Here is a 72,089-nt window from a genome sequence, read left to right on the forward strand (position 1 = left end):
GGTTTCTCCTAGGTGGTGCAAGCCTTCATAGCTGCATGACTCCCCACGATCCTGATACGTACGAAGACCTATGAGGTAGGCTAGTTTTTTGGAATACATGAAATCCTTCTCTCGTTTATCCCATTAATCGATTGCTTTTCGGTCTCACCACTACTTCACAGTATAGGATTTAAAGCATAGTTCTCGCAGGCAACAATTGCTTGTGGAAATGAAGCAGGACCACAGAGAACAGCTGATACCATGGCTTTCATGTTTGAATCGTGTCTCATACTGCGAGTCTGCCCATAGGCTCTCGAGTCGCCCTTAATGGATGATGATTATTACCAGTGCTGGATTGGACTGAAGTCCCATTTCACTCGCGAAGCAACAAACGGTCAACTAAGTGACGTATGGAATGGTCATGATGAAAGTGGAACCAAAGGGCATCGTGAATGATTTGGCTTCAGATGTTAAAATCCAGGCACATAATAGCTTCCCTATAAATCTATAACTGATTTTTGCTTCAATAGCATCTTGCTATTTCTCTTAGGATTTAGTGTAACTACATAAGAGTACCAAAGTTGTAAAATACATAAGGTGTGCCAAAACAATGAATCCCTTGGATTGGAAGATCTAAAATTGATTTATTTTTCAATAACCTTTTGCTATTTTTCTGTTATCATCACTACCGTAACCAAAAACACTTTCCAATACCAATTCAACATATGAGCACACGGAAACGTGCGAAGCACGGGCATTATATATATATATATATATGGATGAGCTCGCGAGCCAATTCAGGCGAGCTCAGCCTTTTTTTTATCATCCCAGCCTAATTTCGGCTTTTTTTATCATCCAAGCCTAATTTTTAAGCTCGAGTTTGTTTGTTTAGGTTACTAACCGAGTTGAGTTGAGTATCGAGCTGTTTGCGAGCGGTTTTGTTTGTTTACAGTCCTACCAGTGGTTAATTTCATAGTGCACTATGTCTTTATTCACTAAGGCTCCATTTGTTTTAATGTAAAATGTTTTTTAGTAAAATATTTTACTTATTTTTCGCTGTTTGCATGGTTGGGCAAAAACAGTGTAAAATATTTTTCAAAGTAAAACATTTTACCCTATATGACTGAAAATGTTTCCCTTTCAAATTACCCGTAAGTCATTTTACGCCGACCTTCTCTTTCACTTTGTTCACCCCTACGCTTCTTGAAATTAAACTCTGAAGAGGTTATTAACCTTGAATGAAGTGTATCGGAGGAGATCATTGACTATCTTTCCCTTCTTTCCTTATTCTTTTTTATCATATTTTCCCTGTTATGTTTTGTTATAGTAAATTTATTTGTGTACCAAACACTAAAAAAATACTTTACACAAAAATTATTTTTTCCAAAATTATTTTACAAAAAAAATATGTAAAATATTTTTACGTGGAGCCTAAGTCAAACAAAGTGAATATAAATGTAGTTTGTAGTGTTAAGGAGTGGTCAAAACATGGGAACTAGAGGTCTCACCTCATTAAATTAAACTTCTACGAAACTACCTACAATTTTCGAACTTAAAAATAACGTACTTTTTTTTATCGGCAAAATTTTTTTTTTTATTAATCTCAATAACAAAGTTACAAAGATCAAAGGGAAACACGAAGAAGGCATCACAACCAACGGCCTACATTCCAACAAGGTTGACACCTAGACCGAGGACAATTATATGCCACCCGCTATCAAAGGGAGGGGGAGGTTGGCAAGAAATAATCCTAATACAATTCAAACAAATTCAAACAAAAACACCAGATCGAAGCAAAATGAGCTAATACAGATCTGAGAAAATTGGGCTGATCCAATTCTTTCTCTGAACATACCACTGAAGTAGAAATATGCAATATCCCCAAAACTGATGAAACAATGTTGCATCTTAGAAACCATTATGCTGCAGATCATAGAGCACTTCAGAAGCATAGCCCGTTATCACTCAAAACAGAACTTATATATCATGGTCTGATGCACTTATTTCGCAAACAAGACTTGTTGGCTTCTTTGGCATATGTAGAATGATTGACAAATAGCTCCAACAAGTACCAAAATCTTTCACTAACTGAGCACAATCTGGACTCCTATTGCTATTCTTCCACCTTCATGAATCAGCATGTCCTTTGGAACAACAATAAAAGGAATAGAAATATATGGTCATGGTTTTAAACAATATCAAAGGAACAAATCTCCCTATCTTTTACTGTAAAAACCAGAGCAAAGACCATAGTCACAGTTGATCTTCAAAGGCCTTCAAGGTATTGTTTATACCCGTTTTTGGCACCAAATCTCGAACTAGCGCTAAAGGGCCATTTAATTAGATACTAATTAAATTGGGCCGAGATTTATAAGTTTCTTGGGCTAAAAATTAATGGGCCGCATTAATTTTGTGATTTGGAGCAAGACCCAATTAATTGAAGATTAAATGGAGCAAGATGCACCGAATGATTTGCCAAGTGAAGTGCCGAGATGCCCTAAATATATATATACATGTACGTGTATGTATAGACCATTTTTCTCCACAAAAGAAAATGGTTAGTTTTCATTTTGCTGGTGGGCACAAAAATAAAAGACACATGGCAGTCAATGGAGAAACAATTAGCCCATGATCTCCATGATCTTTATTTTCTTCATGTGCAAAGAAGACTGAGGTGGAGTAATTTCCCATAACTGCCACTTTGGAGGGAAAATTGGAGGCTTATAGGCCACATGTCAAGCTAGCACAAAAGGAGGAAGTGGGGAGTTATTTGCCATGTCACCCATGATCTTTCAACTGCTGAAAACTGCCCATGATCTTGCATGCATGAAAGAAGGAACATCATGGGACACATGTCGGCCTGTGGAGCAAAGCAGAATTCAGATTCAAGCCTGAATCAGCTTAATGTTGTGCCTATAAATACAAGTTCAACAACAACAACAACATAACCCATCTAGTCCCCAATCATTGGGGGTATGGGCGGGGGATAATTGGAGACAGACCTAACCTTTGGCAATATATGCACAAAATGGCTGCTCTCAGAATACCACTAAAACAGTAGCCCCCCTAAACCTCCAAAAACCGAGGAGCTACAAGGACGTTTTGTTGTAAAACCATGCCCCCAAATCAAAGTCAAATGGCATCAGAGAGGGCAAGCCTAGAGACCCAAATCAATTTATGTGCACATTACCATGCTATAAATACAAGTTCACAAGATGAAAAACGGGTCCAACACCAATCAAAGCTCCACGCTTACAAATACTTTCCTACTTTCAGCAAAATAGTCTATCGAGTACCTCATGCTCAAACCCCATTTAAATTCACTTCATCAAGTAGTTTGGATTTTTACTTTTCTTGTAATCAAACTTTATTATCCCGGAGTAATAAAATTCACGCTTTTATGTCCCATTTCCTATACGACTAGGAAATTTGAAGTTCACAACTGTGTGGCAAACCACGATCCTCATTGTGATCTTTAACCTTTGGGTCACACACAATCGCTCTTACATTAGAAGTCAAGATTCACGGGAATCCTCATCAAAAATTAGGCGCTATAAGTCTTGGCACGCCCGCACTCAACGCATTCACGCCTTTGCCAAAAACCAGAGTTTTCAGGTATACAAAGCCTAGAAAGCGCTTGATGTTTTTTCAGAGTTCTTGGACCAGCAAAGTCTTTTACACTAGAGCTGCAGATTAGGCAGTAAAAATAACGTACTTAACGAAATAATTTTTTGGATTTCGATAAGATCTTTTGAGCTGTGCAAAAAAATTAAAAAATTATTTTGGTAAGTACATTATTTTTAAGTTCAAAAATTGCACGTAATTTTGTAAGGGGCTAACTTTATCGGACGGATGGAGGAATAATTTTGTTCTTGTGGGATAATTTATATGAGATGGTTCCACATAGTTATAGTTTGTTGGATGGACAAACTTCGAACACTCGCTAGCTAGTGTAGGGTCCACTTGCTACGGTTCACTAGCAAAAATAAATAAAAAATTGATAGGCAATGAGAAAATTTTCTTAAAAGCACGAACAGGTTACATCGAGAAGGGTTGAAGACGTATCGTATCACACTTAGAATAATCCCAAACAAGTTGGCATCTCTGGCTAACGAGATCAGATGCTAAACAGCAACCAACAAAAGGAGAATAAGAAAAGCATACAATAAGACATTGGAAGGCACCGAAAATACCACCACTTAATATGAAGACTTCGCCTCTGAACTCTGATACCTGCTAGACACCACTTGAAACCTTTGATGGAATACTCCTTCAAATCATATTTCTCTTTGATCCAAAAATCCACCCCTTGTCTTCACGATATCCACAACCTCTTCTTCCTTCGAAATTTTGTTGTTGAAAATGGGGTCAGTACGTGCTTTCCAAGTTGACGAAATTGTTGCATAAAAGCATACTTCCCAAGATCTTTCACGCTTCTTAATTTTTGAAAACTGATGGCGGTCAAATAATTACCTATTCTGGTTGCTTTTGTTATAGTGATGCAGGTCATCTGTTTATGGTGATAGTTCACCATACTAGACCAAGAAGAATTTGCTTTCTTATTGTTTCGCTAACGGTATCAATAATCATGTGTCACAAACTAATGTCTTTAATCTGGAATTTCAATTTTGCATGCAGCATCATAACCATCCTACCAATCTTAATGAAAAAGAAGAAGAAGAAGAAGGAAACACACGAATCCTCGCATTAGTAAACCTTTTACTACTGATGTGGAGAGGCCCCTCAATTCCATCCATGATTTACTTGTCAATCCAGCAAGGATGAAGTTGTGCTACTATTTGCTTGATTAAGCAGGTTATTTTTTAATGTGAGTCTGATCAATGAAAGAGAAGCCTAACAACAATGCTGTTGACATTGAGATATTGAAGCTATAGGTAGGTTCCAAAAGTGTGGATGTTTTTTTCGTTAATAGGTGGGGAGGATTAGGCACATCATATCATTCTGGTTTAATGTGAGTTTGATCAATGAAAAAGAAGTCTATTCACTGTTATTTGCACTCGTCACATAGTCTGATAGTTTCGATGAATCAACAAAGATGACAAATGAAGGAAATGCTGATTTTGTGCCATCCCTCGTTGCCTTATCCCAAAAATAAAGAGATTTAATTTATTTTCCATTTTGTACACTGCATTGCTAGTCTTGCATTAGGGCTGCTGATCGGGTGGTTGTGCTGGGCTAGGGGTTTGCTCAGCCCCAGAAGAAATGCAAGTGAAGGAGTATTCATTTGCAGAGTACTCCAAAGAGGGATCGGCTGCAATATTCTTGTGTCTCGTATCCTAAAGAAGCTATTCATCCTTTTTTCGTTCTCAGATATTAGATGCCTGATTTCTTAAACCCTACAGGTTTGAGGAGTCCTGTTTGGCTATTGTACAGCATTGAAGTAGATGAGAAATTGGCTTTATGACATTCAACGTTGGTATGGTGAGATAAAAGGGAACAGGCCAGTTAGTATCAGCATGTAACAAGAGGGTTGGAATGAATCGTTCGGGAAGTCTTTGAATAAATTAAGCTGCTTCAGCTATGGTCTAAAACACTTGTTCTTATTTTCATTGTTCTACTATGATTTCAGATATACAGGTGCTTACAACCTTTTCATAGATTTTTTTTAGTACAGATCATACTCCATTTTTGGGTACTCAAATTAATTGTTGCAGGCGGTGGACTCTTTCATTAGGGAAGGAAAGAAGGGGCCAAAGCACGGCAAATGCCATACACTTGAGTGGCAAAGGAAAGCGAGACCTTACCTCTTTTTCCAGGACTGTCTTGTACATTAGGAAAAAGATTGTACATCTGTTTCGCTATATCATCAGCTTCTGAAGGTCTTTTCTAACACAGGCTGGATGCATACAGAGATTGAAGATCTTCATGCTACAAATTCGACATTGCTGAAAAGCTATGGTCATCATTTGTAGTGACCCATGTAGATTTCTGGTACGTAACTGAGCCGAGCTGAGCTCTGCCTAAGATTTTGGCATATGCTTAATTGTTTGTGGAACTCTTCCTTTCAATGGTGTAGGTCTTGTCCATGAGGACAGTATATAAAAGATGAGCTTGATGGCACTGGTAGGTAGTATCTCTGCTGAGTCTCACCAAATTTCTTAGGCTTTAATCAAGGACACTCTCTGGGTAAAAATCCTTTCCCATTCTTGCATTTATAACTGTGGCCTTCTTCACGTTGGTCTTGATACATTGTAAAGATACTTTTGCAGATAAACAATCACAGAGTTGAAATGCGAGTAGTTAAGGCAATCGCAACAAAGTAAATTGATTGTAAGATGGATCAGATCAGATGAATCAAAGTGAGCTGTATGGTTACCTCCGTCACCTGGTCTATTTCCGCTTGGTAGTGTAGAGTTGTATCTGATTTAGCATTGACTGGTGAATATGATGCTATTTTGTGTCCAACAGCTGCAGTACTGAGCATGTATTTGTGCGATATCAGTGGCAAAGCATGTAGCGCAATTAGCAACTGGGAGGGTAAGGAGCTCCTTTTATCTTTTTGTTTCGTCGAGCTAGGTTTGATAGTCACGAAGGGGAATCTGGTTTTCTTCTACCTCGCAAATTAGCTTTAAGTTATGATTGGTTGCCATATTTGGTTGTGTGATAGGAAGCAGGAATTGATCAAAAGGTGGAAGGAGCCACGTTTATGCCTACATGGAGGTGAATATATCAAATTCTAAACATATTACCAATAGAATTTATTTATTATATATTTTGCTGTGTGAATAAGTGTTATTTTTCGTCGAATCATTCTAGTGTTTATAGATAATGTTGTCGCAGCACCATCCAAACTAACAAGGTGATCGTGTCGTTTTCGTATCAAAAATAATTAATAAAACAGAATAATTACTACTATCTAAAAGATAGCGGTAAGTACTCCGAGTATCGTCCTCAGGGATTACGAAGGCTGAATTACAATTGTTCTAACTAATTTCTAACTTAATTCGGAAAAAGGGGTTTGATTGTTGGATTTCGAAAATATTAAAAGCTAAATTAAATTAAAACAATTAAGAAATAATGAAAGTTTATGAGAGAAAAGATCTAGGGTTTCGAATCCACTCGACCCGTTGTAACAATTTCTATACGATGATAAAGATCTATTATTCGAATCAATCCAGATATCGTTAGGGTTCGCAGGCCCTCACGGTATCGCCAAAAGATTTCTATGAATCACCGAATAGCATGGGGTATCGCCGCCTAGCACGAACCGTCTTACTAGTACGATCCGTCTCTATGGCACGGATCGTCTAATAGCACGACGCGTCTTACGGAGCATAACCCATCTTATTCAGCTATCACAAAACAATAAAGAACTGTTGTATGAACGTGCATGAAAATCTAGAAAATCATACACAAGATTTGATAGAGAAAATTAATACCGCAAATAAATCCTCAAGTCATACAACCACGATTCGAATAATAAAATACTAAATCAAAATATAAACATTATTACTCAGAGATCGAGTTTCATCTATACCCTAGAAACGAGTTTAGCCGGACATCCGGGTGGAACTCATCGCAATATTGCTTCTGTTTTCCACCGTGATTGACTGTCGAAACCGGTTCTGTACAGCCTTCGGTCACAGCCTTTTCGTTCTCTGATGGCGTGTGAGTCTGCGTAGGTCTCCTTTTTCTCTGTAATGCCTCGTCCCGAATGCCTAATAAAAGTCACCTCTTTTATCAAAGCTGTGATAGCCGACTTCTTCATTCCATTATAAAAGCCCTAATAAGATAGTAATATTATAACATCATGGGCCCATCCTTAGTCAAAGTGGTGCAAGTGCAATTCCTTGGCCAATGAACTTCGGTTAAGTTCAGTGCTAAAGTCCTGACTTCATATTGTAATTCAGGCCTTCCACTTGATTGAGCCCGAACTCCCAATTTCGAACACCGTTAAATATTTTAACTTTGCACTTTTTGTGTCAAACCCTCCAAATACCTACAACAAAAATAAAAGTATAAATCTCCAAGTAATATTATATAAATAAACTTAGCAAGGAAAATTTAGAGGGCGCGCATATGAACATTTACGCGTCTATCACACCCCCCAACTTACACTTTGCTAGTCCCGAGCAAAGAAAACAAAATGCAACTAAAGAAAACAAATTAAGACTGATAGTTCTTTTAAACCCCCAAGCGGCCCCGGTAGGACGAGTGAAGTCTCGTGAGGATTTTCAGCAGTGATTACCCACAAAACACAGGAATCCTTTCACATGGAATCCAAAATCTGTCATACAACTTATTGGTTCATCAAGCAAAGAATATGCAACTACCAGAATGATATAAGAAGGCGCAAATAGTTCCAAACGCTATTAAGTCAAGAAATAAACCATGGCACCTAGGCTTAGTGTGTGTGTGATATGGGCTTCAACCACAAGTATGTAATGACTAACCGCTCTCTCCGGACCGAGTCTCGACTTCAATTCTTACCAAGTCATGCACTCACAAAGAAAAACACTCGAAACAAGGTGCATAGTATGAACTCTCAAGTGTGCGGATAGAAGTAATACAAACGAAAACAAAGCACTCGCACACTATGACACGAAAAGAACGCTTTATATGGTGGACACACGGTCTCATGAATGGAACACCAAGCATTGGAACTCTCTCTCTCATCCATCAATCCACTTTCCATCACCCCTAGGATCAAATAGGACTTTAATTTCGGTTGTAATGCAGGGTAAGGAAAAATAGTTCAAGGTTAGGGTAAAATATCACATGTCTGAAAATAGGCAAACAATTTAGGGCTAATTTAACAATGTGAGCCCAATTTTTTTACTTTTTCAACTCCAACTTATCTTTCCTTTTACCCTTTCAACATTTTCCAATCATAAAGCATGATTCCACCTTTTCAAACATATTGGTACCCCTTTCATTCTTTTTTTTCTTTTTTCTTTTGTGTTGTTGTGTTTTCTTTTTTAAGGGGATCACCAATTCAAGCACAAAATATTTCACAATCCATCCAAAAATTACACCTCTATGTTTTTCGCCTTTCTCCAAACAATATGGAAGGTGGATCTCCAAACAATATGGAAGGTGGAGCTAACCAAGAAAAGGCTAAGTATATAAGGCTCAAAGTGGCTCGCAAGGGATAAATGTGAACACAAAGAAACGAACTGGCTCAAGCATCAAGAAAATGCCTATAATCCTCTCCCAGTGGTGTAACATCCACATGACTAACCAAAATCGAGAGATAGTATTATGCATTCAAATTCCAACACTCAGCAATCAAGAATAATAAGACCTCAATAAGTTGACTCTTTCCATGACAAACTAAGAGTTTACTTGACACCACTCCAACAAAAAGATAAGGCACAAAAGCTCACTAGGGCATAAGTCTCCACTAATCTAGCCATCAAGAACAGTCAATTCACAACTCACTAGTGATCAAAGCCCAAGTATACGTGAAGTGCAAGAGTGCTAAACCAAAGTGCCATAATCAACTTCTTAAGACAAGCTAGCAAGTAGAACTATCATGCCAAAAACAGATATCATTACGGTAGACAACACACCTCAACTTAGTTTTCCAACAAATAATCACAACTGGTTCAAACCGCATGCAAATGGGTCCCACTATTTTTGTATTTTTCAAAATTTTAATTTTTTTAAGATTTTTAAGAACAAACTACAAAGTAGTCCCTCTCCCCAACTGGAACCATTCGATGCCCTCATTGAAAGTAGAAAAATAAAAAGATAGGACAGAAAAGTAAAAGAGAGGAAAGGTATCACCTCGAAAAGGAGGAACATAGCAAACTATCATAGCAAGAGGGAGACCCCCCAACTTGGATCGAACAACCTGCAAAATGTTAGCCTCCAAAACAACAAAATATAAACAAGAAAAATAACTAAAGAACATAAATAAAGGCAAGAAGTACAAATAAAATAAAAATCCATCCACTTTCTTCACGCGAAAGACACGGGTACTACTTTTCTCCCTTGTCAAAGACTGTGGTTCCTTACTTGTTGGAAGAGCAATATGCGTAGGATTCAACGATATCTTGAGAAGTGGTGCCATCATCTAATAAGCTGTCACTCCCTCTGGGGTTGCCAGATTCCTTACCCACCACTCGGCTTATGAAGCAATCTCCGCCAAGCTGGACACTAAAGTCGGATGGTTCAGACAGATTTCTCGCTGCTAACTACGCGCCTGCCGCCAGACCCAACCTCCTAAGTACTACGTACATAGCTTTGACAAGGTGGCTATACCAGACCGTGGAAAACCATTCGAGCACGGCAAACACTGGAGATATCACAAACTCCATGGATTTTAAGTCTCCTAGACTTCCAATGAAAGCACTAATCTATATAAATTGGGTCCATCAAAGTAATGGACTCCACTGTGGCACCATCCACCACGCCATCACCAATTCCTTCCACGTAAGGTTTAAGCAATTGGCCATTGATCTTGAAAACATTACCAACACGTGGATCCTTAATCTCTACAGCTCCGTGGGGGAAAACACGAATGACAACATATGGACCATCCCACCGTGACCTCAACTTACCCGGGAAAAGTTTAAGTCTAGAATTAAAGAGCCACACTTTTTGACCAACTTCAAAGGACTTCCTAACAATGTGTTTATCATGAAATGCCTTAGTCCTATCCTTATAAATTCGTGCACTCTCATATGCTTCATTGCGCAACTCTTCCAATTCAGCAAGCTGGAGCTTACGATTTAACTCGGCAGTGGCCATATCGAAGTTAAACTTCTTAATGGCCCACATAGCTCTATGCTCTAACTCAACGGGCAAATGACATGCCTTACCAAAAACTAACCGGTAAGGAGACATGCCAATAGGGGTCTTATAAGCTGTACGGTAGGCCCATAAAGCATCATCGAGCCTTAAAGACCAATCTTTTCGATCGGGTCTAACCGTCTTTTCAAGTATGCGTTTAATCTCCCTATTTGACACTTCAACCTACCCACTAGTCTGAGGGTGATAAGGTGTTGCCACCTTATGAGTGATAGAATACTTTCGCACCAGGACGGCGAAGTGTTTATTGAGAAAATGGGTGCCCTCATCACTAATAATCGCCCGCGGATAGCCAAAACGAGTAAAAATATTACTTTGAAGAAACTTGACCACAACTTTGTGGTCATTGGTCTTGGTGGCTACTGCTTCCACCCACTTGGACACGTAGTCCACGGCCACAAGAATATATGCGTTCCCATGCGAACATGGAAACGGACCCATGAAGTCTATCCCCCAAACATCAAACATCTCCACAACAAGGATGGAGGACAATGGCATCATATCACGGCGCGAAATATTGCCGGTTTTCTGGCACTTAAGGCATGCCTTGCAAAACACATATGCATCCTTAAACAGAGTGGGCCAATAAAAACCGCTTTGTAAGACCTTCGCCGCCGTCTTCTTCCCACTAAAATGCCCTCCGCACTCAAGTGAATGACAGAAGGTGAGAATGCTATGGTACTCAGTCTCAGGAACGCACCTCCTAATCACCTGGTCCGAACACAACTTAAAGAGTTCTGGATCCTCCCAAAAATAGTGCCTAACCTGCGCAAAGAAACGGTCCTTGTCATGCTTAGACCAATGAGGGGGAAGCGCGCCTGTGGCTAGGTAGTTGACTATGTGTGCATACCATGGGGGTCGCACTTGTGACACCTCAAAGAGTTGCTCATCAGGGAATGAGTCCTTAAAGGGCAAGGTGTCACCAGAGGCATCCACTAGGATCCTCGATAAGTGGTCTGCTACAGAATTTTTAGATCCTTTCTTGTCTCGAATCTCCACATCAAACTCTTGGAGGAGCAGAATCCACCTAATCAACCTAGGTTTGGTCTCCTTCTTAGAAAGCAAATGCCGCAAAGCAGCATGATCAGTGTATACTACGACCTTCGAACCTAAGAGGTAGGACCGAAACTTGTCAAGGGAAAAGACCACAGCGAGTAATTCCTTCTCCGTAGTGGTATAGTTCAACTGCGCACCGGAGAGGGTTTTACTCGCATAATAAATGGCATGAGGGACCTTGTCAACCCGCTGGCTCAAAACAGTATCGACTGCATAGTCGGATGCATCACACATTATTTCAAAGGGCAAAGACCAGTTGGGAGACTGCATGATAGGTGCTGTGGACAACGCCTCACGGAGCTTCTCAAAAGCTCTCATACAAGCCTCATCAAAAATGAAAGGGGCATCCTTAGCCAAAAGATCACACAAAGGCTTGGCGATTTTAGAAAAATCCTTAATAAAACGCCTATAAAACCCAGCGTGTCCCAAGAAAGAGCGAATTTGCTTGACTGATGAGGGGGGAGGAAGTCGAGAAATTAAGTCAACTTTTGCCTTATCAACTTCAATCCCCCTCTTGGACACTACGTGGCCCAAAACAATCCCCTCCTGAACCATAAAGTGGCTCTTTTCCCAACTTAGGACCAGATTAGTCTCCTCGCACCGTTTAAGCACCTTTGCAAGATTTTGGAGATAGGAATCAAAGGAGGCCCCAAAGACCGAGAAGTCATCCATGAATACTTCTAGAAATTCCTCCACCATATCATAGAAAATAGCCATCATACACCTTTGAAAGGTCGCAGGTGCATTGCATAAGCCAAAAGGCATGCGCCGATAAGCATAAGTACCGTAGGGACAGGTGAAGGTAGTCTTCTCTTGATCCACTGGGTCAACGGCCACTTGGTTATATCCGGAATAGCCATCCAGAAAACAAAAATAGCTCTGGCCCGCCAACCTCTCTAGGATTTGATCAATAAATGGAAGTGGAAAATGATCTTTCCTAGTCATGGAATTGAGCTTCCTATAATCAATACACACACGCCAACCAGTTGTCATGCGTGTGGGCACAAGCTCACCCTTATCATTCTCAAGGACAGTAATGCCTGACTTCTTGGGCACTACTTGAGTAGGACTCACCCACTTACTATCAGAGATGGGGTATATGATACCCGCATCCAGCAATTTGACCACCTCCTTCATAACGACCTCCTTCATGTTAGGGTTCAACCTCATTTGCATCTCTCTTGATGGTTTTGCATTTTCCTCGCAATGAATGCGATGCATGCAAACGGAGGGATCAATACCCTTGAGGTCGGCCACTGACCACCCTATCGCACCCTTGTGCTTTTTAAGCACCTTAAGTAATTGACCGTCTTGCTCGGAAGAAAGGTCAGAGGCAATGATCACGGGCAAGGTGTCATCTTGGCCAAGAAAAACATACTTCAGAGAAGCCGGGAGAGGCTTCAACTCAAGCTTCGGTGGGGCTTCTATGGAGGGAAGAGCTGGAATGCTAGACAAAGCAGGTAAAGGCTCGAGAGGAGTTCGCCAAGTAGGTTTGGCCATACAAGGTGCGAGGTCTAACAAAGAATTGACCTCAGCAATGGATTGGTCAATAGCAAACTCCTCATAGCAAAAATGGGCAAGACATGTCTCAAGAGGATCCTTAACCAAAATGTACGGTAGCGCCTCTTCTACTAACTCATGAATGACATCGACTGCGAAGCAATCTTCCTCCTCATGAGGCTGTCGAGTGGCCGAATACATATTCAGACTCAGTTTCATATTGCCGAATGATACCTCCATCACTCCACTCCTCACAGAAATTTGTGCATTGGCCGTGGCTAGAAAAGGACGACCCAAAATGACAGGTGTTTGAGATTTAAGGGCTGTGGGGTGTACTGGCTCTGTGTCAAGGACAATGAAATCAGCAGGAAAGTAGAAATTGTTCACTTTGACAAGGACATCCTCTAACATGCCCCGTGGGGCTTTCACAGAACGATCAGCCAACTGCAGAGTAACCGATGTGGGCTTCAACTCACCAAGCCCCAACTCCTCGTACACAGAGTACGGTAAAAGATTGACACTTGCCCCTAAATCTAAGAGTGCCCTACTAATAAAGTGATTGCCTATGACACAAGAGATTGTGGGCACACCAGGATCAGCAAGCTTGGGGGCAGTGTTAGATTGAAGAACAGAGCTAACTTGGTGAGGAATGGGGATGGGCTCTAAAAACTTGGCTCGAGCCTTCCGCTTGTGAGTGCACAAGTCCTTGAGGAACTTGGCATAAGATGGGATTTGCTCAATAGCATCGAGCAATGGGATGTTCATCTTAACTTGCTTGAACACCTCCATGATATTATCAGTGGATACTCCCTTCTTGCGAAAGGGTGAAGGTGCATTCAGGCAAATCGGAAATGGTGCCTTAGGAATATAAGATGATGTCTCAGATGACCCTGGAACAACTGTGGACACTGGATCGGTCTCCTTTTTGTTAGACCTCTTATCAACCTTAGACCTCTCAGCGACAGGTGGAGACACTTTCTCCTTCGCTTTGACCTTCTCCGGTCGGGTCTCTACATCTCTCCCATTTCTGAGGGTGACAACTAATTTCGCTTGTTCATGACCTTGCGAATTGTCAATATGGTGCATCCCTCGTGGGTTGGCCACTGGCTGACTTGGTAATCTACCCTCATCCCGATGGTTAAGAGCATTAGCTAGCTGACCCACTTGGGTTTCCATCTTGGTAATGGATTGAGAGTGGGAGTAAAGCAATTGGGAGTCAGCTTTCATTTGTTGGCAATCGGCTCTCATTTCAGCCATGGCCTTCAACATTTGTTCCTCAAAAGCTGGTGTCCTTTGGGAGGACGCAGGAGAAGCATGAGGTTGTTGGTACTGGGGTGGTGCAGGTGGTGGACAATAGGCCTGTGTGTTGGAAGTATTAGGAAATGAAGGCCTCATAGGTTGGGCAAATGGTTGCCCTTGGTCTGGCTGTCGCCATCCAAAGTTGGGATGCTTCTTCCAGCCGGGGTTGTAAGTATGAGAATATGGGTCATTTGCTGGCCTACCAAACCCCTGGGCCGCGTTCATGTGCTCTTGAAGAAATTCTGGGAATTGAGATGCCAAGTGGCACTCATTTATTTGATGGCACGGACTGGAGCACAACTGACAGACCTCCGCAACAGCAGCAGGAGGTGAAGAATGTGAAGGACCATGACCCAAAGATAAGAAAGTGTCAAACTTGCGGGTCAATGCATCTACCTTATAGGAAAGATCATCAGAGCGGCCCACCTCATAAAGGCCACTATGTTTTGAAGAGGTAGAAGTTGTCCTATTTGTGCGAGATGATGCAGCTCGGTGTCGTGAATTCTCCGCTAACTGCCCAAACAAGTCCCACCCATGATTCTCATTCTTAAGCATAAATGTGCCTCCACATGAGGCATCCACCATATATCGGTGTTGTTCGCATAGTCCATCGTAGAAACATTGGACTAATTGCCATTTAGGAACTTGATGGTGTGGACAACTCCTAATGATATCATTAAGTCTCTCCCATGCTTGGTGAAATTGTTCGCCTTCTTTCTGATAGAAACTAGTGAGTTCTTGGCGAATTTCTTTTGTTTTGCCTATGGAAAAATACTTTTTCAAAAACTCATTTTTCATTTGATCCCAAGAGGTGATGCTATTCGGTGCCAAAGTATTAAGCCAGTATTTGGCTTTATCTTTAAGTGAGAATGGGAATAGCTTCAACCTAAGGGCATTATCAGTGAAGTGCTGAATTTTAACAGTGGAGCAAATCTCTTCAAAGTCCCCTAAATGCCGATATGGGTCCTCGTTATCAAGTCCATAGAATGATGGGAGTGTTTGTAACAAACTGGACTTGATTTCAAATTGTGTTGAGGCAGTGGTAGGCAATGTTATGCATGATGGCGAGGTGTAAGCGGATGGGAGAAAGTACTCCCCTATCGCAGGTGGAACCTCAGCCTCTATTCTTTCTGTCATTGTAACAATTGGAATGGGTGAAGGCCAAGGGTGACGAGAGGCTGCTCTATTAGCTCTAAAGGTCCGTTCGATCTCTCAGTCAAAATTATCAAGTAATGGGTCCAATGATCGACAACCAAACATATAACGCAAAATGCCCCTAACTCAAATAAAAATAAAAACAAATAAATAAATAAAACAAACAAAACACTAAAACCAAGAAAAATAAGAAAACTCACAGCGCAAGGAAAAGCCAATTGAATTGCACTGTTAAGCTGCAATGTACTTCTTGCTCCTCTGCGCTACAATTTCTCGATTCAAGTGCCTGACACAATAAAATGCTAGCAAAGAAAGAATGCAATTAAACAAATATGAGGAATAATAAATAAATAAAACTAAAAATACCTAAACTAGGAATTAAAATAAAAATTAACTAAAACAATGCAATCATGTTTGTAATCCCCGGCAACGGCGCCAAAATTTGATCGTGTCGTTTCCGTATCAAAAATAATTAATAAAACAGAATAATTACTACTATCTAAAAGATAGCGGTAAGTACTCCGAGTATCGTCCTCAGGGATTACGAAGGCTGAATTGCAATTGTTCTAACTAATTTCTAACTTAATTCGGAAAAAGGGGTTTGATTGTTGGATTTCGAAAATATTAAAAGCTAAATTAAATTAAAACAATTAAGAAATAATGAAAGTTTATGAGAGAAAAGATCTAGGGTTTCGAATCCACTCGACCCGTTGTAACAATTTCTATACGATGATAAAGATCTATTATTCGAATCAATCCAGATATCGTTAGGGTTCGCAGGCCCTCACGGTATCGCCAAAAGATTTCTATGAATCACCGAATAGCATGGGGTATCGCCGCCTAGCACGAACCGTCTTACTAGTACGATCCGTCTCTATGGCACGGATCGTCTAATAGCACGACACGTCTTACGGAGCATAACCCATCTTATTCAGCTATCACAAAACAATAAAGAACTGTTGTATGAACGTGCATGAAAATCTAGAAAATCATACACAAGATTTGATAGAGAAAATTAATACCGCAAATAAATCCTCAAGTCATACAACCACGATTCGAATAATAAAATACTAAATCAAAATATAAACATTATTACTCAGAGATCGAGTTTCATCTATACCCTAGAAACGAGTTTAGCCGGACATCCGGGTGGAACTCATCGCAATATTGCTTCTGTTTTCCACCGTGATTGACTGTCGAAACCGGTTCTGTACAGCCTTCGGTCACAGCCTTTTCGTTCTCTGATGGCGTGTGAGTCTGCGTAGGTCTCCTTTTTCTCTGTAATGCCTCGTCCCGAATGCCTAATAAAAGTCACCTCTTTTATCAAAGCTGTGATAGCCGACTTCTTCATTCCATTATAAAAGCCCTAATAAGATAGTAATATTATAACATCATGGGCCCATCCTTAGTCAAAGTGGTGCAAGTGCAATTCCTTGGCCAATGAACTTCGGTTAAGTTCAGTGCTAAAGTCCTGACTTCATATTGTAATTCAGGCCTTCCACTTGATTGAGCCCGAACTCCCAATTTCGAACACCGTTAAATATTTTAACTTTGCACTTTTTGTGTCAAACCCTCCAAATACCTACAACAAAAATAAAAGTATAAATCTCCAAGTAATATTCTATAAATAAACTTAGCAAGGATAATTTAGAGGGCGCGCATATGAACATTTACGCGTCTATCACAAGGTAATGAAAGATGGCACCCAGTCACACACGCAGTGCAATATCCTCTTTGTTTTGTTACGGGTCTGACTTTGGGGGCACGGCCAAGCTACAATGTTGCAATTTTCTTTCGTATAACTTGGAACAAAGTTCAGATAATGTCGAACATTTCAAGATGAGAAGGCATTTTTCAAGCTCTACCTTAGGGCTGATCCTCTTCCACTGATCAGTTGCAAGAAATTTTATGTTTTCTGTAATGTATCATTATTTTTTGGGGACAAGTTTTCGTTCAGGAATCAAGCTTCAAAAGTATATCCTTTAATTTTATGTTTTAATTTCAGTGTTGCAATTTTCTCCTGTAGTTTTTTGTTTCTAGGTAGGGGTGTAATATGGACTTTCGTAATGGTTTATTTACAGAAAAAATGTTATCTTTGACGTCAAAAAAAAGAAAAAGAAGAAGAAGCTCTATAACCACCAGAGGGCAGAAAAAGAATAGGTCCTGTTAGGTTTCTAGGCAGGCTTTATTGACTAATAATATACCTTACTGTACCAGCATTTCTAGATCATGTTCCACGAAATGTCTTGAGCAGAAGAGTTCTACTTTTCTTTGGGAGTTCACTAATTAACCAAGTCTTTGACTTCCTTCTCCACCCTCAAATATTTCAACCGTTTTCATCAGCAATCTCCTCCTCTCTCCTTCACTATATATGAACATTCCCAAAATCTCTCAATAGTTCCAATTCACATCGTGCGCACACACACACACACAAATGTTTCCTTATCTACTCTCAATTGCAGTAGTCCCACTCTACTTCGTCCTCCATCAAAGTACCTTTTCAGTAGCCATCAACTCCCCTAATCTTTATTCCCAACAGCTTGATCACGTTGTCCTCAACTGCGGCTCCTTCGGTAACTCAATTTCTGCAGATACCCAGCAATGGATCGGTGATACCGGCTCCAAATACATCAATTCATTACATGGTTCAAAGAGCAAATTGATCAGCTCAAAAGCCACTGACCAACTCCTTCCCTCTGATCAAATCCCTTACGCAACGGCACGACTCTCCCGTTGGCCATTCACCTATACATTCCATGTCAATCCAGGTCAGAAACTTATACGTCTCCATTTCTATCCAGCTTTGTACCAGGGTGGTTTCAAAAGGTCCAAGGCCTTTTTAACTGTGAAAGCTGGTCCTTATACACTTCTTAGCAACTTTAGTGCTTCCCTTACAGTTGATGCTTTGGGCTTACAATATCTTGTTAAAGAGTATTGTGTGCACGTGGAAGAGGATCAACCGTTAATCGTAACGTTCTCCCCGTCACGAAGTGATAATTCTGATGAGGCATATGCTTTTGTCAATGGGATTGAAATCATCTCAACGCCAGCTGCACTTTATTATACTCCTGAGGGTACTCCAGCTGCACAGATTATTGGAAAGCGTGATCGGTTTACTGTGGATAAGAGCATTGCTCTGGAGAAGGTACACCGGTTAAACATTGGCAGCAGCTCCATTTCATCCACAGAAGATACAGGTATGTTCTGGGATTGGTACAAGGACTCGAATTATCTGTTGGAAAAATCAAGTATCCAGCCAGTTACTACCACAATTCCAATCAAATATTCAAGTATACCACCATATACTGCTCCTCAAAAAGTTTACCAAACATCTTGGTCAATGGCTCCAGATAAGAAAACGAGCAATACCCAATTCAATTTTACATGGAGATTACCTGTGGATTTGGGATTTAGGTACCTCCTTAGGTTACATTTCTGTGAGCTTGAATATGGGATAAAAGAGAATGGCCGGATGGAGTTTAGTATCTTTGTTAATGAACAGGTTGTTGAGGCTAAAGGTGACCTTGTTGAATGGAGCGGTGGAAATGGAATTGCAGTGTATAGGGACTATGTGGCGATGATGGAAGGAGATAGGACGGAGGGCAAGCATGATTTGCTCATAGTGTTGCACCCACACAATCATGAATTGACTGAACCAACATATGCAACTCTCAAGGGGATAGAGGTATTCAAGTTGAGCAACCCCGACAAAAATCTTGCTGGGGTTAACCCGGTGCCGCTAGCACGTGCTTCAACATCTCCAAAGTCCAAGAAGTTAGTTTTTGCTTCTGGAGGACATGCCATTGCAACAGGTGTAGTAATTTTACTCACTGTGCTGAATATCATTGTTTACGAATTACGCGTTTTAGGTGAAAATAGTGGGTGGAGAAATCTCTCTTTGTCAACATTGGAGGGCTTGTGTCGCCGTTTCTCACTTGCTGAGCTCATATCAGTGACCAATAACTTCGATGAGGAATTGGTCATTGGAAGTGGTGGATTTGGTAAGGTCTACAAAGCGCTTATTGATGATGGGGCAGCAACAGTTGCCTTAAAGCGTTTGAATTTGAAGTCTAAACAAGGGGCAAAAGAGTTTTGGACAGAAATAGAGATGCTTTCCAAGCTTCGGCATACGCATCTCGTAAGTCTTTTAGGCTACTGCAATGAACACAATGAGATGATCCTTGTTTATGAGTTTATGGAGCACGGTACACTTGCCGATCATCTCTACAAATTTAAAACCAATGGTAATGGTATCGATGGGCATATGTCATGGGAGCAAAGGCTCAACATTTGTATAGGTGCTGCTCGTGGATTGGATTACCTCCATACAGGTATTCGGCACGGTATAATACACCGTGATGTGAAGACCACAAACATTCTACTGGACAAGGACCGGATAGCTAAGATCTCAGATTTTGGGTTGTGTAAATTGGTCTCAGCAAGCCATACCCACACGCACGTTAGCACAGATGTTAAAGGCTCATTTGGGTATTTCGATCCAGCATATTTCTTGACCCATAGGCTAACTAAGAAATCAGATGTGTATGCCTTTGGTGTTGTCCTGTTGGAAATGCTTTGTGGGAGGCCAGCAGTTGATACACGGGTCGATGAGGAGCCACGTAGTCTAGTCCTATGGGCTAAACAAGTCATCGAAGAGAACAAACTTGATCAACTTATTGACCCTAATTTGAGGGACCAAATCTCGCCACATTGTCTGAAGGTGTTTGCAGAAGTTGCAAATAAATGCTTAGATAGTCATCCAAAGGGGCGGCCTACAATGGCTGATGTGGTGGTGAGACTCGAGTGGGTATTGGCTTCAGAGAATCCATGCATGGTTCCTTCCACAGAGGAGGAGGAGGAGGAGGATCTTAGTGTTGGTGGCTCTGTGTATGAGCAGTTCGGTGAGAACGCAGAAAGAGAGAACACCCAAGGCCAGAATAGGTCAAAGGGAAAGGTAAGCAAGGTGTTTCAGAGGAGTATTAAATTTCTAGCTAAAAGTATGGATATCAAGTGGAAAAAAAGAAAGGTACATGATTCAAATTGTGAAAAATCACTTCCGGACCATGGTTTGACCCGCTCAAGATTGCAGTGGAAGAATGTCACTCTTCAATTCCGTCGCTTCTCAGTTGGAAGCAACATCCCTAGGAACTTCACGTCCTTGGCTGCAAGTGGCAGCAACGAGGCATATCTGAAAGGGCAGATCTTACCCACCCCAATTTAAGGATCTTCAGCTTTTTAGAATTGAAGAATGCTACTAAAAATTTCAGAAAGGATAGACTGGTGGGGGAAGGAGGCTTTGGGAAAGTTTACGAGGGTTGGCTTTATGATACGAATGGTAGTGGATTGGTCTTGGCCGTCCAGAAGATGAACCCAGAGAGCTGGCAAGGATTTGAGGAATGGCAGGTAATTAGGCTGATACAAATAAGTGGCTGAAAATTTTGGAAGGAGTCTTAACCAGAATTTCATATATATTTTCTTACCTGTTATAGGTTGATATTTAACCTTCTCAATCATAGCTAATCCTAGAATTTAACTATTCCTCCTTATCTTTTATGCCCAAATTCTATACTTTTGATATTTGTTCAAGTAAAGAGTACTCTTTACTCAATAAAGGGCTTCAAAAATAAGTATTACTCTTCTATATCTTTTTTTCCCATCAAACTGTGTGGGAAGCGCTTTCTTCGGTTGTGAACCCTCTTGGAGCCTGGAAGGACTAGTTGATCCTTTGGGTTAGGAGGAGACGGGGTCCTGTACGCGTAGCAAACATGTTAGTGCCAAACCCGGATCGTTGGGAGTCCGGGATGGGAACTCCGACGATCAAGTTAGTATAGTAGATATGAGAGTTTTGGGGGAGAGAGAAAGGTTTACCTTCTTCTGAAAGAGGAGCACTCCTTTTATAGGAAGAGGTAACTTGGAGCCCAACCCACGCGTGAGCACCACGCGCTCGGTGGTTTGAGCCAAGGTGATATGCTCAGATAGGCATGTTCTTATCCAAAGCCTATCATGAGCTCTACACCCCATTCATTTGCCAAGTTGAGCAGTGTCACACCAGCTTCCATCCACCTGTTGGCCCTTACTTGTCACAACACCTGACCCTCCCACCTGTCCAACTCTACCTGACTTCCTGTCCAAGTAAGGGGACTACGATGGCTCGGCATCAGGTTATGTATCCGGATGCGTACATCCGGCAGTATGACCAGGACGCTCCATTATATCAAGTCACCTTGGTCCGGCGAGAGCACGCCAGGCAACAAGAGATCGTCAAGCCAACCGGACGCAGTTAAGCTCCGGGACCTCTCAAACCAGACGAGCCAAGTTCTGCAAGTCACCTCTGCAATGATTGTTCAGCTGAGACCCTAGGTGAGCGGACTACACGAATCACCGATCAACCCGTGGAATCTCGGGGTTGACCATTTGCTAGAATGACGTGGCTAAACCCTTGGCCTTTCTCCAAACCTAGCCACCACAATAGCCCCTCAACTTCTCCCAATGTTGTTCGGCGGTGGGAGGAGATGACCAATGGTGTGGCCAATCAAACGCAGGAGTTTCAAATTGCAAAGAAGATCCATGTTCATAATTGTTGCTTATATACTCACCGCTGAGCGGATTTCACCGAGCCCCCTCTCCCCCTTGTTTTAACGGGACGAGGGGGAGGGGCATTTTGAATCGCGTAGCGTGATGATGAGTTTTGCAGCAGAGGCAACTGATGGGACGTCTTGGAGCAGAGATCGAATGGTTGGGGCATATCCGAAGCGACGTGGGGTACCACATGGCAGTAGAGAGGGGCATTGCGGGTATGGAGTGGCGCAAGGACACCACGTGGCACGACAAGATTGGTCGGGGTCGCGTCGCTTGGTTTCCCGCGCGCAACCCCCTAGTGCTTCGACAGTACACTTTCCCCCCTCTCCCCTCCCCCTTTCATCTACTATATAAAGGCCTTGATGGGAGAGGCAGCGCCTCACTCTTAACGCCTCCTTGCTCTGCAACTCAAGCTCCATCAATCAAGCCCTAGTGCTCAAGCTCCAGTGCTCTTTCACCGTCGACCAGCTTCAACAACCTCAGGTAAACTTCATTTTTACCTTTGTTTCTTCATTTTTATTGCTTGCTGTCAAAACCTTCATTTCAAAGCTACTACTTATTTTCTTTCTGTTCAAAGCTAAGCATTTTTTAGGATTTCCGTTCAGTTTTCACGGCTATCTTTGGTCGTCGTCCACCACTTAGAATGCAAACGATGGCGGTTTCCCACCGCAGCCCAGCTGTGGGTCTTCAAACCAAACCACGATTTGGTGGATGGAGTAACCACCTTCAACTCCGAGTGGGAGGACTTCTAGGGTTTCGTCTGCTTAAAACCCTAAGTCTCCCGCCGAGGAGTCCACATTTCCCCAGGCGAACACGTTGCACCTTTTGCCAGGGTGGCGCCGTTAGGTATAGGGCCATGTTGAAGTAGGTTCCTTAAACTAATAACCTCTTTATTCCCTTATTTTAGGTATTCATCATGGCGGACACTGACTCAGATTCGCCGAGCTCATCACGCACCTATTCAGACTTGTCGAGAATAGACACCGAGGCCTTTCCGAGACTTTAGGAGACGATCCGAAACCTTGGAAAGGGCTATCGTACGTCGAGCGGCATGGACATAGATGAAAGCTCAAGCAACCTCGCTCGGCCTACTGCACCCCCTTGTGTCGGGCATTGACATCCCCCTTCGAACCTATGTGGGATCATCAAGGGATATTCTGTACAGCTCCCATAATGATGACCCTTCCAAGGACGGCGACGGAAAAGCCAACCAAGACGCCGCCGGAGCAAAAGAATCCGAGTGGGACAAGCGCGTTGTTGCCGGGAGCCAAGCCAACACATCCACTTCTGCGGAACCCTCCGCAAGCATGCCTGGCGGAAATGCACCTGGTGAAACTAGAGGGGGTGAGGGTCGGCAAAGGAAGCCCAGGGACCCTAACGCCCTTCCACCATTCCTAACGACACTTGGTCCAATGCCGTAGAGCCAGTTCTATGGCAATGGTCCTAGGGGCTTTAACGCCAAGTTCAGGGAGACGTACCAAATCTCATCAGACGTCTAGGTGGAGAGGGTGACGGGGGACAGGATCCTGTATGGAGAAGACTTCATCTTCCTCCCCTTGTTTGCCATCATTGAAGGTGGGGTGCATTTCCCCATGAACCCATTCCTTCAGTACTTCCTTGCTTCATTCAGCCTCGTGTCGTGCCAGGTGTCGGTGAACACTGGGCAGATTCTGTGCTCGGTGATCCGGCTGGCTAAGAGGAACGACCTATGTTTTACTGTGGCTAACTTGATATCAAGTGTCCAAAAACCCAATGCACAATCAGTACTACCTAGCCACACAGCCATGGTTCGATCATCTGGTGAACCGGCTCTACGACACGAAGAAATGGGCCAACGTCTTCATGAAAGTATCTGGTAATTTTGAGTGGGGCCCAGTTGACCCATAGTTGGACTACCTTCATCCAACCCGAACGGGTTCGGCAATTGAGAGGCCTTAGCCAATTCCCCGAGTGCAAGGAAACCCTGGTAGGTGACATATTTTGTTAACTGTAATTGCATTTCGTACTTGTTCCATAGTTTCGTTGATGCTCTTTGTTTATAGATTGCTCCGGACCCTCCAAGGCTTTCACTGCCTTTGGCGACTAGAACAACCTTCATGCCACCATTTTGAAAGGATTAAAAATCACCGAAGTTATGTGTAAACCCAATGATTTAAAACAAAGAAAAGATAAAGGATCCCAGAACAAGGAAATACCCTTTCAATTGTCTCAATAACTAGACCAGAAAAAAATCCAATTCTCAGGTGCTTGGACAGAGACGCACCTACCTTACTCAGCTACGTGTCCACCTACACCGCTTAGTTGCAAAGAAAGATAAGAGCAAGATGATGAGGATAATCTAGACCTTTACACCATTGCCAGATAGATGTTGCAAGCGGCGTATACAGTGCAAGACCTCTCCTCCATCACGACCATGTCCAATCCTACCCAACAGCATGCCCTGCCGGCCGAGACAACGCAGGTTAGTCGCAGGCGACCTGCCGAGACCGGGGGTAGGACAGATAGGAGGGCAGATAAAAGGCCCAGGAATACTGGACCTAACACCGTCATCCTTGACGAAGACTCCTCGATGCCACAGGAAACCGAGCACGAGGACCCCCCGGCCCCCTTTTTGTCGGACTTCGCATGCTCGGATGGCCAGCCGATCAAGGCCATAAACAGCCTCTCTGACAGCCCACTCCTGGCAATGACTTTGCTCAAGGGGGTAGCACTTCCTAAGGACCTTTCCAAGTTGCCGAAGAAGATGGTCGACAACGTCGCCGAGATGTGGTTCTATACGGCAAAGGTACATGAATTATCGTTGATCTCGGCACCACCGAGCTCAGAACCGACCAGAAAGAACTGTGAGCCATCCTCATTAATTGGTACCTGGATTAGGTCCTCGACAACCCTTTCACTCGCGGGTGTATCGATCTCATCAGGTCCCTGTAGTTCCTCCTTGATTGTGTCGCCAAACTCATGTTCGTCCGGCATTTCTGGGACCTCGATCCACTGAACCTCCTATGGCTGTCCTGGGGAGCGGACATTGTTGATAAAACATTTCTTGGATGCCATTTGATCTCCCTTGATGGTCTCCCGCCAACTAGAATCGCCAATGCAATGAACACATTGGTGGAGAGTGGATGCGACGGCCTTTCATCCAATTTCGGCCAAGAATGGCGTTATATGGGCTAGGCGAGTTTACCACAATGAACTCGACATCAAGTCCTACCGAGCCGGCGAAGACCAAAAGCCCTATCTTGCCAACCGGATAGACTGGAGTCCCAGCGAAGCCAACCAAACAGGCTTCCACAGGAGAAAGGTGGTCCTTGGTAAAGCCAAGGGCCTTGAACGCCGAGTAATGCAATATCTCTGTCGAGCTCCCTTGATCTACCAGTACCCTCCAAACCATTTTTCGATCGACGGGTATTGGGATGACCAGGGCATCGCTATGAGGAAACGCTACCCCTTCCAAGTCCTGCTCAGTGAATGTGATTGCCCACGTGTCACGAGCGTCCCTCTTTCGCTTCAGCGCTGGCTATACCGACATTACCTCTAGAGAGGGTGAAGCGAGAGCTTACTGTGAAGTTAATTGGCCCAGTGCTGACCCATTGGGCTGTGGATGCAATGTACGACGCCATCAAGGATCCCCTTAGGCGGCGGGCCCCTTGCGACTAGTGTCTTGGCCCGGTCGATCCACTGCTCCATCTTACCCTGCCAAACAAGGTCTTCAAGGTAGACTTTGAACGACTGGCAAGCCATGGCGTAGTGGCCCTGCTCATTGTGATACGAGCAGTATACTCTTCGATTTTCCTCTCGCCCATCGTCGGTCCCTAGTTTCTCAGTGGGCCATCGGAATCCCTCTACCTGGCAGCACTCCTAAAGCAACCAGAAGATAGGGACCTTGAAATAAATGGTGATGGCAAGATGGTCCTGACCATCTCTCGGCAGCCGATCCCATGCCTTGTCATCACCCCTGGCTCCTCCACCACCGTTGCCCCCTTTTCGACTAACAGTGTTGACCTGCTTCTTGGCGTTATTTGCCGCCAACTTGCTTGAGTCAGCAACTTCCACCGAAGCAGGGCCCACAATATATTTTTCCAATTCTATATACCGAGCAACGGTTTGCATAAGGTCCGACATGTCGTTCAGCGGCTGGAGCATCAACTCCTTTGAAAGGTCGGAGTTGCAATCCAAACCACGCTTGAAGGATGTAGCGGCAGTCTTCTGGTCGTAGCCTTCGACCATATTGTAATTATCGTAGTACCAATCATAGAAGTCCTTCAGTGACTCATTGACTTTGCGCCTCAGGTCTGTCAAAGCTTCCACCGTCTTCAGCCACCGATTGCTTGCGACGAATCGAGATGTGAATGAATGCTCCAATTCATCGAAGCTGCTAATGGACCCTGGTTTGAGCTGGGTGTACCATAGCATGGCAGCGTCCGAATGGCTTAGTGAGAAAGTCCGGCACATCATGGCCTCACTACGTCCACAAAGCGCAGCCATAGATCGGAATTGCCAAACATGAGTCGGAGAGTTTGACTTAGCGTCATAGATATTGAACTTCGAGACTTTGAAGTTCACTGGAGGAATTTCTTCCGCTATCGCTCGATAGAAGGGCAGTTGGTCCGACTTCTCGGCTGATGCCATGGCATTGACCCGTGGAACCGATATAGCAGCTGCCAAAGGTATGTCATCGCGAGATTGCTTCTCAGAGGGTAGTGGAACGCGCCCATGCTTATGTCCACCGATCACCTCGACGCTCGGCTCAAAGGAAATCCTGTCGCGTGGTGCGCTACCCGGTAGGTGGTCCTCTCACCAGTCCGAGTATTGACCACAGTCAAGGCACCACCGCTGCTGCTAACTTCACATTTCTCATCAGGAAGCAACCCCTGGCTGTCTTCCCTATGATCATGAGGGCCGGAGCACTGGGCCCATCTGAGCGCCCTGCCAAGCAATGTTGAGTGATTGGCCTCGCTCCCGTCCCACGGTCATTGTTCGGCCAGTCCCCTAATCTTATAGAATGATGCTCACTCTGCCGATCGAGAGATCTAGCAGGTTGACGATCCCGAGAATTGTCCATAGTGCCCTTTCTTTTGTCTGTATGACGAGTTGCCTCGGTGGCCGCACGCTCCCCCTGGACCCCTTAGGCTGAGCACTCGAGACCGTAGTACTGGTCTCAGGCCATAGGGTTCGGCGCATATGGCCATCTCCGGATTGTGAATCTCGTGAAGCAGTGTGGTGCCTGGGCTCTAGGTGGACTCGTCCATCAATGTCAAGGCGACACAACGGGCTGAGCCTAGAGAAGGCAGAATCCCCAGCAGAGTCGCCAATTGTGGGAAACACTTTCTTTGGTTGTGAACCCTCTTGGAGCCTGGAAGGACAGGTTGATCCTTTGGGTTAGGAGGAGACAGGGTCCTGTACACGTAGCAAACACGTTAGTGCCAAACTCGGATCATTGGGAGTCCGGGAAGGGCACTCCGATGATCAAGTTAGTATAGAGAAAGGGGAAAGCTCTGAGTAGGTATACGAGTTTTGAGGGAGAGAGAAAGGCTTACCTTCTTCTAAAAGAGGAGCAGGTAAAGGTAACTTGGAGCCCAACCCACACGTGAGCACCACGAGCTCGGTGGTTGGGGCTAAGGTGATATGCTCAGACAGGCCTGCTCTTGTGCAAAAGCCTGTCACGAGCTCTGCCCTTCGTTCATTTGCCAAGTTGAGCGGTGTCATGCAGCTTCCATCCACCTATTGGCCCTTAGATGTCACGACATCTGACCCTCCCACCTGTTCAACTCTACCTGACTTCCTCTCCAAGTTAGGAGACTGCGGTGGCTCGGCATCAGGTTATGTATCCGGACACGTACATCCGGTAATATGACCAGGACTTTCCATTATATCAAGTAACCTTGGTCCCCAGAGAGCACGCTGGGCAAAAGGAGATCGCTGAGCCAACCGAACGCCGTTAAGCTCTGGGACCTCTAGTTCTTAGTATGGAATCGGATGAGCCCAGTTCGGTAAGTCCAATGTTCTAAATAGCGCTTGGTGGTAGTCGAGCGGAAACCCACCTCCAAGTGCCAAGCTGCCTAGGCGGCGCCAAGCAATTCGGCAGATTTTTTTTTTTGTTAACAAACCATTATCCAATCAAACTATATTTCATGTATCCATAATGCAAGTTCAAACTTCAAAGTACAAACCCAAATGAAATTAAGTAGTAGCAACTAGCAAATAAGTTGAATAAGACAATAAGTAGCAGGGCTTCGCTCACCTCCCTCGTATTATTTTATATATATATATTTTTTAGGCCGCCAAAGGCCTCCAAAGACGCCGACAACGACGCCAGGGCTGCCAAGGCGGCCGCCAAACCTCCCTGGGCGCCAAATCAAATGCTAAGGGCTATTGGCATGGCGGCAGGGCACCTCCAAGCGCCTAGGCGGCAGAACACTAGGTAAGTCACCTTGGCAAGGACTATTTGGCTGAGACCCTAGGTGACCAGACTGCACGAATCGCCGGTCAACCAATGGAATCTCGGGGTTGACCATTTGCTAGAATGACATGGTTGAACCCTTGGGCCTTTCTCCGAACCCGGCCACCACAAACTGCAATCTGCAAATGGTGCCTTAAGTAACATAGGATGCAAATAGAGTTTCCCTTGGAATTGATTTTGTTGGATTGTGTTGAGGTTAGGGCTCGTGGTGCCTATAGGTTTTTCTATCGGATTAGGAATAGGACTTCATGTGGAAAGGGAGGGAAAGACTAACCAAATATTATCTATGGTGAGGGCTAGTTTGGTTTTCTAACCATCGAGAAGAGTTAAATGCCCATGCAAATTGATCTCTATGTAACGTACGGGGAGAAAGAGAAACTCCATATCAGTCTACAGGGTATGGTTTGGGAGGGATTTCTTTGTTCAGAATTTTGTGTGTGCTGTTTATTTTCAGTAAAGATATAGGTACTGAAATGGGGGAGGGAAAATGTACCGACCGGCCGCGCCGGGCCGTCTCCGGCCACCGGACGGCCGATCAGAGTTGTCCAAAAATTCTGGAAAAAAAAAAACCGATGGGGCCTACGCAAAAATCAACGTCATCTGAGGTGTGTAGGGTGCTCGGATCAAGCATCCTACACACCTCGGATGCCGTTGATTCCCGCATAGACCCCATCGGTTTTTTTTTTTAAAAAATTTGGACGGCTCGGATCAGCCGTCCGGTGGCCAGAGATGGCCCGCCGGCGGCAGTACGTTTTCCCTCCTCCCCAATCAGTACATATAGCATTACTCATTTATTTTAGCAAAAAGCCTCGTTCATCGACACCATCATTACTAAAGTATTAAGTTGCTGTATTCTTTGTCTTATAGCTTCTTTCTTGCTCGTTTATTTCTCTTTCATAGATTGTCTCCATAATTAACTCTTCTTTGTGGGTGATAACTATGTCTTAAAGCTTTATTTTTCCTTTCCGTGTACATGTGTATACAAGGGAACACTAATGGAATGTTGCTGGGTTGATCATTCTAGTTGAAAACAATAACTGCTTTCAGGCTATTTGATTCCATTGTCACTTGTTACTAGTTAGTTTTCTATGTTTGTATAGCGAAAGTATCGAGCTCATTTGGGAATCTTTCTAAACACACGTAACTGTAGAGGGAGTTTTTGACAGTGGCAAGGAATGTTAAGAGTTGAGTTTTCTCTTATTTGCAATAGACCCATAGAGCATAATTAAAAGGACTAGTTCAGTCCTGGAAGTGAGATGGCAAAAGAAGTTATAGGCAAGTGGTACTTGACTCTCATTCAACACCAGGCATCAACTGATACCTTTCATTCAATGGTAAACACAGGTTTTCCCAACATTTCCTTCCCATTCCATTTAGAATACTAACCAAAAAGAAGAGTAAAGAAACAAGTATGAATCATGAACATATAATCCAAATGAATCTTTTTGCTAAGCTAAATCCAAATGAATCTACAGCTAAACAAAGGAGAGCTATAATCATGCGCTTTTCAGGGTGCCCAGTTTTGTTCCAGGCTAACTGATCTTTCTTGTGCATTGACAGAAAACATATTATGTGAAGCTGTTGACCGTACTTCTCCGTTAAATGGAAGTTGACATGATATTTACTTTGTTTAGTGTTCATTATGAAGTTCTGATACGACTCTAAATTTCTCTCATGTTTCGGATCACTAGTTGTTTCATTGATTTATTTTTAATATTTTGAATTCTTCTGATGCTGTCTGTTTGTTCAATAATTGTGCAGTCTGAGCTTGACATCTTAGGAAGGTTATCTCATCCTAACCTTGTTAAGCTATTAGGATACTGTTGGGAAGAGAATGAGCGACTCCTTGTCTATGAATTCGTGCCAAAGGGCTTATTGGAGAAGCACCTTTTTGGATGTAAGAGCTAATCGATCAAGCTGATTTCGCCTTGTGCAAATCAACCATATGTCGGCTTACTAGACAATTCATGGGTTTGCTTATGCAGGGGGCTCAGCTGTTCAGCCACTTCCATGGGACATTCGGCTTAATATACTAATAGGAGCAGCTCGAGGGCTGGAGTTTTTGCACACAAAAGACAAACAAGTAATTTATAGACACTTCAAGACCTCAAATATATTGCTAGATGAGGTAAGTTTCCTGCAATCAATAAATTAGTCCTGTGAAAATCTGTTTTAGGATAGAACATGATACTTTTCTTGTCCTTTATTTTAGATGCAGCAACTTTTCAATCTCACTCATTTAGTCATTTACCTACTCTCACCACACTCTGTGTTTGAACATTTTTTTCCCAGACATTTTGTTGCTGAAAATGTTTTCATATATACACGATTTTAGGAAGGCAAGGCATGATGACTTAAACTTGGGCTGATATGCATATTTTTTTTTGGCAGTCCTACAATGTCAAGATGTCAGCTATTGAACCACGCTTGACAACACCAGGTATGGGAACTTATGGCTACGCTGCTCCGGAGTACATTGCCCCAGGTAATCTCCGAAGGCTGAGTAAATATAAGAGTCATGATTCTGAACTTCCCACACTTCAAAGCCAGTTGAACTAAACCTACCATATCGACGTGTTACCATATTTAACATTATGATTGTTAAACAGGACACTTGTACATGAAGAGTGATGTGTATGCTTATGGGGTAGTATTGGTTGAGATGCTTACAGGCTTGCGTGTATTTGATGGAAATAGTCCAAGTGAGCAAAGTAATCTGGTTGATTGGGTCAAACCATATTTGCTCCATGAAAGAAAATTGGTAGATATAATGGACTCTCAATTGGAAGGGGAATATCCTTCAAAAGCTGCCTTCAAAATAGCTCAGCTTGCTCTAAAATGTCTTGCAGCTGAACAAAAAACTAGGCCATCGATGAAAGCAGTTGTGGAGACACTGGAACACAAAGAGGCAAGCAATGGAAAACCCATGGATACTTTGCACCATCGACCTCCACTTCCCTGCAGGCAAAAGAGAATTCAGGCCCATCAACTCGCGCTATGAGCATGGTAGCTTCGATATAATGCTTCCAATGAAGAGCAGCCTTTGAATATGAAGAAGATTGCTTTTTACAAGTTATATCAATCTCTATTCTTCTTCACGTGACCTCCAGAATTTGTAATGAGTTTTGTTGTTCTAGAGGACATTTGTATCTAATAGCGTAGGATGTTCATAATCAAAATGCAATTATTTATTTTAGTCTATTGACTTGTGCTTGATATTATGTTAAACATAGCTCTACAGAAGGACAAACAAGTCTGCAAAGGTTGCACTATTTTCTCGCACTAAGAGGATATTAGTTTGAGTACTAAAAATATTCAGGTTGACTACATTATTTTGTGATTTTAAATGGCTGAAATGAGAGACCGAGAAGAGTAGGGCACCCCTGATGGTGCTGGTGACAAGAGTCATTGCCTGTAAGTTGATATTTCTATTTTTCATGTGAGTCGATTACAGCAAGTACTCCTGATTGTGCTGGTGTTTTGGGGGCCAGGGCCCAGGGTTTTGATGTATAAAGTATTTGTTGTTCCTTAGAGTACTGATTATATACACATCTTCAAAAAGCACGATGTAGAATTTAAGTGCAACTAAATTTGGGTAAGAGCAGAAAATACGTACATGAACGTTGGTTGTGTGTGGTTTTTTCCTGCTTCTGGATCCAACACATTAACCAAGAGTTAGATCTCTCAAATTTGCACCATTTGAGACAATAAGCATACCTAAGGAGGGGTTTTGATTTGGTATACTTAATTTTGCCCCTCAAACAAAATTTCTAGCTCTGTCCCTGATTCTATCCTGGAAGATAGTCCTACCTGCTCTATTTTAAGGCTTAACTAGAGCTATCAAGGTAATGGTGTGGATCCAGTTTTGTTGCTTTTCTAGTGAATTCAGACTTCAGGGTCCTAACAAAGGAACAGTCCGCATGGAAAATATTTTCAAGCATAGTTTTAAATTTTTGGCATGAAAAAGTGTTACTTTCAAAATTAGATAAATCTGGTCATTTTGTATGAAGACTAGCAAAGTTGCTTCAGAGTTTCGAGCAATCCGGTAGAAATTGTAATACTTGACACTAATATAAAAATGGCATAATAGGAGATACTAGTGTTGATGTATCTGCAGTAGCACGGTTGATGCCTTCTTGGTGCTTGTTGTTGGTAGGGAGTGGTCTTAGAGTGTGCTTCTATAGCTGTTGGGTTTCCAATTTTGGAGTTTTTTTTTGTTGTAGTTTCAGAGGTAAGTCGCACTTTGTTTCTGTAAAGCTTGATTTCTCTGATATCAAATTTAGACCTACCAAAGAGAAAAAGCTACTTAAATGAAGCATTTTATCAAACATTCAAACTCAAAGGGAAATCCAAGTGAACTTGAACAAAAGTCGAGAAAATAACCATTGCAACCATGACAATCACTACAAGAAAAATGAGAATATGTGACGAAATGCTGGTGAGGAAAGTAGATTTCGTTTCCAAATATGCCAATTTTGTGAGGAAAATATTTTTTCGTCACCAATTAAGAAGGTAGACAAATTTAAGGTGAGGAAATTTTATTTTGTCGCCAAAAATATCTAATCAGTGACGAAAAAATAAATTCCGTCTACAAAAGTGTGGACCAAAAAATATAAGGTGACAAAAAAATAAGTTTCGTCCCTAATCTGTTTCCTCCATACGTTGCACAGATACTTGCAACCATTATGTGATGAAATAGTTCCTCACAAAAGGAAAGAATTTGGGAGAGGAATTCTTTTTTGTCGTCCATTAAAGAGGGAATTTTCTTGGGCGAGCTTTAGCGGGCAGGGGCGTTCATTAACTACAAGAAATTTGAGCAGATCTCAATAAAACAAAACTATTTCAACAGTTGAGGCCGTTGATTTCGTTGTGCTTATTGATTATATCATTATCGTAAAAAGTTGGCTCGATCAATTTTAAAAAGCTCCTTGATAGGGACGCAATTTTATTTTTTGGATGATAGTTATCGTCTGATCAAACGTGTAGTGATCCTCGAATCAACTTCATTCTCGATACGAATGATGAACTCCATAATATGTAAAAGATAGACGGTTCAGATTGAAAAACAAAGGCTTTGGTGGAGTCAGGTCTTTCAATCTAATACTTTAATGCCTCGAGATGCATCAAATATTGTCTGTTCAGGTGGTCGCCCATATCCGATGATTTCCGTTTTTGGTGACAACAATGAAATCAATGAGACGTGAAATCCTAACGGTTCAGATCAACCATTGTAAAAATTGAGTTGGTAATGACCTTTGAATTCTATACGTTCAGTGTAACTGTTAACAAACTAAATCTTGTGTTATATTTGAACGTACGGTAGCCATTTGACTATGACACAATTACGATGATCCAGACCGTTGCTCTTGTTTTCCTTTTTGATTAATTTTTTTTTCAAAATTTTTTGTGTCGATTAGATTTAAAAAGCTTATTTATCAAGACACAATGTCATTAACAAAATGAGTTTTTCTGTTCGATCAATTGTGTAGCGATACTCGACTAACACTACTGCAATAACAGATATGTATCAAACTAAGTAGATTCAGAAAGATCACGGTTTTCAGTGAAAAACATAATAAAAAATGGTGCTTAATTTTTTTTATCTTAGTTTAAGTCCAAAACTGAGATAAAAAGTGGGTTTTAGCATGTAATAAAAGACCTCGCTTTTGTGGCGAGATAAAAGAAAAACAACCTCACTCTTGCAGCATGATAAAAGATTTTAGGGCAGAAAAGAATGAGATAAAAGATCTTGCTCTTGTGGCGAGATAAAAGAGAAAAGACCTCACCCTTGTGGCTTGATAAAAAACTTTAGCACCGAAAAAAATGAGATAAATGACCTCACTTTTGTAGCGAGATAAAAAGTCTAACAAAGACCATGATAAAAAACTACTCATTTAGGTGCGCGATCTGAATTTTCATGTGGGCGAGCTGGTATTCATTTAGGCACGCTTAACAAATTAATTGAAAAGTTATGTGAGGAAAAACAACATCATTTAAGGGGTTATGTTAGGCAAACAATACACTATCATTTCGGTGGGTTTTACTTCTACGCCCAAAATAAGCCCTAAATACAGAGAGAGAGAGAGGGGGGGGGGAGGGGGTGGGTGGGTGGGTAGGTGTTGCGAGTCTCCTTCGATACAATGAGGAGATTCACTCAGTCTCAAGCCGTGTTCCTCGAGGCGACCTTCGTTCTCCTCTTCTCGTGGCTCGCCTTCTGCTTCTCGTTCGATTTGGAAAGCTACGAGATGGACGCACCGTATGGCTTCAGATCTGGCCGTGGATTTGCCAATCGAACAAGTGCTTCGCCACCCGCCATTGGCTCGTATTCTCTCTCTCTCCCTCTCCCTCTCCCTCCCTCTCTCTCTCTCTCTCTCTCTCTCTCTCTCTCTCTCTCTCTCTCTCTCTCTAACTTCACTTCTCAATACATGGACAGATGGACCGATTTCGGTTTGATATTTCGAGAATCCTGGCTGTTCGAACGCCGAAGTAAGGTTTTCCACAAGAGAGATATGGTGTGGAGGGTACATTAGTCAGAGTTTCCTGTTGACGGCAGATGCGTTGGCGAGTAGTCTCCGTAAACGATGGTTAGGGTTTCAGGTATATTTACATTAAAGATTTGTACTCATTAAAGGGTCTATCTATTTCTTTCCGTATGATTAATGATAAGAATTGATTTGGTATCTTCTTAAGTTCTGTTTTTTTAATAGGCAAAGTGAACAGCTATGTATATGAATACATATACAAAAGAAATAAGATTAGCAAGATGCTAACCTGCACATGTGGGGGTTTTTGATTTGGTTGTAGTTTGCCTATTTTGTGACTGTGAAAGGGAAACATGAGATCTATTTTTTTCTTTTTGCCATGCGAAGTCAGTCCTTTTATTTGTTGGTCCTTGTGGAAAATTAGGAACAAACGTGTCCTTGAGCGAAAAGAATTGAATTGGGAGCATGAAATGGAAATGATCAAGTTCATGTCTATTTTGGATTACTTCTTGTATTTGTTGGTATCTTGTACATAATAAACTTTTAGCATTTTAGTTGTAGAAAATTAGAAATTCATATACCATTCCTAACATGGTATGAAGGCACCAATCCATCTGTCTAAATGCAGCCTCTATAGAGTATCAAATTATATTCTCAATCAAGACAGCCAGCTCAACCGTCATCAGATGATCAGGACATGTAACTCTTTTATTTTTTTAAAAAGAAACACATACTCTATATGAGATGGAATCTGTTGCTACTATGTTAGTCTGTGTAAATGCCTTTTCCTGGTTGTTGCTTCTGTTTTGCCATATGCTCTAACTGGAATTACAGAATACAGAGTTGTTGGGGTGTGTATTTGGTATTTGTTTGCTCATAGGTTTCTATCATACTATTAATTGAATTTTCATCTCCTGAGACATCTATGAAAAAGCATGGTCGAGGCTGTGCTAAGGGCATGAAGAAGTGGGGTAGTGGAGCCAAACTTTAGGTAATGTTTGACAATGTCTATAGTTTATGACCTGATGTCACGCCCTCGATTTTCAGCTAAAATAATAATAAATTTTCCACAGCAAAAGTCTTCCTCTCAAACTATATTTACCCTTGACTGTCATGCCAATCCAAATAAAGAATCAAAGTCTCTTCTTCTTCTCTCTAAATTTTTTTTTTTTTACATAAAGTCTCCCAAACATTTACAATTAAATGAGTTCCATAATGATCAAGGAGAGGAATTTACACATAGCTTTACATATATTCTCATCAAAAGGTACAACTTTCCATTGCGAGTAAAGTACACAACATGAATTTGACTAGATGATAAACACTTCCTTTATGATACCAATGAAGCTCTCAAGAGACGTCTCAATGTGCAATCCAAGCTAAGTGCCATGGCGAGTACCTGAAAGGATAGGGTGAGCTACACTAGCTCGTAGAGATATCCATACCTAAATTACGTGCAGAAGTGAAGACAGATCACAAGGGAAAATATTTTCCAAAAGCATACTTGTTTTGTCAAAAGTGAAGCTCAAAATGTCATACTCACGCTGGAAAATATTTAACTCCATTTCTCAAACACCAACACTCTCACCCACACACACCAATATTTTTAAAAATCTCAGCTTACCGTTACGGCATTATCCAAATCAATCCTTGCTTTTTCATTTCCATTTCAATGACCTAAAGATTAATCTTAGTTCTTTAACGAAATGTTTTCACTTTCTTTTCTCATACGACTAGCCAACCTCACCCCAAAATATACACGCTAGGCATGTAGAGTTAGAACATAAGGTAAGCAATGACAAGTCAAACAATACCGCACCTCAACAACAAGGAAACTCAGCCGTCAACCCCAAATTAATCTTCAAATAAGTTTAACATCTAGTAAAAATCTCTTCACAATAAGATTTCCTTTATGAAACTCTCGCAATGCATAGCACCACAAGGTACCAAATATGCATTCACACAAAACAAATTGACCACCACATATCAGGAAAACAAGCCACAATGATTTGGAGGTCTAAAGGAAGGAATATAAAACATGTATTGACATACTGGACAATCCAAGTTACCAACTCAAACTGACATTTCAATCTTAGTATGATGCTAAATACTATGAAGATTCTCCGTTTTCACTGTCACATATTTCGATTTCATTTCCGGGCTTTTAGGACCCCGTGCGTCCACTAAAATCCTTTGATTCAATTCCGGGCTTTTAGGACCCCCGTGCGTCCACTAAAATCCTTTGAATCAATTCCGGGCTTTTAGGACCCCTGTGCGTCCACTAAAATCCTTTGAATCAATTCCGGGCTTTTAGGACCCCCGTGCGTCCACTAAAATCCTTTTGATTCAATTCCGGGCTTTTAGGACCCCCATGCGTCCACTAAAATCCTTTGAATCAATTCCGGGCTTTTAGGACCCCCGTACGTCCCATGTTCGGCATCACACCTTACGGTGGATCCGTGGCTTTCATTATCATTCAATTAGTGTCACATATTCTCACTAACAAGCAATCTCTTTATCCACCGTTTCTTTAATCCCCACACATAGCAAAACACATCTCTCACACCAATACTTAGATTCAGTTACATGTAAATAATCTTGTCTTCATCATTTCAATAAAGAAAGCACAAAAACCCACATCCTTCACATTGTAAATCAACCATTTATTTCACATCTCATATTACCACCTAATGGACCCCCTTTGTGACATCTCCATTAAGAGTCTAATTTGCAAATACTTATAACGATCCTCATCTTTGTAGTACCCATCAATGCTTAACAACCATGCACTCATGCCAAGTGATTCACCAAATCCTGTTTAACTCACTGCAAGTATCCCGCAAGCCCAAAGACTCAATCTCATGGAAAGACATCGAATAATTTACACATCGCGTCAAACATTCTACAACTTAATTTATCATCGATCGTATCATCCATCTAATCCATTTTCTATTCCAATCGTTTACAAGTATTTTAACCCTTATGCTCACTAGTTCTCATATCCCAATAATTAATCATCTAGATCAACTCATCATATCCCCACATATCCAATAGGTGAAATTAATCATTCACACTTGAAGTTCTGACTATATCCGATCAAATAACATAAATTTAAGAACGACATTTAAACCATTGAAAAGTAGGCTTCTTCTTCTTCGATCCGAAGGTCATACATCAAAAAGAAACGGAGTTCGGGTAGCCTTACTACGGCCTTATGATTATGGCTCAACGTAACCATGAAACTGGTGCAAAGGCAAAATTTGGGTCAACTTTGGATGCAAATCTGTTATCGCTCGGACATACCCATGATGCATGGCATGTATCGTTGGAAAGCTCTATATGTCTAGTTTCTAACTAAACAAATGGTGCGTCATTTTGAGTCCCAAGCTAGGAGTTATGGCCATTATACCAAAGTCCGTCGGTGCTGTCAGATTCTACGCGGGAATAAGTAAAATTGATTGAAAAATCATAACTCTTTCATCTTAAACCCAAAAATATTGAAACCAACTCCAAAAGTTGCACAACTACAAGCCCTACGTTCAGTAAAAATCCCAGGTTCAAAAACGAGAGGAGATGAACCCAACAATCAAAGGAAAAACAGTTTCGCAACCATTTTCGCCCTAGTCGACCAACCCTACTTTAGAAATTCACCAAAAATTGTATACTTAACCGAATCACTTGATTCCAACGCCAATCCCTTCCTAACTTAAATATGCAGCTCCTGTAAAAGACCCAAAGCCACCAAATTGTTCATCATGCCCAGAAAATTAAAAGAAGACAGCCACGCACAGATTCGCGTATCCAGGAAACAGCCGGTATTCAAAAATTCATAACTAATTGTGTGATTATCGGTTTTTCATGATCTTGGTACCAAAATCTTCGTATTGGAACGTACTTTAACTGTTATGAAGACACCAAAAATTTATTCCTCGCAGAAGGGCTCCCAAAAGACAGATTTCCAAAACCCACAAAATTTTCAGCATATACCAGATTTGTTCGAGACTCAAAATAAATGATCAAACTTGATTCTCGTACATTAAACCAACACTTAAACATGTAAAGAAGGCAAGAGATCCTTACCTCGAGGGTTAGAAGCAAGCCCGAACATGGAGGAAACTTCGAAGTGCTCCGATCGTGAATTTTCTTCGATGGATAGGAAGCTCTCGTCGCGTAGAACAACTTTAGTGCTTGGGATTTTCCAAAAATCTCACTCGTAGGAGATGGAATTGAAGAGAAAATGTGAGAGAGGTGAGAGCCGAGAGAGAGACGCCGGAGAAGAAAAGAAAAGAAAAGGGGAAGTGAAAGTGGTTTCCTGCCCCATTTTTTTTTGACTTATATAGCACAAATAACACTTACACCCTTTCACTCCTATCGTATTACGTCAACTCCCACAACTTACAAGTCATCTCACATTGACCCAACTCATATCTACATTGTTATCCCAACTTTGATAATTCAAATACATATTAAACATTTAAAATTTGAGAAAATAATTATGGGTCTCTACACCTGACTTCTCTTTTATTTTGTTGTACTTTGGTGCAAGTGTGTCTTGGACTTAACAAGATCACTACGCAAGTATGTTAGGCCACTCGAGATTGAGCAAATGCTAAGCTTTGAGATTGCACAAAGGCTCAAGGAAGTGATTGAGCAGAGGCTCATGAAACAGATTGAGCGTATGCTTAATGGCTTAATAAAAGGTTAATGGCTCATCTTGAGTGCATGGGGGCTCAGACTGGACAGGTGCTATCTAAATGTTTGGATTTTTTTTTTGTTGTATATAGTTTTTAAGCATGTCATAGTGACATCAATGTTTGATAATCAACAAAACAGACAAACATACGAGAATTGTGTTACAGAATTGCCATCGTGTGCATATTTTAACCAATGCAAGTGAAGAAGTTTCAGGCATTAAAGACATCTCTCATGCTTGTTGTGTTTTGCAGAATGTGTTTTTAAGGATTTTATTGCTCTTGCTGCTACTTTTACTTTTGATCATGTTACTGAAACAAAGGTTCCTAGGAAAATTGTGGTGGAAGCTTATAACATTGCCAAAGGAAATTGAAAGACTTTAGTTGTATCTGCATATGTTTAATGTGCTTTAAAAGACTCAGCCCCCTCGCTCGAGGTCTTGGAAATGGTCAGAAATGATATGTAGCAGTTAATCTTTCATTTGCAATTCATTGTTGACTTGAGCACTTATACCTCTCTGTATTTCGTTCTTTGTTAACTTCTAGTTGTTCATTTGCAGCAGCTCTTAGTTTACGCTTATAATGGGGTATAGTGTACTAAAACTATCAGGTTTCTTCCTAAATTATGATCAAGTCATTACTCAAAATATCAAATATTGCAGGATAAGTTTGACTTGTTAGGTGATCCTATCGATGTTGAAAATGCAGTAGCAACGCAATGTGGATGGAGGCTGAGCAATCACAACTTCATTGTGCACAAAAAAAATACAAGAAACTTAGAGAAACGAGGGGGGGAAGAGTATGCTAGAAACAACCCACCAGTGGACAAGCTTAATAACTAAGAAGTGGGTTGTTCCAATATGACAGGTATTCTCTTTCACCGGAGAAATGGTCATGGTTCTTCTTATAGCATCCTAATCTTGGATTTTATTGGAAAAACCACATCCTAAACTTGAAACCCTTATAGTTTTCTCTGTTAGTTTGTGGTCTTGTAGGAGCGATAAAAAATACACCACAAACAAGTCTAATTTTCTTCCCTTTTTTGATGTTGCTTTTGATGATGCCTTTTTGCGTTCTTTTCTACCCTTGTGCCTATTGTTGTTGATCCTTGGATCTCTTTGTAGTGCCCCTTAAGTTTAGGATTGTTTTGGCTATTGTTTTTTGTGGCCTTTTCTGCTTAATTTGTAACTTCTTTTTTATTTTTATCAACATGGACATGTACTGCTCTTCTTCAAGAGCAAATGTGGAAGGAAATGAAGTAGCAAACAATAAAATAGACGAGCTAGTAGAGGCAAAAGAGGAACATGGGAGGACTTTGGATAGTGTTTTGGCGTTTCTTAAACACCAAGGATTTACCTGCTAACGACTTGCTGGTTAGTACATCATGCTTTCTCTATTTACATTCATCATGAGAAAACTGGGCTGGAGTGGGCTATATATTTTTGTTGGTTTGGTTTTCTGCCTTTTTTTGTGCCCTTTTTAAGCATATGTTTTCTATTTATAGAGATTATGAAAGTTTTTATGTTCTCTGGTTTGATGTTAACTATCTCTACATCCTATAAGTCTGTCCAAAATAGATGGGCAGACACAAATAATCAATCAAGAAACAAATAGTTTATGTTGTATTCCTCTTGCTTTGGTATTGCTATGTTGTTTGCTGCTGTGGTTTTCCTTCAAGAAACCCAATGTTTGACACTGTCCAGCTTGGTTTATGTTGTAGCTGATAATAATGGAGTTTCTGGGCTATTGTTGCTCTGGTTTTGGGCTCTTACTACTCTGGTTTTGCTCTTATTACTGCCGTGGTATATCTTCATCTATAGAGATTTGATGTAGTTGTTGATGCTAATCATGAGACTTTTCCATCTGATGCTAACATGTGGTTTGGGGTCTGCTGATCCGTTGTGTCCCAAAACAGGGGGGTTTCCACCTCTTTACGGCGGGGACACAACATATATGGGGACACAACTCCTTAGGTGTATAAAATCTTGTAGCTTAACATAACAATCCTTTTATTATTCTACATTCTGCTTTTAAATACAGTAGGACTATAAGTATGGGCCTTAATTTTTCAAACGCGCATGGGTAAAGCTCCCACAAATATTTGCCAATAATAGCACAACTATGCTTAGAATCTGACTATACCATTGGATCAATTAAACATGGTTGTTAGACATACAGTTTACAGATAGAAAGGCGACCAAGTTATACAAGAGTATATGAGGCTTTTTGTCTCTTTAAAAGTTTGGTTCTGTGCATTAGTCATCCCATGCGGTGAACTTTTCCTTGCTTAAGGTTGTGGTACTGGTGTTGTATTTTGAGTTAGTTTCTCACTTGTCGTTTCATTTGTATATTGTAAAGTTTACGTAATGTTTTGTGTTCTATTAATATCATAACCAAAATACTTTATCCTACTTTTCATGTGTGCAGATTGAATATGCATAAGTTTGGTAGCAGGGAAGATGGTATATATATGCTCTACTATGAAGACTTTTTGTTTGGATATCTGCTTCTACGAAGATTCTTTTTTTGGATGAAGTTCCGAGTCTTCTTTTCTGGATATATGCTTCTATGAAGACTCCTTTTTGGTTGAAGTTTCGAGTCTTCTTTTTTTATTTTAATGATGCTACCTATATGGTATGGTCTACCTTTCATCTTTTTTTCATGGGGACATTGATGCTTTGGACCCTATCGGTGGATGTACATTTTGGTGTAGAGTACATAGTTCTCGTGGTTAATGGATGTCTAATTTAGACATGCTTATATTGATTTATGAAGTTGTGTTGGCCATTATATATTGGGTAATGTATAATTTATTTGTTTGTCTGCATATTGAAATGAACAGGATAATATTGTACTGTAAGAAGAGTGTAGGTGATCGACAATCTTTCGTCACTGATTGGCTTTAATTTGTAATTTTAGGTGACAAAATATTTTGTCACCTTTATTATTTTTCATTATTTTTTAATTAAATCTTTCGGTGACGATTTTTTTTTTTGTCATCTATGTGCTTAACTTTATCAATTACTTGCCACAATTAGTGACGAAATTGAAAATGGGTGACAAATAATTATGGCAATGGTGACGAAATGTTTCGTCATAAAAAACACAATTGGTGACGAATTTTTTTCGTCACTAAGTGATTTTTCCGTGACGGATTTTTTCATCATCAAATGGCGCACTATGGGTGACGAAAAACGGATTTCGTCACTAGGGAGGAATCCTCGACAACCTTTAGTCGATAATTTTTTTTTCGTCACCTATACTATTTGTGACGAAAAATATGCCATTTGTGACGATTTTCACTCGTCATCCAATGTGATTTTTCTTGTAGTGAATCAATCCAGACCATCCCATGGTTTGTTATCAGTAACTACTATAACAAAAAACTGAAACAAACAAACTTTTGCACAAAGAAAAGAAGAGGCATGACAGAATGAAAGAGACTTGCCTGTTGCATTAGCAGGATATTTTTTAGTTTGCCATGGCTCTCCAATTCCTGTGAATGCTGTTGAAAGCGGAGTTAAAATCAATGATATGTGTTCTCCGCAAATTGACTAAAGCCACAGTGCGTGTGTGGCACCATAGATACCGGTCGTAGCATGCTAAGCTACTTCAAATTGGATGCAATGGTATAGGTTCCACGAAAAACTGAGAAGATCATAACTGAAAAACCCAATGTGTAAATTCATCTACGAAAGATTATGATCTTTCTAGTTTCTGTAATATCTATCTCCTGAACTCTTGCATAAGTCCTATGTTCTCATTTGTAAAAGAAAATAAAAAATTCTTTCCAACGCATCTTTTCCTTGAGCAGCCTGTTACACTTATTTGGTTTGTGCACAATAATAACTGGAAGGTAGGAAAAAAAATGCATCAGATGTTTTATTCAGAGGATACGTTTGTATTTTGTGCATCCCAAAGAATAAGCAAAGAGAGATAACCAACAATAAAGTCAGTCTTTACAACAAAAAAAGCAAGTCTTTACGACTGACCAAGTCCATAAAGTAAGTCTTTACAACAACAACAAAAGGGCCAGAGGTGCATAGGCAATTGCCCAACTCCTGGTTAATTATATGCATACGTTATTAGTTTTTCACCAGTTCAGATGGTTTGGTTTTAGACGCGAGATAACCAACAATGTAGCTCGTCCTTTAAATAAGATTTAGAACTGAAACAAAGGGAGATGAAGTCGGGAAGCGTAAAATAGCACGAACTTTTTTTTTAACAGAAAAATAGTAACCAATCTCCTGTCTACTGCACTGGTCTACAATATTCAGATTTTGTATATGGAACAGTATGGAAGATTATAATTTTCTAATTCAAACTATATCTAAAATGTATACGAAGCATGTATGTCACGCCCTCGATTTTCAACATAAATAAAGATAGCTTTTCATAAATAAAACCCCTCACATTATCTTACATAATACCCCAAAAGAGTTCACCAAATCCTAATCATTAAATTACAGATCCAACTCCAAGAGTTTGAATATATTAGATCATAAAAAGAAATAGAGTTAAGGTGCTATTACATTCCCAAAACATGTTTTATCAAAAGTCCTTGAGTCTCTTTTGCCACTTCTTTCGAAAATATGCACTTGAATGCATGCACTTCGCTCCATGCTACTGCTCCGGGTTCACACCTGAAAATGATAGGTTGAGCTACACTAGCCCAGTAGAGAAATCTACACAACTATTATATGCAAATGGGATGACAGGTAGAATGAATAACAGAGGCAACATACGGTATCTCAAAGGAGAAACAAAACACGACTAGTAATTTTCCCAATGTCGACGACATAGATGAAGTACCATGACTACACACCAAGACTCTAGGCTAACCACCACACCCTATTCCGAATACTCTATCCGCTCATTGACTTCACTTTAGTCATAACGTCCCATGTTTAAAGAAAAGGACCTGTTGATAGATGACTCTATGGTGTTGTTTCGACAACCAATCATTTCTTTCGTATATTCATCAAACAAACCCTTTCGTTTACTCATATACATCACCGTTGCAATCCCACATCACACGTCACACATCACAAGCAAGTACTCTTTCTGGGCTGTTTATGGAGTCTCGCTACTCCCTGTAAATACCTTCCTCACTAAAAGAACTGAATCACATCGATCATATAGTATAGATCACTCTACCACAATTCCTCCAATACACCTCACAACTCAGCCATTCATCTCAATCACATATAATGAATTCACAACAAAGACTTATTCACAAAGAAGTAGTAGGGATAATTTTATCTCAGTCAACTAGCTATCATTACGTAATTAGTTTCTCATCACCATACAAGCACTTACATATCAAGGGATATTCCCTAACAACGATTCATAGATCTTCACCTTGCAATTCATAAAACCGTACCAATTACACAAGAGATGTACCACATATCAAATATAAGAAAATGTCTCATATATCCATGCCTAGCGTTGTTTAACTCAAAGGGGTGTTCCACATGTTCGCTTTTCACATAGCATGTCAACACACACAACCTTCGCTCACCTATGTTCCATATATTCTCTAAACCCTCGTTTCGATATCAATAGGCTCATACGGAATCCAACGACTACTATAAAGACTTAAGCATACCACTAACCTCATCTAATCATTCAATTATGTACTCAGGCGTACTTAAGGACGTCCGTGGCTCGCTCAACGTTTCTAAGGAAAAAGGAATATCCAACGTATACAAACATATCCATCTTATTTTGGCTACCAAATCTTATCGGTGAAGAATTAGGAGATGAGACCACCACCATTGGAAAGTAGACTTCCGGCACATGAATTTCGGTATAAAATTTACCCAAAACAGAGTTCGGATGAAAAAGTTATGCCCTTTCGAAGTTTTGCCAAAATGCTGAATTTTTCATTTCCTACCGGTAGGACACATTTTCCTACCGGTAGGAGACCACAATTTCACGAAAATGACTCTACTGGACAGCGTTTCTACCGGTAGGGCCAAAACTCCTACCGGTAGGACTTGGGTTTTCAGTGCACGATTTTCAGATTTCACCAGAGCAATTCCAACAACAAAACCAATGATCTAAGGTGCGATTCAAACACCAAATTAACACATAAACATATAATAGATGAGAGAAATCCCTACCTCGAAGTCGAAGAACGAAATCCAAGCCCAACCAAGCAAGCCCTAGCTCCGAAAACTTTGAATCATCCGAATACTCCTCTCCGAGCTCAAACCCACGAAATACGAGCTCAAGATCGCGCGTGGAAGGAGGAATGAAGGTTAATTTTCATGGGTCTCAAGTTTATAGGCTTGATTTCGAGAGAGAGAGAGAGTGAGAGAGATAGAGAGAATCGGGCGGGAGGGAGAGAAGACCGAGAGAGAGAGAGAGAGATGTGAGTGGGAGAATGATTCTCTACCACTCACTCTCACCTATTTATACCACCACACACATCAATTACAATTTCACCCCAAACTTCCAGATTCTATCACATTCAACCCAAATCACATATTCAAATCACACTTTCTCTTTACCTCAATATTCTAATTTTATTCTAACATTAAAATTATTGAAATTAAACACGGGTCTCTACATTCTACCCCCCTTAAAGAAATTTCGTCCCGAAATTTGCATAGAATGAGCAAAGGAATACCACCAATGAATTTCTAGTCCCAAGGGCCGTGCCCACCACACAACGCTTTGTATCTGCCAATTCCGGGTCCAAAACGCAAGAAAACTCTATAATGCCACAACTAACTAGCTTAGCTTCTTACCAAACAATCGCCAAGTTATGATGCTCATGCACGGTAAATCACGAAGTTATCGTATTCGTACAAATCATAATCATGTTACCAACTAATTCCAATCTCACAAACCATATCCATTCTCATTACTTCTGACTAACCAATTTCGGTTCCATGGGCCGTGTCCAAACACAAAGGAGAATTTCATAACGTCATAATTCAACAACCTTGTCAAGCAATACATAATCAACAAATTCTAAGATTAATTCATTCATCCCAAGATTTACTAGATTCTTCATGTACGCTTATAGGGAAATCAACTTTCATACATTTCTTTTTCGCCTCATTTCTTTACTTTTCGACGTACTCAAATTACCAAGACTCACACAAGTAGAGCTCTAATAGATTCCAATGCTAGCTCAAAACAAACTCTCTCAAAAGACAAACGCCGAACAAAAGTTAAAGTGTTCGACATGATGAAATCTAAACTGAACAAGTTCATGAATTTTCCAACTAGTTCGAGTAGTTATAAAGCCATTGAAACATGCCCACGTGTGGCAAAATTCTATAGAATTTGAAAAGGAATGTTCATTTTGGAAAGATATTATCAACAATCAATTACGAACACCTCACTTGGTCATTTGAAAATAATGACAATTTTGACAACATAAAAATGAATTATGATATAGCCGACTCCAAGTCTGTATCGTTATCATTGCTGAAAATGAACTATGCAAAGATTCAATTTTCACAAAGCATTATCCCTTTTAGAAAATTTTTGAGTTCAAAATAAGTACATCCGTAAATGTAACCGCTTTCTAGACCAAGATCCACCACTCTACACATTTCACTATACTTACACGGTGCCCCAAGTAAAGAACTCAATTCATGTTCGGCATATGTCTACGACGTCCAGGGTAGTCTTGCTTATTCAACAACTTCACGAAGGATTAACCAAACTAGCAGTTGTCTCAACGAAACCATAATACAAAAATTGAAAGACATGCAAAACTATCATCAATTCATAAGCTGCAACAAATTTAGTAGTCGAGACAAGAGATTCCAATTAGCATGTAGCATTACATCTAACTAAGAGGTTAAATCGTCCATACAAACACCTTCAATAAATTATCTATCTAGCATGTAGCAAGTACCCTCACATTATATCATTATCTATCCAGCACCACATCCTAAGAACGAAACATTGCACACTAGTTCTAACATGTACGTTGAAACTAAATAGCAACACATTTTATACACCAAATACAGTAATAAGTCAACCAATCATAGACTTTCCGCACAATTTATTGCAATTACACAGTACCGAATACATCTACACGTCAACGGGTTCACACAGTACCCAGCGGGCTCACACAGTACCCAACGCAACCACGAGCTCACACAGTGCCCAATACAACAACGGGTTCACACAGTGCCCAATATAGTACGGGCTCACACAGTACCCAGCATACTACGGGCTCACACAGTGCCCTATACAACAACAGGCTCACACAGTGCCCAATACCATCACGGGTTCACACAGTACCCAATACAACCACGGGCTCACACAGTGCCCTATACCCTACGGGTTCACACAGTGCCCAGATACCACAGGCTCACACAGTGCCCTATCTCACCACGAGTTCACACAGTACCCTACACAACCACGGGCTCACACAGTGTCCAATACTTCATAACTCGTGGCTCTAAGAAGCCCAATAGTAATTTAGTTCATTTCAATCCCACAAGACCTTACACGATTTCTATTCATTTTATAAATCTTGAATATTTTCATCCCACTAGTCTAGTTGTCACAACACTTAGATTTTATCAGACAAGTTCATAAAGACAACTCCGCAATGCTATCCAACACTAGAATAGACCATGCACTTCATAATAACAATCATTTGGCAAATAAGCACTTTGTATATGCATAAGTAATCTCAACATAACACATAAATTCACGTTACCTTGCAACGCGGTATGAGACGCATGACCCGACCCCGTGGGTCTTTGTACGCTCCCTCTACTTGTCGATTGTGGACAATCTACCGCTAAGTGCCCCGGATGACGACACCGGTAGCAAACCCGAGGTGGTCTCTGACCATGATATTCCTTCTCCTGAGGACAGTCTACTGCACGATGGCCCGACTGGCGGCACCAATAACACACAATCGTTGACCGAGACGATACTCCTGACGTTTTAGAAAGAGTAGGTGGTTCTAAATTATGCTGTCCTGAGGTGGACAGAAACTGTTCTCTTTGTCTCTTCCTCCCTTGGCTTCCAGACGTTTCTATAGATACACTCTTACCAACGGTTTGTTTTCTTGACTCCTGCACTTTCGGCTCCTCTGGTATTTCCTCCGTATACTCAATACTTCTAGCACACTCGATAATGTCAGAAAACCTTTCAATTCGTTGACCTACCACAAACTTCTTGATAGACAGACATAACCCTTTCTCAAAACGCCTACATTTCCTACCATCGGTTGCAACTAACTCTGGCGCAAAACGGGACAAGGTTTGGAACCTAGTGGCGTATTCTGAAACGGTCATGTCACCTTGATCTAACCTTTCGAATTGGTTTCTAAGCTGTTCACGATACGACTCTGGAAAATATTGGTTTTCAAAAAGTGTCTCAAATTCAGCCCAAGTCAAACTTTCCTCAACCGGCTCAATTTCCTGATTTGCAACTCCAGCCGCCCTCCTAACGTCTCTCCTTACTCCTAAAACAGATTCCCACCACTCATTCGCCTCACCGGTAAGTTGACAAGCTACTATGCTCACCCGTAGGTCGTCCTCCGTAATCTTTAGTGCGTTGAAGATCTTACGAATTTGTGCAAGCCAATGATCAGCCACAAGGGGGTCGCTACTTTCTCCATCGAACTGAGGTGGATTTCTACGACTAAACTCTCGCATGGCTACTATGGCCCGACTGTTCACGTTATCCCTAGGGGGTGGTTGCAAAAGATTAGCCGCCGCAAGTGCCGCTACAATATCCCTAGCAAGCTGATTCTGTCCTGCCTCCATTCTCGGATTCCCAGTCCTACCCCGTCTATTCTCAGGTCTCGGAGGCATCTCACTACAAAGAAACAATAAAAAGATCATCAACAAAAGATACACTACGAATCTCCAACTCCACCAATCTCTTCTAACAACTCTACGCCACTATACGGTAACATAAATGCAATGCCACCTAGTTGGATGCATGTCAATCACTCAGTAGCACACAAGTCATGTCACAATGCAATAATTTTTTTTTTTGAACCCATGAGACTCAAAGTCTCCCCACGGTCTCAAGGTATTCTAAACTTATGCTCTGATACCAAGTTGTCACGCCCTCGATTTTCAACATAAATAAAGATAGCTTTTCATAAATAAAACCCCTCACATTATCTTACATAATACCCCAAAAGAGTTCACCAAATCCTAATCATTAAATTACAGATCCAACTCCAAGAGTTTGAATATATTAGATCATAAAAAGAAATAGAGTTAAGGTGCTATTACATTCCCAAAACATGTTTTATCAAAAGTCCTTGAGTCTCTTTTGCCACTTCTTTCGAAAATATGCACTTGAATGCATGCACTTCGCTCCATGCTACTGCTCCGGGTTCACACCTGAAAATGATAGGTTGAGCTACACTAGCCCAGTAGAGAAATCTACACAACTATTATATGCAAATGGGATGACAGGTAGAATGAATAACAGAGGCAACATACGGTATCTCAAAGGAGAAACAAAACACGACTAGTAATTTTCCCAATGTCGACGACATAGATGAAGTACCATGACTACACACCAAGACTCTAGGCTAACCACCACACCCTATTCCGAATACTCTATCCGCTCATTGACTTCACTTTAGTCATAACGTCCCATGTTTAAAGAAAAGGACCTGTTGATAGATGACTCTATGGTGTTGTTTCGACAACCAATCATTTCTTTCGTATATTCATCAAACAAACCCTTTCGTTTACTCATATACATCACCGTTGCAATCCCACATCACACGTCACACATCACAAGCAAGTACTCTTTCTGGGCTGTTTATGGAGTCTCGCTACTCCCTGTAAATACCTTCCTCACTAAAAGAACTGAATCACATCGATCATATAGTATAGATCACTCTACCACAATTCCTCCAATACACCTCACAACTCAGCCATTCATCTCAATCACATATAATGAATTCACAACAAAGACTTATTCACAAAGAAGTAGTAGGGATAATTTTATCTCAGTCAACTAGCTATCATTACGTAATTAGTTTCTCATCACCATACAAGCACTTACATATCAAGGGATATTCCCTAACAACGATTCATAGATCTTCACCTTGCAATTCATAAAACCGTACCAATTACACAAGAGATGTACCACATATCAAATATAAGAAAATGTCTCATATATCCATGCCTAGCGTTGTTTAACTCAAAGGGGTGTTCCACATGTTCGCTTTTCACATAGCATGTCAACACACACAACCTTCGCTCACCTATGTTCCATATATTCTCTAAACCCTCGTTTCGATATCAATAGGCTCATACGGAATCCAACGACTACTATAAAGACTTAAGCATACCACTAACCTCATCTAATCATTCAATTATGTACTCAGGCGTACTTAAGGACGTCCGTGGCTCGCTCAACGTTTCTAAGGAAAAAGGAATATCCAACGTATACAAACATATCCATCTTATTTTGGCTACCAAATCTTATCGGTGAAGAATTAGGAGATGAGACCACCACCATTGGAAAGTAGACTTCCGGCACATGAATTTCGGTATAAAATTTACCCAAAACAGAGTTCGGATGAAAAAGTTATGCCCTTTCGAAGTTTTGCCAAAATGCTGAATTTTTCATTTCCTACCGGTAGGACACATTTTCCTACCGGTAGGAGACCACAATTTCACGAAAATGACTCTACTGGACAGCGTTTCTACCGGTAGGGCCAAAACTCCTACCGGTAGGACTTGGGTTTTCAGTGCACGATTTTCAGATTTCACCAGAGCAATTCCAACAACAAAACCAATGATCTAAGGTGCGATTCAAACACCAAATTAACACATAAACATATAATAGATGAGAGAAATCCCTACCTCGAAGTCGAAGAACGAAATCCAAGCCCAACCAAGCAAGCCCTAGCTCCGAAAACTTTGAATCATCCGAATACTCCTCTCCGAGCTCAAACCCACGAAATACGAGCTCAAGATCGCGCGTGGAAGGAGGAATGAAGGTTAATTTTCATGGGTCTCAAGTTTATAGGCTTGATTTCGAGAGAGAGAGAGAGTGAGAGAGATAGAGAGAATCGGGCGGGAGGGAGAGAAGACCGAGAGAGAGAGAGAGAGATGTGAGTGGGAGAATGATTCTCTACCACTCACTCTCACCTATTTATACCACCACACACATCAATTACAATTTCACCCCAAACTTCCAGATTCTATCACATTCAACCCAAATCACATATTCAAATCACACTTTCTCTTTACCTCAATATTCTAATTTTATTCTAACATTAAAATTATTGAAATTAAACACGGGTCTCTACAATGTATAGTACACATCTCGCCCTATTTAAGTTTTACAAAAATTCTCGGAAATCAATTAAAGAAAATCTGTGTGGCACTCACCTCCCTTTATCAAATCTAAAATAGGAAGGAAAAAGAATTTTATCTGTATAAAGGAAAGAAGAGAAAAAAGAGAATAGCTAAAGAAAAAGACATGATTTATTGCCTAGAAAGGAAGAATATCAAGTCTATTATCTTTTCAATGTGGGAAAAAGGGAAGGAAATCAAACTGTTTCATTGCAATAGAAAATTAAAAACTTATGGATGCCTAAACTAAACATTAGAAGCTTTAAAAAAAAATTTACTTACGTTTTGTATGTTTATTTTGTCTTACATCAAATGTTATAAATTCAAGTGCATCGCTGGTAGGAACTATGTAAAACTAGGATATAGTACTAAAGAAAATCACATCAGCCCTTAACTAAAAGTTAAAACTAGGATATAGTAATAAAGAAAATCATATCAGCCCTTAACTAAAAGTAGGCTTTGGTACGTATTGGTCAATGGACTCAGTATGTCTTCTTTAGAGTGAGGTTTTTTCGGATAGAGTGAGGTTTTTTCGGATCATTAATTTACATTAACCAGATTCATACCTCTGTCATGTACGCAAATAATTCTAGAATCCGCAATGATATTAGGCTGGATATTTCCAAATCAGACTGGCTTGTTTATAGTAATCTCCTTAAGTTTAGCCTATTATTTTCCATATGCTTTGTAAAGATGTTTGATGTGCTATTCTAGTAAAGGAAATTATCTAGAGATAGAACTATCAACTATGCTAGGTTCATATGGCAACTGAGTCAGCTTAAAATACGCATTAGCTAAGTTCATCTCATTAGCCTCGTGTAATATTTATGTGAGGCTTTCAAAGCCAAATCATTCCCTGTCCTACTGTTGTAATACTCAATAGAGTTACAGTTAATACTTACTTTAGTATTCCATAGCAATTCATTCCTGCTCTAACAAAAACAAACCGAGCCTTAAGTCCCAATCATTCGGTGTCGGCCACATGAATCCCCTTTTCCATTGAGTCCTGTCAAGGGCATTGTGTTCCATAATATCCAAAACAAACCTAAATCCTTTCTGCTCTAACTCTTCTTTTTCTCAACTTTCTAGGTGTAGTAGGGAATGGGTCATTGGCCTCGGATTCCAACATAAATGGCAATACAAGAAGAAACGAAAAAAAAATGTCTTTCATATGCTGTGATCTTACGCTATATGTTACCAAATAAACATATATCTACCACCGTAGTTGCATCAAACTTTTTTTTTTACCATCTGGGTTTCTTCATTGTTTTTCTCGATGCTTTGGATTATGAATGAAGAAAGTATGGTAATATACACAAAAATTGATTTGGGTTTCTCGGCCTGCCCTCTTTGATGCCTTTCAGCTTTGATTTCGGGGCATGGTTCCCACAAAAACGTCCATTTAGCTCCTTGGTTCTTGGTGATATAGAGGGGTTATTGTTTCAGTGGTGTTCTAAGAGCAACCACTTTGTGCGTATATTGCCAAAGATTAAGTATGTCTCCAATCCTCCCCTGCCCATACCCCTAGTGTTTAACTATCAACCTCCATCTGAAGACAAATTTAAATCACCACATGTAGAAAATTCTCCGACTTCAAAAAATTTTCTTAATTGATTGACATGGTATCAAACAGCATCAAGCCGTTGTTCAATATCCTTACATTTGGGTAAACATTGTGAGTTTCTCTTTATTTTATCTCCTAAACTATGCACATTTTTTCTAAACTATCATATCGTTTCCTACTTGGTCCAATTGATAACAAAAATTAGGAATTTGAACGGAAAATGCCACATAAGGCCCTGTTTGGTACTTGCAAAAAAATTGATGATTTTTTTTATTTTTGCGGGGCCCATTTTGGGTCCTACAAAGATAATTCAAACCGCAAGTTGTTCTTATAATGTTTTTTTATGGGTTCCTGAAAAAAATAGCTCAACCTGTTATCGATAAGGGCTTTTTCAGAATTCGTAGGGTGTTTCAGAATTCGTATGGCACCTTACGAATTATGAAATAACCCTTACCGATATCGATTTGAGCTAATTTTCTTTCAGGAACCCAAAAAAAAAAAATTTTAAGAATAACTTGCAGTTTGAATTATCTTTGTAGAACCCGTAATATCTATTCCGTTGCACAAAAAAAGAGGACCTGTAATGGGCCTCGCAAAAATCAAAGAAATAAGAGTTCTTTGAAACATGAAAATGCCACATAAGGCCCTGTTTGGTACTCGCAAGAAATTGATGATTTTTTTTATTTTTGCGGGTCCCATTACGGACCCTACAAAGATGATTCAAACCGCACCCTAAGAATTCTGAAATAGCCCTTTACCGATATCAGATTGAGCTAATTTTTTTCAAGACCCCATAAAAAAATATTTTATGAATAACTTGTGGTTGGAATCATCTTTGTAAAACCAGTAATGGTGTCACAACCCAAAACCAACCTTGGAAGTCGTGACTAGCCAAGCGGGTTTTAAGCCGCCGAAGGCCTACTCATAATATAGTTTAGGAATTTCTATCATCATTGTCATTTTAAACCATATAACAAAAGTATGCGAAAACGTAGAATAAATAACATAATCCCAAAACTTCTAAGCATACAAGTATAATAATTACAAACCAATAAACTACACATGATTCTCCTCGTTTATTCTAACACTCCAATCGGCCCACAATTTGCTATCTACCTTAACCTAAAAAATTGGAAAAGATTTTTATAAGCCAAAGCTCGGATGAAATACATATACCAAAGTTACAGGTTTACTGTGGAAGTATTTCGCATTATATAACAGCTCAAGGGTAAAACAACATTCAAACATTTCCATTGAATTTTCCTAGTAACATGCATTATAGACCAAAGGCCCATTTTGATGTTCCAAGTGATGGCACTTTTTCACTTTTCTATCACTTTTGCACATTCAAGCAATAATAGCTTTCAACGGTGTCTGTTGCCAGTCGATTAGGGAGTGATCCCAGATGTCAATATCCGGTGATGCCTAACTGTATCTCCAACCTTATTACTTCACATCACTAGATTCTTTACACGTCCCCTAGTGTTCAGGAAACCATTTGAATGAACCATATTATCACAAGCATGTACCAATAACAAAGTAAAATTCAAGTTTCCAAAACATATTGCCATGGTCTAGTTTTAACTGTAATATGTAAAATTTATAAACAAGCCATCGCATGTATTTCCATTTAAAAAACATCAATTAAACCAAATAAGAGGCTCAAATTTCATACTTTTCAGCAATCAAGCAATGGCATTTCATTCCAAAAATTCAAAAAAAAAATTTACATGTAACTAAGGCATGTGCAACTTACCTTAAATTCTCTCAGAGCTTCTCAATGATTTGGTTGAGTCCTTTGCTTAAGCCTCAGACTAACCTATATACCAATGAATACGTGTCATTATTCGTTCAGTAACATAAGCGAAATATATTTAGGCCTTCCTGATTGTGAGTTGGCCTATTCGGCTTAGAAAGGTTTTAGGTCAATATATGACTCTCAACACTAATTAATTAAACAAAGAACTTCACGTTATTTAGAGGGACTGTAGTCGATGCCTGGGTTAATTAAGAGTAACCTCATTGTCATATATACATAACAGACAAACACCACTTACCGTAGTTTAATTTCTCAAAAAAAATTAGCTCTAATAATCCACTTGATTCTTAGGCCCTGTTCATATATACAGAGGGGTATTTTTTTGGGTAAAGATACCTTTAGCATTATAAAACCCAAACACGTGTACAAATAGTACAACAAATGAAAAAACAAACCCACTCCTAGCAGGTCATGCAAGACCAAGCCAGAGAGTAAAAACAACCTAAAAAAAAGGCACAAGAGCCATCAAAAAACACTACACTAATAGCAAAACATGTGAACAAAAGGAAACATTAGAGAATACTCCATTCCCTGCATATGTCCTTGTTTCCTTGAGTAGAATCCAGCTTCTTCCAAGAGAGTAAAGCATCATAAATGGAATTACAAACTGTAGCAGCAAGAGATCTAGGGTCTAACTTTTTTTGTGTTGAAAGATTCTAGCATTGCGTTCTCGCCAAATATAGTAAATTGCAGCAGCAAGGGAAAGTTTCAGCACACACTTCCTCATACTATCCCCCTTAATTAGAATGCAGATTAAACCATTCCTTCTCATCATCCCATTTCATTGGAGCCCTGCCCACATGATTTCGCCTTAAAACTTCAGTCCAAATAGCACTAGAATAAAACCATTCAAAGAATAGATGATTGTTGGACTCCGCATGGTCACAATCTCACAAAACACAAGAAGCATGAGACACTCGTCCCCTCAACGACAATCTGTCCTACGTGTTTAAACGAATTTGCATTACCATCCACAAAATGAAGGCCCATCTAGGTACATGCCCTTTGAACCACACAACCTTGCACCATTCCTGGGCGGGAAGGACTCTCCTAATTGTATTCCATGCAGACTTCATAGAGAAAATGCCATTCTTGGAGGGAATCCATATCACAGAGTCCTCCATAGATACATTAGGTAGAAACCCTTCTGGAGTGAAGTCTTTGATCTCCCTCATAATTCTGTTCCTCTCCCTAGGCCACTTCCAACCACTAGTATGAATTAAAGAAGAAACTTTAGCTGAAAGAGACTAGCCTATATCAGCACAAACCTTGGTACCATACTTTTTGTATAGAGGACCCAAAGGGTGCCAGTTATCCAACCAAGCAAAAATAGAATTACCATTCCCAACTTTGTACAAAATAAGAGGTTGACATAACTCCCTAAGTTGGAAGATTTTCCTAATAGTCCAAGAACAATCAGCAGGTATCACCATGCGCCACATATTCTGACCTTTGATAGTATGGGTATGAACCCACTTGATCCAAAGGGAATCAACTTTCTTACTTAAATCCCACAGATGTTTACATATAGCTGCAGCATTACAGTCCTTCAGTCTTCTAAACCCAAACCTCCTTCTTCTTTTGGAGCACAAACATTAGCCCATTTCACCTTAGCAAACTTATCGTTTAACTCACTACCAGACCAAAGAAAGGCCATCAATTTACTCTCAATTGCTTAGTGACTTTTTAAGGAAGAACAAAAATCTAGCTCCAGAACACTTGGATGTTATATAACACATAAATAATAAGCTGCACCCTCCCCCCATAGGTCAAAACCTTGTTGGACCAACTCAGGATACACCCGAGAATCTTATCCTAGAGAATCTCACAGTCAATGGCTTTAAGTCTAGTAGAAATCAAGGGTACTCCCAAGTATTTACCAGGCAAGGAACCCACAAGAATGGGAAGCATATCCGTAAGAAACATAGCCACCTCTTCACTTACACCACAGAAAAAGAGAACTTTTTTTTGCAAATTTGGTCTCACAAGTGACACACGACTGACACCCATCTAATTAGGGGTGAGCATGGTTCGAATTTATAGTAAATCAAGAACCAAATTAATACCTACGAATTGTGAATTTAGAGAACCAAACAATCCATAGAATGCATAGAACCAAACCATAAAACTACGGTTCGGTTCCTGTTTTGACCACGGTTCGTATGAAACTGAGATATCTATCTTCATAACTATTTAAATTGAGTACTGAGAGACATTAAATCAATCGTTATTTGTATTAAAACCAATTCTTTTCTTATGTAAGGAATATAGTAAAGAAAGAACTATTAAGAGAGAAAATAATGGCTAGCAAAAAGTGTCTATTATTGACCGAGAAATAAAGAGATGAATGCAATTTGCCAATTTATGTTTATTACATTAGATTTAGATAGAATAGAGTTGAGTTGAGTTTTGTTCACCCTTCACTTAAGAAAGTGAACATTACCCTTCTTCCTATTGGTTGAAATGATGTGGATCCCACCACAAAGTGTGTGAATCCTACCACAAAGTGTGATAACCCAATTTAAACCTTCAAAATTTTTCTTGCAATTTTGTCACCCTAGTCATTCTCGGAATACATATCCTAACTTCTGATAAATTTTGAATACTTCTTTAATTTAAGAACAAAGGCCGAGCAATAACACTGATTTTCTTAACTCTCTATATCTCTTTCCCCAAACATCACACCCCGACACCCTCCAACTGAGCTAATATTTAGCCGGTCACTTACCGTTAAGATTTAGAGAATATATTAATTTGTGACTTAAGATTTATAAAAGTAGAGTATTTTTCGATGTATCTGTCAATTTTTATAAAACTTTACAGATCTTGCCATAACTTTTTAAACAACATCGCGGTACATGAATAAGGCACTAGTCACCGCAAGGTGAAAAGAATAATCCGGAAAGAATCGGATTAAATTCCCTAGATTTTGTGGATTTTATTGGATTCACTAAGATTTGATATAGATTGTAGAGACCCGTGATTTATTTTATTTTATTTTAGGCTGTATTTTTTTTTCCTTTGTTAATGTACGGCCCGTTGAAATAGACGGTTTGGATATTCGGTGTGACGTGTTCGTGGGAGGATATAAAGGTAATTGTGCGAGAGGTGCACGTGTGTGTGTGTGGGATGGGAGCATGGGATTACTCCTGTAAAGACCCGTATTTTAGGCCTATATTTTTTTTTTTATATAATTGTACGGCTTGTCGAGATAAACGGTGTGGATATATGGAATGGCGTATTTGTGGAAGGATATAAAGGTAAATAGATGAGAGTTGCATGTGTGAGTGTGTGGTGTGAGGGCATGGGATTATTTCCCTCACCTCTATTATTCCCAGGGAACATCTTTCCCCTTTTCATTTTTTTTTTTTTCTTCTTCTTTCTCTCGGCTGTCTCTCTCTCGGCTCTCCCTCTCTCTCGACACACACACTCTCTTTTTCCCTCTCCAACCCGGACTCAAAACCCATGGTAAATAACCTCCAAACCTTCATCCATTCACGTTGTTGAGCTTGAAATTTCGTGGGTTTCGCTCGGAGGAGGAGATTCGGTTGATTTTGAAGTTTTCGGAGTCTAGGGCTTGATCAATCGCTTGGGTTTCGATCGAATCACTTGAGGTAGGGAATTCTACCTCTCTTTATATGTTTTATGAGTGATTTAGTGCATAAATCGTGCTTGTAATGTTGTGTTTGAGTTTGGATTGAAAATTCGTAGTTGCTGTCAGAATTGTCTGTTTTTCCTGGTTTCCTACCGGTAGGCCCGTCCCTTCTACCGGTAGAACGTTGTTACTTTACCAGAAAATCGATTCCCTACCGGTAGGAACTCTTCACCTACCGGTAGAACGATTGAGAAATTCCTTCGTAACCAGCTCAAACGTACAGCAGCAGCTCAAAAGCTGCTCAACGTATCGAACTTCTACCGGTAGGGATTCCTTACCTACCGGTAGGTCAAGCACAAATTTGAACGTTGGCCTTTCTGTTCCCAAGTTCTACCGGTAGGACTTGCTTGCCTACCGGTAGGTTACGTGAATTGGAGTTTCTACCGGTAGGACTTGTTCACCTACCGGTAGGTCTAGGTTTTACCGGAATGTTAGCCTTTCTGTTTTCAAGTTCTACCGGTAGGACTTGCTTGCCTACCGGTAGGAGACTAGAAGTTTCACCTGCTTTCACCTGCTTATTTGAGCTGCTGCAGTATCTTTCAGCTGCTTCCCTATATCCTTCAACTCGTATGTCGAAGCTTTTCTTTGACTCTTATGAGTTTGTTTACGCATCATTCCAAGTGTTTTGGTGAGTATTACTCGTTCCTCACTTAGAGTGGCATTCAATGGACTAGAGTGAACATGTCTAGGGATTTGATGAGTAGTTTTGCAATCCGTTTTCTCTCTTAACTCGTAAGATTCTTAGATTCCCACAGTGCATGCTTTTACAGACTCCGAGTATAGAAACTAGATAATCGGGCATCGTAGAGTCTAGTCGTGGGTTGATATGTGGTATGCGAAGGTACGGGGGTGTACTTAGGGGTACGGTGAGGACGTGTGTATTTGAGTATATGCGATATGGTAGATTGTTGGTCTTATAATACCATGCGATTGATTAAATGGTCTTTGGATTTAATTGAATGAATGGATGTTTGTGAAATGGGAAGCGGAATGAAAGTGAATAACTAATGGACAGAGTATTGTAGGAATTTATGTATGGGCTTAGTACGTCATGTAAGATGCGGGTATGTAAACAAAAGAGGAGGCATGAACATGTATATTTGTGGAGTCACATAATGACTAATTAAAATTCAGTGGTATAACCGTTAAAGGGATGATGAAATTGATTATGAAATGATGTCGATTGTGAAAAGTGTGAAAGGTGACCCAAGTGGTCGTTATTGAGGGAAAAGACTCGGGGTGACCCTGCGCTCGAGGGAACTAGACCCGAGGTGACCCAACTGATTCATATTATTGGAGGAAAAGACTTGGGGTGACCCTGCGCTCGAGGGAACTAGACCCAAGGTGACCCCACCTGATTATTGTTATTGAGGGAAAAGACTCGGGGTGACCCTGCGCTCGAGGGAACTAGACCCGAGGTGACCCTAGTGATTATTTGATGGGAAATACCGGATTAAAGGAAAAGAAAGGTGTTGCAATTAAGGGATTTAATGAAGATCAATGTGGACACGAGAAAGATTGTACTACCATACGAAGAATAATAAGATATTTTGATTTGATTATAGACAAATGTGGGATGACGTGAGTTTAATAACGTAACTAGTTAAAGAAGTAAACGGATAGTGACATTGATCTGAAGTCTAGGACTCTTAGGCGATAATACGCAGCTTGTTGGTAGTCATTTGTGGTATAGGAGTATCTGTCAGTACTCATCCATTCTCGGTGCATGGTTCATTCAAATTACATATAGCTTGAGTTTAGAATTTTCTACTGGGCTAGTGTAGCTCAACCAAATCTTTCTTTTCAGGTTCTGATGCCGGGCAAATTATTGCATGCATTGTGTGCTTGACAGTAAAAGACTTTTGGAAGCTGACTTCACTGGTTATTTCGTCATCTTTGTGAAGATCTCATTTTGTTAAAGGTGGTTTTGTAACTAATTATTACTGAATTTTCTTTTGACTAAAGTTGTAATTATCTAAACTTAAGGACTTGTTTGTAAATTAAACAGGTGGGAAACTCATTTGGGTAACGTATATGATATGCGAGGTTTCTCTTTTATTGAAATGTATTACTTTATTATGTTGAAAATCGAGGGCGTGACAACTTGGTATCAAAGCATAAGTTTAGAATACCTCGAGACCGTGGGGAGACTTTTAGTCTCATGGGTTCAAACATTGCTGCATCTTTTTACAAAATCACATGTGTGCTTGCATGAAGAGTCGGTATGTCGATGTGACATTGCATATATATATATATATCACAATAGAGTGGCGCAAAGTTGTTGACTTCGGTTGGAAAGGTTGGAGAGTTGTAGCACATAATTAGGTGGCTAATGTTGATGATTTCATTTGTTATGCTTCCATAGTAGGATGTCTTCGAGACGTGGAGATAGGTGTGGTGAGACCGGGGATCGTGAGCACCAGGGCTGTAGTGCAACGGGGAGAATGAAGCGAGCCAATGTACCAGGGATGAAGCGATGTTTCCTGAGATCGTTGAGTGTGCGAAGAGTGTTGACATTCTGGAAGGTGCGCAAGGTGGTGTGAATGTGGGAGAAACTAGGCATCGAGTCGTTAGCACCAGATCATCTTCAGAGAGTGTTGAGGGTTCAAAAAGGAAGAAACCTAGAGTATCAAATCACTTTACTCAGGACCAGCAGGGCTTTAAGCCACCTCTTTATATCGGGACTCCAAGAGCTCTTCTCAAGTGTCAGACTATGTGTTATCGATGTCGTCAGTTTGGCCATATTCGTTCTCAATGTCCACGGCGTGGGGGATCTTGTTATACTTGCGATGAACGTGGCCACATGGCAAGGAATTGTCCTCGGGGATTGGGAGTACATGGTGAGTCGAGCTCAATGCAGCAGGAAACACATACGTCGAAACAACAACAGATGCAGTTCCGCCGCTAAACTACCACCCCCCCCCTATTCTCTAACTCTTAGAAGCGTCACTTGTTTGAGGTATCATTTATTCCTAGTTGTTCTACTCGTTCTCTACAATACTTTTGATTTGGAAGCATTTCACTCATTGAGAATCCTATTCTTATCCATGTTTGGGATAGAAATAAGAAATCTTGGTCCACGCGTGTTGAGAAATCTCGATAGATCATATTTGCCGAGATTAGAGGTTAATCATTCCATATTGAAGTGTTGTCCTTGACCTCTTTAAATTGCTTATATCGAGATTTGGTTTGATTTGGACAGGGATTGTTCGTATCCATAATGAGTGGTGACATCTCAAATGTGATTTTAGAAGAGTTGTTTCTTTTATTACCATCTTTCATTGGCCAAGCTGAATATTGTTAGAATTGTATCGTAATTTATTCTTCCGTGTAGTCCAGCGTGTAGATGACCTGTTATAATTCTTAGTATTTGAGTCAATTATCATGCGATCCCTTCCTAGCTTTTCTTGGGCATATTTAAATTCTTGTAGCGAAGTATCTTATGACACTGTTGCTATCAAATTTGACAAATGTTCCTCGTTCCCTATTCAAGGTCTTATTTTGACATTACCCTGCTTGAGATAAATTTTCATTGGTCAGTTTGGATTTCCTTGATGCAATTACCATTTTCGTCGTTTGCTTGTAACCGTTATTCCATATAAGTATTTAATTTGCAACATCAATCTATTGAACCCAACCTTTGGCTATGTACCGTATGAAATACAAATTTGTTAGCATTATCAAAATTTAGACCTTGTTCCCATTATTGCCTGCTTAGGCCATCATCCATTTTGGTCCCATGACTAAGAAGTCATATGATTTGAACTCACATCCGCTTTGTATCTATTTGTTTGCCCTTGCCTATTCGGTTGGTTCGAATTTCCATGGTTGGAGTCAATCTTGTGGTGACATACCTATTGATGTCTATTCATTGACACCGTTCAATACAAATTCAATTGTGGAAATTACTTTAAGTGTTATTTTACTCTGTCGTGGTTCCTTGACTTTGGAGGCACATGACTCATTCTGTAACACTCAGCCTTAACTTGTTGGAAGGTCTTACCCTTCCCGGTATTGGACAAATTTTTGATCTTGTATCAGTTAACTTACTAGAGATTTGTTTCACTTCTTGTATTTATCCTTAATATCGACATCGTTCAGTTGCTAAAGGTTATTCACTGACTCTGTTGACTCGAAAAGCAATAAGAAAGTTATGATCAGTCATTTCAAATTTCTTGGGTTGTCATAAAAAGGTATTTTGAATTGTTGCCAAACCGTCCTGAAGATTCCACGTGTTCTTTGAATTTCGGATGCCTCGTTACCATTCTTCCAATTCTTGATTGACACTACTTGAGTTTTGTAGCTTATTCGTTTCGTTTGAGATGACAAATCGAATCCTTCTCATGATATAGAATCACCCAACCTAGAATGAAAATTTTGTGCGACTTTTAGAAGAACTGGCTTGTGTTATGGACCCGCTAAAACAATTAATTCGATTCGCCAACGATATTTGGAAGCTCGAGGGAGAATGACCGAAAAGAGAAAGGTAAAGATCGTCAAAGATTGCTAACTGCGGAGGGCCGACCAAAGGATTGTGTTGACTGTCAACGTCACCCAATGTTATTTGAAGAAGGGAAATCATGAACTTCGTAAAGCATAGTTGCGTTGGGGTTTGTCTCGTTTTGGGCAGAAAGGAAGCGTTCACCGTAAGAAAGATAGTTTAAGTGTCGGACACTATGTGCATGTTTTGGGATACCCAGGCGACAACCGGTGAAATCCACTTGGAAGAGGCGCTTGATCACCGCCCATTCTAGATGGAAGTCTCGGGAAGTCAATTGGATTATCCGGTTATACTTAGGAGGTAAGATCTCTATAGTGAGATAGATAATTGTGTATAGGATTTGTATAATAAAGAAAAGTTTAGAAACTGTGAACCGTTTGACGTTGCCGCCTAACTTTTTCAAAATATATGACGCATTCTGTATACGGAGATTGAGGAGGTATGAAATAAATCCATTGCATGTGTTAGAAAGGTCCGAAATTGAATTAGAAGTTCAAGTGTCCTATGATGAGAAACCGATGCGTACCTTAGACTCGCGTAGTCCATTGTTGAAAGGTAAGCTGATGTTGTTAGTGCATGGTTACGTGGAAATGGGGGTACGAAGTTCGAAAGATATACGTGTGTTTGTTGTGGTCTGCTTGATATGAATCTAGACGTAGACTTCGATGGTTATTGAATTGTTGTATAATGGATAGTGTTACAGTTGGAGTATGTTGATGTGATGCTTGGCATGATTAGGCTTGCCTTATCTAATTTCGAGGACGAAATTTCTTTAAGGAGGGTAGGGTGTAAAGACCCGTATTTTAGGCCTATATTTTTTTTTTATATAATTGTACGGCTTGTCGAGATAAACGGTGTGGATATATGGAATGGCGTATTTGTGGAAGGATATAAAGGTAAATAGATGAGAGTTGCATGTGTGAGTGTGTGGTGTGAGGGCATGGGATTATTTCCCTCACCTCTATTATTCCCAGGGAACATCTTTCCCCTTTTCATTTTTTTTTTTTTCTTCTTCTTTCTCTCGGCTGTCTCTCTCTCGGCTCTCCCTCTCTCTCGACACACACACTCTCTTTTTCCCTCTCCAACCCGGACTCAAAACCCATGGTAAATAACCTCCAAACCTTCATCCATTCACGTTGTTGAGCTTGAAATTTCGTGGGTTTCGCTCGGAGGAGGAGATTCGGTTGATTTTGAAGTTTTCGGAGTCTAGGGCTTGATCAATCGCTTGGGTTTCGATCGAATCACTTGAGGTAGGGAATTCTACCTCTCTTTATATGTTTTATGAGTGATTTAGTGCATAAATCGTGCTTGTAATGTTGTGTTTGAGTTTGGATTGAAAATTCGTAGTTGCTGTCAGAATTGTCTGTTTTTCCTGGTTTCCTACCGGTAGGCCCGTCCCTTCTACCGGTAGAACGTTGTTACTTTACCAGAAAATCGATTCCCTACCGGTAGGAACTCTTCACCTACCGGTAGAACGATTGAGAAATTCCTTCGTAACCAGCTCAAACGTACAGCAGCAGCTCAAAAGCTGCTCAACGTATCGAACTTCTACCGGTAGGGATTCCTTACCTACCGGTAGGTCAAGCACAAATTTGAACGTTGGCCTTTCTGTTCCCAAGTTCTACCGGTAGGACTTGCTTGCCTACCGGTAGGTTACGTGAATTGGAGTTTCTACCGGTAGGACTTGTTCACCTACCGGTAGGTCTAGGTTTTACCGGAATGTTAGCCTTTTTGTTTTCAAGTTCTACCGGTAGGACTTGCTTGCCTACCGGTAGGAGACTAGAAGTTTCACCTGCTTTCACCTGCTTATTTGAGCTGCTGCAGTATCTTTCAGCTGCTTCCCTATATCCTTCAACTCGTATGTCGAAGCTTTTCTTTGACTCTTATGAGTTTGTTTACGCATCATTCCAAGTGTTTTGGTGAGTATTACTCGTTCCTCACTTAGAGTGGCATTCAATGGACTAGAGTGAACATGTCTAGGGATTTGATGAGTAGTTTTGCAATCCGTTTTCTCTCTTAACTCGTAAGATTCTTAGATTCCCACAGTGCATGCTTTTACAGACTCCGAGTATAGAAACTAGATAATCGGGCATCGTAGAGTCTAGTCGTGGGTTGATATGTGGTATGCGAAGGTACGGGGGTGTACTTAGGGGTACGGTGAGGACGTGTGTATTTGAGTATATGCGATATGGTAGATTGTTGGTCTTATAATACCATGCGATTGATTAAATGGTCTTTGGATTTAATTGAATGAATGGATGTTTGTGAAATGGGAAGCGGAATGAAAGTGAATAACTAATGGACAGAGTATTGTAGGAATTTATGTATGGGCTTAGTACGTCATGTAAGATGCGGGTATGTAAACAAAAGAGGAGGCATGAACATGTATATTTGTGGAGTCACATAATGACTAATTAAAATTCAGTGGTATAACCGTTAAAGGGATGATGAAATTGATTATGAAATGATGTCGATTGTGAAAAGTGTGAAAGGTGACCCAAGTGGTCGTTATTGAGGGAAAAGACTCGGGGTGACCCTGCGCTCGAGGGAACTAGACCCGAGGTGACCCAACTGATTCATATTATTGGAGGAAAAGACTTGGGGTGACCCTGCGCTCGAGGGAACTAGACCCAAGGTGACCCCACCTGATTATTGTTATTGAGGGAAAAGACTCGGGGTGACCCTGCGCTCGAGGGAACTAGACCCGAGGTGACCCTAGTGATTATTTGATGGGAAATACCGGATTAAAGGAAAAGAAAGGTGTTGCAATTAAGGGATTTAATGAAGATCAATGTGGACACGAGAAAGATTGTACTACCATACGAAGAATAATAAGATATTTTGATTTGATTATAGACAAATGTGGGATGACGTGAGTTTAATAACGTAACTAGTTAAAGAAGTAAACGGATAGTGACATTGATCTGAAGTCTAGGACTCTTAGGCGATAATACGCAGCTTGTTGGTAGTCATTTGTGGTATAGGAGTATCTGTCAGTACTCATCCATTCTCGGTGCATGGTTCATTCAAATTACATATAGCTTGAGTTTAGAATTTTCTACTGGGCTAGTGTAGCTCAACCAAATCTTTCTTTTCAGGTTCTGATGCCGGGCAAATTATTGCATGCATTGTGTGCTTGACAGTAAAAGACTTTTGGAAGCTGACTTCACTGGTTATTTCGTCATCTTTGTGAAGATCTCATTTTGTTAAAGGTGGTTTTGTAACTAATTATTACTGAATTTTCTTTTGACTAAAGTTGTAATTATCTAAACTTAAGGACTTGTTTGTAAATTAAACAGGTGGGAAACTCATTTGGGTAACGTATATGATATGCGAGGTTTCTCTTTTATTGAAATGTATTACTTTATTATGTTGAAAATCGAGGGCGTGACAACTCCCCATGCCAATAATTTCCCCAGGAGACTACTTTCTCCCATTTCTCTTTTTCTCACTCTCTCGGCCAAACTCTCTCCTCCTCTCCTCCAAAACTCTCTCCTCCCTTCTCTCTTCGATCTCAACACCTTAAAGCGTGATTCCGGACAAAGTCCAAGAATTAAAATTGCTATACGGAGCACGGGCTTTCCGAATATCCAAGAAAAATCTTGATCAGACCGCGTGGGAGCTCGGCTGACTTGGTCAAAGGGTCGGGTTTTGCTCAAAACCCATGAGGTAGGGTTTTCTTACTTGTTCTATGCGTTGATCAGTTGAATTTGTACCTAAATCTTGTGTCTGATTGTTGTTTTGAAGTGTATTGTTGGCCCTTGAAATCTGTGTATCGCGCTGAAATTTCCAGGCGCTACCCGTAGTCCGTTTTTGGTCCTACCCGTAGCCACTGACCAGAAACTGAACATTTGTCCCGCTACCCGTAGTCCGTTTTTGGTTCTACCTGTAGCCACTGCAGATTTTTGTAAAAACTCTTGTTCTCATATTCTAATGTCGTGGTTCATTTCCATAAGTGATGGTATGTATCTCTATGAGTTCAAGGACGTTAATTTATATTTAACAAGAAGTATGAGGATAGCTTAATGTATACGATTGCCAAATGCCGAACCGAGAACTTAAGACACTATGTGAGGAATATGATTGAAATGGAGCACACGAACACCGAATGCAAGTTGTGAACTTTGTGACATGGTGATGTAATAAGAATCGATGACATGAGTAATGAAATGGCTAAAGGAAACTTGAACGGGCCCGTCAATTGGCATGGTGACCGGCAGGGAATGAACGGGGTCCTAAATACCCGGAATGAACGGGTCCACCTATTGGTGCGATGACCGATAGTGAATGAACGGGTCCACCTATTGGTGCGATGACCGGTAGTGAATGAACGGGTCCACCTATTTGTGCGATAACCGGTAGTGAATGAACGGGTCCGCCTATTGGTGCGATGACCGGTAAGGGATGAACGAGGTCCCAAATACCTGGAATGTGCACTTAGAACAAAAGACTTATTAACTATGAAACACGGGACACTTTGAATGTGATGGTGAACTAGATGATTGTTTCATTTTCGGCTTGTCGTTTTGTATCCTCGCGATTCGTCTCATTGGTTTCTCTAAATTTATTGAGTATTCGTTCTATGGAATTTAAGCGTAGGAATTAGCAGACTGGGTTTAGTAGAGACTATTTGTGGTTAATACGTTGTGTGGGATGCGGGAACATATCCAGAGGTATGGTGTGGACTTGTGTATTTGTCGATGTACGATATGGTACTTTGTTGTAATAAAAATGGGACAATGAATGCTTGTTTGCTATTGTGGACAATGCAAATGAACAGGTATCACCATGACCAATCGGTGACATGACCGGACCATCCAAACGAACGGGTATCACTACTTGGTGATATGACCGGACTACGAGCGATACATGCGAAGACCGTAAATGATGAAATGTTGAATAATGTGTGATTATTGGGAAAATGATTAAAAGCCAATAAGGGGTTTAATGATGAATGAGGTGGAAGTGAGAAAGATTGTGGTATCATACGAGAGACGATGAGATGATTGAGGATTGATTATTGATTGAGGTATACAGATGCGAGTTTATTAATGTTGCAAGTTTGATGTGTGAATAGTTAGGAATATTTATAAGACGTCTAGAACCCTATGGTTGTAGCCCGCTTGTTTGTTTTGGTAAACCTTGCTTTCTTGTGTTCGCTTATTGAACTTCACTCACTCTTGGTGCATGTTCTCTCGCATTTTCGCATAGCTTAAGTATAGATTTCTCTACTGGGCTAGTGTAGCTCAACCTATCATTTTTAGGTACACCACAGGAGCACAGTCATGGAGAGTATGGAGTGCATGCAGACATCACAAGCTAAAGTTATTTTCTAAAGTACTTGTCTTTCTTCGTAAATCGAACTGCATTGTACTATTTTCTCTAGTTTGGAATACTGTATCAGTTTGTCAGATTTGTGAGATTCGGGAATTGTATTGTAATTTGGGATATCGTATGTACTATTGCGAGGATTTGTATTTAAAATGATATTATTATTTATGTTAAAAATCGAGGGCGTGACAACTTGGTATCAGAGCATAGGTCTAGAATACCTAGAGACCGTGGGGAGACTTTATAGTCTCATGGGTTCAAAATTCGCTGCATGTTTTGTTTCAACACATGTGTACTTGCATGAACGAATTTGTACATCATTGAGGTATTGTAGTTTGCATTATGGCAGAGTGACATAGAATTGTTGACTCGTGTTGGGAAGTTGGAGGCTTTGACCTCATTGTTGTGGTTGTGATCGTGGTAATGACGACATGTGAAACAAAATATACGTTGGCATGCGATGAAAGAGATAGACTATTAATCTGACTCATGAGATGAATGTTTGATGTGTATCTATTTGAATTGTGTGGATTACGTACTAAGTATTATATGCATGGAGTAAATCTTGTGAGATTTAAGTTGTGTTAAGTGTAAGTACGAGGAGAGTAACGTATATGTTAGGAGATGAGCTAGAAAGTGTCTTGAGGTGTAAGCAGTTGAGGTAACATTTGTGGTTGGTTATCTTGTGGGTAGTCGTTATTGTGACTGTTAATGAGGTTGTGATTGTGATTGTGAGCATAGGTAGGGCAAGCTAAACCTACATAGTGATTTATACGTAGCTAAAGTTGACTTGGGAAAAGAGGGTTATAAGTAGGGTGTCAGGATACGGTATGTGTCTTCTAGATACCTAGGCGACTACCAATGAGATCCAGTTAGAAGAGGCGCCTGATCACCGCTCCTTCTAGATGGAAGTCTCAGAAAGTCAATTGGACACTAGGATTGTGTATAGGGACTAGATCTCTAGGCTTGAGATAGATGGTTGTACGTAGAAAGTTCATAGAAAAAGGGAAGTGTTATGGTGTTGTAGTCTCCATTGTCAAGGTGAATATCGTGGTGGTGTCATTATGATAGGATGGTAGAAAATAGTGATAGCATTGTTTGGTAAAAAAAAAAAAAAGAGACAAGGCTTGAGGTGTACTACATTGATGTGACCTGAGGCAAGTGATTAATGTTAGTATGTGGTGAGAAACTTGTTTGAAGTGAGGGCAATATGAATGAAGACTATTGTGGTTGATTATGCAGTGGAGTGTAGTTAATGTCCTGGGTGGAAATAGTAGAAATTTTGAAGCGATAGGCTTGTGGAGAAATAATATGTTGTGAGTTGAAAGATTGGAGTGTAGAGATTGTGTGTGATGCAATTGGAGAAGTAGACTAGACTAATGATATTATACGATGCACTAAGGTATGCCATTGAGGTGATAGATTTGAGAGGGACTAAGGTTTAAATAGTGGTAGTGGTAACAGTGATGGTGATGGGAATGATGTGGTTAATATTATTGGGGTTGAGTGCAATTGTGGTAAATATCTTTGAAGAAAATTGATGTCGTTATGACTACTTAGTTAAGAGAAGAAATTTGTGAGTTGTGGAACTTGTGGTGAGCGGAACTATTAGAAGTTATTAGTGCGAGAGAATTGGTTCCTAAGTGATGAGACAGTAGAAGTCTTAGAGTATAATGAAAAGTATAGATATGTTGTTTGGAATCCTGGAGTCTTGAGGGTATCCAAGGGGAAATCTGTCAATTGGATTGTATCGGTGACTAGATTTCAGTATAGAAACAATCAATAGTATTGTATGTTAATTGGTGCAGCTACTGCACACATTGTGTAGGTGTCAGGATGATGAGATGTTGTTAGGATGTGATGCTGTTGAGATAGAGGAATGATTAGTATTGATGATACGTGTATTTGTCATGTGATTTTTAAGATTGTGAACATGAGAAATACGTGATTTGATTTGATTAAATGAATGAGAATGCCCGAGATTGGTAAAGTGAATAGACATCGTGTGAGGTATTATGAGATTGAAAAGAACGAGATTACTGTTGGACTTCCTAAAGCCATGAAATGTGGAGTGTTGGATACTTTGTGAGTCTGTGAATACTGAGTGAGTCTATTGGATACTCTGTGAATCTGCTGGATACTTAGTGAGTCTGTCAATCCATGGATGTGTCCGGTGTTATGTAAGCTATTAAATTGTACCGTGGGTTTGTTGAAATATTTCGTGTATGAAATATGTTGTTGTTTAGATTTAACCTACATGTTTGATTCGTTATGTAATCTCAATGCGTGAAATTTGCTTTTAGTATACGATGTAGAATAAACAGTGGTGCGTATGTGAGTATTTGCTACGAGTAGTATATGCCTTTCTTTGAGTAGCAACAATGATATATGAAGGGCTGGGTTTAAGAAAAATAGTGGATTGATAGTTTACCATAACGGTTTTAATGTTGTGTTGTGAAGAGTTATGTAGAGGGGACGCATTCCATAGAAGTGAGTTTGGGTTTCTAGAATGGGAGTCGGTGGTGTTACTGAGTAAGCTAAGGAAAATGGAGTAGTGTTAGACTTTTGATTGTATTCGAATGTTAAAGAGAGAGACATTTGAGATTTATGTGGAATTGATATGAGAGTCATGTGGGTAACAGAGATGTGAAATGGAGGTAATGGCTAGCAGTTTTGTGTTATAAATGTATTGATGTACCGATGGAGGTTAATTGTGTCCTTATGAGAGGGAAGTGAGTGCCATGAGGCACGGGGCCATTTGATAATTGTTAAGGGAGTGATAACGATGCCTATTAATAGCAGTATCAATAGAATGATTCAATTGTGAGATCTGAGATGTGTTTATACTTGAAGTCCAGAGAAATATCAATAGCTGGAAGTGTGAGGAGTTTGATTGTGGTGAGTGAATGTTTATAGCTG

General features: G+C 40.5%; 1 protein-coding gene, 4 long non-coding RNA genes, 3 other non-coding genes and 2 pseudogenes across 10 annotated transcripts; 6 read left to right on the forward strand and 4 right to left on the reverse strand.

Moving 5' to 3' along the window:
* LOC131302979 (uncharacterized) overlaps positions 1–602 on the forward strand; it is a 5,145-nt pseudogene extending 4,543 nt beyond the window's left edge.
* Positions 603–3,077: 2,475 nt separating this feature from the next.
* On the reverse strand, positions 3,078–3,185 carry LOC131305837 (small nucleolar RNA snoR100). Its single transcript, XR_009193394.1, has one exon. It is a non-coding gene; the product is annotated as a small nucleolar RNA snoR100 (small nucleolar RNA).
* A 12,068-nt stretch (positions 3,186–15,253) lies between these two features.
* On the forward strand, positions 15,254–15,358 carry LOC131305770 (small nucleolar RNA R71). Its single transcript, XR_009193329.1, has one exon. It is a non-coding gene; the product is annotated as a small nucleolar RNA R71 (small nucleolar RNA).
* A 2,631-nt stretch (positions 15,359–17,989) lies between these two features.
* On the forward strand, positions 17,990–32,076 carry LOC131304190 (receptor-like protein kinase FERONIA; annotated as a pseudogene).
* On the forward strand, positions 31,425–32,005 carry LOC131304192 (probable serine/threonine-protein kinase PIX13). The gene has a single exon (XM_058331333.1). The coding sequence runs from the start codon at positions 31,425–31,427 to the stop codon at positions 31,803–31,805; it is 381 nt and encodes a 126-aa protein (XP_058187316.1). The 3' UTR covers positions 31,806–32,005.
* A 2,819-nt stretch (positions 32,077–34,895) lies between the features above and the next one.
* LOC131304346 (uncharacterized) lies at positions 34,896–39,893 on the reverse strand. Its single transcript, XR_009192379.1, has 3 exons — positions 39,796–39,893; positions 35,220–36,308; positions 34,896–35,161 (listed from the first exon to the last, which is right to left on the reverse strand). It is a non-coding gene; the product is annotated as an uncharacterized LOC131304346 (long non-coding RNA).
* LOC131304348 (uncharacterized) lies at positions 36,413–39,750 on the reverse strand. Its single transcript, XR_009192383.1, has 2 exons — positions 39,367–39,750; positions 36,413–36,685 (listed from the first exon to the last, which is right to left on the reverse strand). It is a non-coding gene; the product is annotated as an uncharacterized LOC131304348 (long non-coding RNA).
* LOC131304347 (uncharacterized) lies at positions 39,890–42,589 on the forward strand. Of its 3 annotated transcripts, XR_009192380.1 has the most exons (3): positions 39,890–40,029; positions 40,640–41,350; positions 42,405–42,589. It is a non-coding gene; the product is annotated as an uncharacterized LOC131304347 (long non-coding RNA). The 3 variants fall into 3 exon arrangements; XR_009192381.1 differs by lacking the exon at positions 39,890–40,029 and having other exon boundaries at positions 40,036–41,350; XR_009192382.1 differs by lacking the exon at positions 39,890–40,029 and having other exon boundaries at positions 40,036–40,844.
* Positions 42,590–44,510: 1,921 nt separating this feature from the next.
* Positions 44,511–46,220, reverse strand: LOC131304331 (uncharacterized). Its single transcript, XR_009192371.1, has 2 exons — positions 46,103–46,220; positions 44,511–44,620 (listed from the first exon to the last, which is right to left on the reverse strand). It is a non-coding gene; the product is annotated as an uncharacterized LOC131304331 (long non-coding RNA).
* Positions 46,221–53,590: 7,370 nt separating this feature from the next.
* On the forward strand, positions 53,591–53,698 carry LOC131305827 (small nucleolar RNA snoR100). Its single transcript, XR_009193384.1, has one exon. It is a non-coding gene; the product is annotated as a small nucleolar RNA snoR100 (small nucleolar RNA).
* The last annotated feature ends 18,391 nt before the right edge of the window (positions 53,699–72,089 follow it).

Source organism: Rhododendron vialii, chromosome 10a, assembly GCF_030253575.1.
Source record: "Rhododendron vialii isolate Sample 1 chromosome 10a, ASM3025357v1".
Lineage (NCBI taxonomy): Eukaryota > Viridiplantae > Streptophyta > Magnoliopsida > Ericales > Ericaceae > Rhododendron > Rhododendron vialii.

Excerpts from the sequence above, each read along its gene's own strand:
- LOC131304192 (XM_058331333.1), top strand. The coding sequence starts at position 31,425 with ATGAAGAGTGATGTGTATGCTTATGGGGTAGTATTGGTTGAGATGCTT.